The 63873-nt window shown below is 39.6% G+C and overlaps 3 protein-coding genes across 4 annotated transcripts; all 3 read left to right on the top strand.

The window, feature by feature from the left end:
* Positions 1 to 4749: 4749 nt before the first annotated feature.
* On the top strand, positions 4750 to 33109 carry SNX6 (sorting nexin 6). Its single transcript, XM_079310235.1, has 14 exons — positions 4750 to 4847; positions 4999 to 5046; positions 10512 to 10616; positions 12366 to 12476; positions 14011 to 14132; positions 16076 to 16199; positions 17449 to 17544; positions 18430 to 18535; positions 20927 to 21002; positions 21958 to 21997; positions 23080 to 23166; positions 24043 to 24202; positions 25233 to 25318; positions 31288 to 33109. Exons 1-14 carry the CDS (start codon positions 4842 to 4844, stop codon positions 31339 to 31341), a joined length of 1221 nt encoding a protein of 406 aa, XP_079166361.1. The 5' UTR covers positions 4750 to 4841; the 3' UTR covers positions 31342 to 33109.
* Positions 33110 to 33218: 109 nt separating this feature from the next.
* Positions 33219 to 37565, top strand: EAPP (E2F associated phosphoprotein). Its single transcript, XM_079310238.1, has 6 exons — positions 33219 to 33367; positions 33831 to 34012; positions 34697 to 34795; positions 35083 to 35206; positions 36035 to 36154; positions 36939 to 37565. Exons 1-6 carry the CDS (start codon positions 33294 to 33296, stop codon positions 37210 to 37212), a joined length of 873 nt encoding a protein of 290 aa, XP_079166364.1. The 5' UTR covers positions 33219 to 33293; the 3' UTR covers positions 37213 to 37565.
* Positions 37566 to 41917: 4352 nt separating this feature from the next.
* SPTSSA (serine palmitoyltransferase small subunit A) lies at positions 41918 to 46528 on the top strand. 2 transcript variants are annotated; one of them, XM_079309895.1, is made up of 2 exons: positions 41918 to 42581; positions 44182 to 44976. In XM_079309895.1, exons 1-2 carry the CDS (start codon positions 42274 to 42276, stop codon positions 44231 to 44233), a joined length of 360 nt encoding a protein of 119 aa, XP_079166021.1. In that variant the 5' UTR covers positions 41918 to 42273; the 3' UTR covers positions 44234 to 44976. The 2 variants fall into 2 exon arrangements, with proteins under 2 accessions (XP_079166021.1, XP_079166022.1); XM_079309896.1 differs by lacking the exon at positions 44182 to 44976 and adding an exon at positions 45276 to 46528 and having other exon boundaries at positions 42342 to 42581.
* The last annotated feature ends 17345 nt before the right edge of the window (positions 46529 to 63873 follow it).

The following is a 63873-nucleotide window of genomic DNA, read 5'->3' as shown; positions in this document are numbered from 1 at the left end:
CAATCTCCCTGTTTTCAGTTGTCATGTCACCAAAAAGGTTTTTCTGTTATAATAATACATTTTGTTACAATAAAAAAACTAAAGAATTTTCTGCCATACTTGGTACAAGTAAAACTCTTAGTCTGGAGCAGGAAATTTTGGCATTCTCTGAAAAAAAGACATCTCAGAATGTTCTCTAAAGTACTCTATGTTTCAACTGGTTTATAAAAAATGGACTGGAGTTTAGGAAAAGAGATAAGTTCAATTGCTTTAAATCTGGAGTAGGCAGATGATGCTGATCAGTCTGTGACTTGTTTATGAACATTTCTTGTTTATAAACCTTTCCCTGTGAACCAGGGAGAACTTCTTTATAGCCTCCTTCCTAGACAATCCTGTAGGAGCTATGGGAGATGCAGTCTCCTTTTGCATCCATTTGTAATGAAGAACTTATGCAGATCAGTCATTGCCTACAATCTGTTGTAGAAATATGATGATTAGATTAATAACAGCATGCAATCCAAAGAAGAAAAGAACTGTCAATATATTCAGAGCTCAGAATAAGTGAATTTTACCTGTGTGTACTGCATAATATAATCTTCACCTTACAGTTTCTTGGTACTAGTTCATGGCACTGTGAAAAATGAGGCTTTAGACAGTTCAACGTTCTGCATCAGTGTACCTGTATATGGACATTAAGTCATTCACAGCAGACAAAGACCGTGTCTGTAATGCCATGTCAATGAATTTTGAAAAGAAAGAATTTGATTCTTTCCTAGGGGAGAAGTGTGATGAATTGCATGACAATATACCTGCATACATACAGTCAGCATCTTGCACAAGGAGGCCAGGATTTTTAAAACTGCAAAATGAGCCTTTTCTGGGTCCCTGCAGTCTGAATAGAAACCCACACATCCTTATTATTTGCATATGTCCCCATTATGCTTTGGAATTCACAGAAGACTATTCCATACAGAGAAACAGGTATTTCTTTTCTTTTCTTATGGAAATTCCTCAGAGTGTCTAGAAGTTACTGGGTGGTACTAAGCTCTGTTTCTCTTTCTTCTCTATAATATTATACAATTTTCCCTGTCTGTTCTTTCAATCCTACATATCACATCCTCTTTGTGTTTCTAAGGAAATATGATCAGTTTGCTGGTAATTTTTTGTGGTAAAGTGATGTATCTCCATAATAGGTAGAAAGTTTCTATTGCTAAATGAGCTTTTTGACAGGTTTTATAATAAGGTTTGGAAGCCTTTTTCTTGTTCAGCCTTAAACTTATGAGAACATTACACTTAATGTTCTGTGGTTTTCCACAGAAATAAAAGGTAAATATTAATTAATCTTGTCACAAAAAAAAAAAAGAAAAAAAAGAAAAAAAAAAAGCACCACCAGAAAGCTTTAATGGTATGGTTCCTTAATATAGTTTCAGTTAGCTTAGTAGAGAAAATTTAAATGAAGTATGTAAGGGAAAAAAATATTTTCATCTCAAAGACAAAACAAAAGGAGGAATCAATCTGTTATTGAGATACAGTAACAGCTGATTGTTACAACCACAGTTTGGCTGCAAGATGCTGTATTTGAGCTTCACATGAACAGTAGTACATGAGGCAGTTTGATGAAGGAAACTGAGTAAGTAGGTCCAGAAAGGGGAGAAGCTTCTGAAAAAGAAAAAAATGAATGAAGAATAGTTCCTTACACTTTAAAAACCCAAATGTATCAGGTAATGAAATACCAGAACTACAGTTCCTGGCTATATCAAACACTTGCATCCATTGATAACTCCATGGTGAGTATCCAGTGCAGACAGTGCTATATGACATGATGCCATGGAGTGGGAAGACTTAAGATCTCCTAGGGGATTCTCTGATAAAAGCCAAATATTTCTTAAATTGTATGGCTTCTGATTTTCCAGGGATAACACGCTCAAACACAAAGGAAATGTTATTGGTTGGGTAAACCTCGGCTGACAGGAATTCCGAAAAATATGGATATAGCACCATCTACTGACGTTATGGATCTTTGCAGTGGATGTTTTTTAAAAATCGGGAGATCACAATAGCGCAGCAGCGCTCCCCGAACTGGAACAGGATCGGTTCCTCTTTGCATTTACAGCTCTGTGAACTCCAAATAATGCCCATCCTTGCCTCAAGTGTTTAGCAGATGAAAATGAGACTAAGAAAACATGGTATCTGAATAGAAAAAAAATGAGGAGACAAGTGAGGAAAAATGAGACCCAAAACTGAGTAGCTGAGTGAGCCAAAGTGTGTCCTGGAGCTAAAGGAGGATGTTGCTAGTAAAAGGAATAAATTCTCAATATGTCACTTGAAAGCCCCAAGACTTTCCTTTCTTTTGATTCTGAACTGCATTCTCCTTTGGGTCACCCATACAGTTTATCAGAGTCAGTGGAACTCACTGTTAAGAGAGTTTCCCCCTCCTTTGTCCCATGTAATTTTCCTGCTGGTGAGACAGGTTGACAGGAGAAAGGGCCTGTTTGAAGAGCAGAGCTGGTGTAGACAGCCAGGTGTGTGGAGGAGGGTAGGAACACGGTCATAACAAAGGACTGTCAGATTGTCTCAGTTGCAACTTGTAATCTCATTCTTCCTGCATTATATTTAGTTCATTGACTTATTGTTATGTAGACACAGAAAAAAGTGTGCAAGCAGCCAAAATGGAAACTCGTTAGGTAGGGTGAGCTCAGCTGTCAAAGAAAACTGCTCCTGGAGCTGCAGAGCAGGTTTATTAAATCAAGTCTTGACAGAAGAGCAGTGAGAAGAGGCAATGCCCTTCTCCCACCTCCAAGCCAGGCTATCCCCATGGCATATATGATCTCTCTCTGCTGCTGAAGCACAAACAGCAGGCAGCATGCATTGCTCCGCCAGAGGGGAGGAGCATGGGGAGAAAAGTAGGGCAAGATATGGACCTGGGATAAGCTGATCAGAGCAGGAAGAAAGATTAATACTTTTGGTATCAACTTTTGGTATCGATTTTTAAAGCCATAGCACTGCTGCTGTTTAGGAATACCACAGAATCACAGAATCATGGAATAGGCTGGGTTGGAAGGGACCCTAGAGATCGCCTAGTTTGAATGCCTCTGCTGTAGACAGGGACACTTTTCACTAGACCTGGTCCCTTATGAGCCTTTGTGCCATCCAAAACATGACCAGACTGCTCCCAGAGCCACAGTGGAAAGCTATATAACCTTATTTTTTTTGTAGATGCAACTACAAAAGAGATGAGATGTAGATAGAGATGGTCATCCTGCTAGATTCCTACTAGTCAGATGATCTACTTAGCTCTCCCCTGTAAAAAAAAAATCTTGTCAGTATCCCTGGTGAAGCACTTCCTCAACTTTTGACCTGGATTCTGGTTCTTATAAAATGTATCAGCAGTAAATACTAAATATTAAAAAAGCAATCTCAGTCTGTCACCAATTTTTTTTTTTTTTTTCATAAAAATGGATGCTTGCTGAGTAGAATGGTATATGATACTGAACCCAGATCGTGCACAGAACAGGATACTAGTTAGGAAACTAATCAGTTTCCTATGTGACTTTACCCCTTCAGAATGACTAAGTTGCTGTTTAATCAGAGGCCACATACTCTTTCTCTGTACTTCATAAAATATTTTTATTTCTCTCGACCTCAGTAGTTAGTATTTTCGATGATGTTGCACGTCTCTATCAAGACAGAAAAAAACCAACTTAAAAACTGTTTACAGCTTTTAAAATTACTTCCAAAATACATACTCAAATACCTTTCTCCATACTAAGAACAATTTTCAAGAAACTATTTCCTTTTCTGAGTCCTAAAGCACCCTTCTAAGCAGTGCAGAGTTCAGAAAGATTATCTTATCTTGAGGCTACGTGAACACCATTTCTCAAGATGCAGTTTCCTGATGGGATTAATGCCACCTAAACACACTGTGGCAAGCGGTGCTCCTGTCCCATTAGTGCTTGTAACTAACTATGGAGCTGGCTGGGGAGCCAGCTAGGATGGAAACTACGGATTTGATGCAGTTTTGATTTGCAGGTGCCTCCCGTGTGTGAGTTCATGAATCCCCACCCCGAGGCTGATTCTCGGCTGTTCTGGCTGATTCACACAAAAATGCAGTCTCAGGCATAGACTCCCTCCACGCTTACATCCGCGTTAGTGTGCGGATGCTGTGACATTTTCCACTGCCTTACACAAAGAGGCACCAAAGGCTCCACTTGTTAGTGTGAAAGAGGCAGTTGTCGATCTTAAATCAGCAACTGCCCAAAAATCAAAGCCGTATTATAAGCCTATTAATTTCTCGCGCTGTCATTGCACAGTTTCACGCCCAGGCTTGTACGATGGTGCGAAGCCCACCTCCCGCACGGAGGAGCGCGGGGGCCCTGACCTGCGGCCGGGGCGGGGGGCGGCGGGGCTCGGGGCGGCGGGGCTCGGAGCGGCGGGGCTCGGAGCGGCGGGGCGGGGGGCGGCGGGGCTCGGAGCGGCGGGGCTGGGCGCTGCCCGCAGCTCCAGAGCCGCGGCGCGCTGCTCCCGCCGCGCTCCGCCGAACAAAGCCGCCCCCCGCGCCCAGGGCACGCCCAGCGCCCTCACCGCCCGCGTCCCGGGGCTCGCCAGCGGCAGCAGCGCACGGGAGCGCCGCGCGGCTGCGACACAAGCAACCCCCGCCCTGCCCGGGCCCAGCTCCGCTCCCCTCCCTCGCCCGCAGCCGCCGCCGAAGCGCCGCCCGCCGCCCTCCCCTCGTTGCCCGTCCCCTCCCGCTCCTGCCTCCCCACAGCGCCGCTCCCTCGCGAGAGGCGCCGCTCGCCGCCCCGCCCCGCGCCGCAGCCCCGCCCGGCCGCGGCTCCGGCGGGCGCAGAGCGCCGCGAGCAGCCATGATGGTGGGTCCGGGGCGGCCGCGGAGCCGGGCCGGGGCGGGGCGGGGCGGCCGGGCACTCGCTAACCTGTGCGCTTTGTCTCCCCTCACCCTCCCTGCCGCCGGCCGCGCCCCTCCGCGCCCCCGGCCCGCGCCGCCGCCTCGCCGCCAAGCAGGAAGGCTCGGACGACGGCCCAGATTTCCTCTCGGAGGAGGACCGAGGTGTAAGTGCCGCGGGGAGGCGTCGGGACCCCGGCGTCTGGGGCTGGCCGTGGGGGAAACGGGGTCGGGCCCTTTTCGCTGGCCTCCGGGCGCTGCTGGCCCGAGCCCGCCGTGTGGGTGTCGGAGGGAGGCGGGATGCTGGGCGGCGGGCGTCCAGGCTGTCTGTCTGTCTGTCCGTCCGTCCGCCCGCCGGGATCTGCTCCTGGCACAGCCTGCCGCTGATATCGGCGTCTGTGTGCGTGTGCTCCTCGTTGTTCTGTCACTCAAGTTTTGGAAGGACAGCTCTTTGATGTTGGCACGGCTCGGGGGGCTGTGGCCGGAGATGGATGTTGTCCCTGCGGCCCCCTCCCGCTGCCCACGCCCGGCGGGGCCGGAGCTGCCCGGCTGACCAGCCCTGGGCAGCGCCGCTTCCATCGCCAGCCGCGATCCTGGACCTGCCTCATGCACTCCTGCCCTCCCTCTCCCTTCAGGCCCAGGGGGCTCTCCCATTGATAACAATGGGACATTTACATTGTGGACACATGCTGCATAATGAACTCTTTATTGAAAAGAAGTTCTCTGTTGCTGGGACAGGATGCCACAATTGCGTTTCTTACTGAGAAAACATTTTTCTCTGCCTTCCTCTTTCTGGCAGTAGTTTCTCTTCTGACTGCTGTATCCATCTTTCTTTAACTTGCCTGCCTCACTTAAGCAACAAATCAGCTAACCTAGTATAGTTTAGTCGGACTGATTACCCCTGTCACTTAGTATCTTGAGAAACACCAACTGAGCAAGGTGGGAAAGCAGCTTCAGGGTCGCTTAGGTTCACTTGGCTGTTGGTGGTTATTGAAGTGACTGTATACAGTATACTACCAAAAATACAAAAATCTGAGAAACATTGTGTTGGTATAATATTTTATCATGCACACCATAGTCAGATGTAAAATTCAGTACATTTTATGTTCTAGTTGATGGCCGAAATTTAAAAAAGCATTCTAATATTGTATCGGGCCAATTTTGGCCACTGTAAGACTTTTGTCTTTAGGTGTACAGCTACCTGACTAAGAATATTGGATAAAAGAGAGAGGAGGCTGTCATCATTGTCCTTTGAGTGTCTTCAGAGCAAGGACTGAAGAGTACTTTGTCTAACTAGCTGTGGAATTTTATTGACATAGGTTTTTTACTTAGGTTGTCCCTGGTACTTCGGAAGTGCCTTTGGTGCACACAGTTAAGTTGCCTTTATCTGAAGGTGCAGGTAGAACATAGCACTGTGGATCTGACCTCCTGTGAAACTTGTTTGTTTGGCTGGTTATATTAGTTTTCCCTCTAAGGCTGCAGGTCGTTCAGAGTTCACATGGTAACTTGAAAACCTTAAGAAATCTCTTAGCAGTCTTGTTTGTACGTTTGTGGTGTTGTACGATTTACAGTCTCAGTTGGCCAAATGCAGGGTTTCTTTTTTTTTCTCTCCTGCATCTTCATCCAGTACTGAGCAATTAAACTAGAACAGTGGCCTTCTCATATCCCTAATTTTTTTAGGGTTTCTTATTTTCAGTCACTGATCACTGTGGGGGTTTAATTTTTTCCCTTCTGTGTAAATGCCTGGGGTTAAAACAGAGGTTGTTATCTCCTTGATTTTGTTTGTGATACAGGAAATTAATCAAAAGCAATATGGCAGTCTGTTCATAAATGGATTTGCTGTGCTTTAATCTTCAAAACCATTATACTTTTTTTCCTAAGTAGAAGTTGTAAACATCTTTTTATAAAGCTATTCCCTAGTCCTGATTTGTTGCCTTTCTCTGCAATTAAATAACGAGTAGGTCAAGCCTTTATTTGCAAGCACGGATGGCAACTTCTGGTTGGAGTAATTGAACTTTTAGTTTTGAAAATCAGTAGTCTTACCTCTGTTGAATCCAGATATTGCTGTGACAAGTGTACTTCTAATGCTGCAGGAACATGTTTGTTGGCTACAGTCGTGTTAACTTTAACCTTGGGGTGATGGGATGAAAGAGGGCTGGAATTTATGCTGATGCCACACAGAAGAGTAATTCTCAAACAATGGTGTTACACCATATGGAGCCTTTTCTGGAGAACTGTAAAACAGAGCACTGAGAATCGTCTTTGAGGAAGTAGCAGTGGGTGGTCTGTAGAAGGAACTTATTATAAATGGTCTGCATAAAATGAACTTGTGGGAATTGCTTTTTTGAATTTCACTTAGGAAATAGGATAGGATTGAGTTTACTGGTGCAGTGGGATTTTGGTGCTCTTTCTAAAATAAACAGTATGTGCTTTGAAAAGTGGTGTGGTATTGCTCCATTAGTACTGCCCTGTGTATTTTATATCTGTATGATCTTTAGCTGACTCGGCTAACACTCATTCAGTGGAAATGAGCTATCCTTTAGAGCAGGTCTGCTGGAAACTTAATGCTGTGAAAACACTTAAAAAGCTTTTGTTGTAAAGGTATTCTTTGTCCCCTTGCTCTGTGTATTTATTTATCTGCCTGTAAAGAACCAGCTGAAGAAAGGGTCCTTTAACATTTTTGAAAGAGCTTAGAGCAGGGAAGTTACTGTTAGTGGATGACATTACCTAGGAATGTAACACTTGGTTGTTTCCCTTGTCTGTACCAGATTCCTTCCATTATCATTTGAAGTATAATTGATCCTTAAGCAAGAGCTTAGATGTTAAATCCTCTGCTTGCATTGTGTTCTCCTTTAGTACTGTAACATCCCTTGGCCTGGCTTTTGGCTTCTGGTGTTTTCTAGACCCTTTGAGTAGAACAGGGAATCTCTCTTTAGCATAGGAACCTGTGAAATAATTGAATCAGGTTTTGTTTTTCAAGTTGTTCAGCATGGATGTAGATTACATATGTAAGCATAAAATTATGTGATGTTGTATGTATTAGACTTGGACAGGGGTCAAGATAAAAAGGGACTATTCTATTTTTTCTACACTTTAAGGTACTTTGATTTCAGTTTTCATCTGTATCAGACTTCTTTTATTTTTTCATCTTCTACTTCCTTTGTGACTGGAAAACCATCCATTGGTAGCAATTTTATTTTGGAAGTAGTGATGCAGAGTTTGTTTAGGTTTGTGGCGTGGTGATGATGTTTGTGAATTCAATTTCCAGTAATACAGTGTGAATCGTTGTGTCACATGAATACATTTAAAGTCCTTCAACTTTCTGATTGTCTTTGACACCTTTCATAAATGCTTCATTACCATTGCAGATGAAAAGATTCCCTGTTGGCAGTCAGGCTACATGGCATAATTTAACATATGATTAAACTCTTCAAAACCGTTACAAACTTAACTCAGTATAAATCAAACAAATAGTCCTTTACAGTTGTGTGTCATGGGTGAAGTTGTCATATTTAGTTCTTAATTTTCTCAGCACAGATAGGACTTTTGTATCTGAAGTTCTGAATAGCCCATGTGATCAGACTGCACTGCACTGGATATGCTCTAATGGCAAACTTGATTAGCTGTTACACCAAATCCTAGAATTTTGTACAGTACCACTGTGAAAAAAAAAAAAACAAAAAAGAGGTCCAAAAGTATTTTAATGGAAACATTTGTGACCTGTGAAAGACTACGAAAATACCATTTAGATAATCCAGATTATTTGCTGAGATTACTCAGTCTGTTAATGTGTTCTGGGGGGACTGGAGAAAAGCAATCAGTACCCCAGACAGTGTAACCACAAAAATCTTTTTACATGCTGAAAAATGTGGTGTCATGACATAAGGGAGACATTGGTATTTCATTATATTTTTCTTTCCTAAATTAGATGGTAAACACATTGGAAACTCAGTAGGAGCTAGGAGATCCTGCCTCTGAGAAGTGATCTGCAAGGAACCATTCCATGATAATACGCCTTTGTGTGAGGCAGTGACCCTCTAAACCTTGAGAGAACAAAACAAAAGGCAATGCCTGAATCACGTCTGTGAATATGTTACTGTGCAGTCATTTTAATGATTTCCAACTTCACTGTAAGGAAAAGCTATTACTCCTTGTGTAAGAGCTATTGAACAGTTACATTTTGCTAGCCTTAGCAGAATATGCTAGACTGCATGATTCTGGTTTGCTTTAATATGCTAATTCTAAGATCCATGAGTCTGGTTGCTGCTACATAGGCAAGTGTTGTCTGTGCATCAAGGTTAACAGCAAGGCTAGGGTGGGATCTGACCACTGTGATTTAAGAGACAGGTAAGTTATGGAAAACGAGATGTGGCAGTTGATGCATCTTTCCTGGAGCTTTTCCAGTGCCTCACAGCATTACCTTCAAGATCTCCTCATGTGTAAGCTCTGTACTATATGTATTGAATACTTAAAGCAATTTTGTACTTAAGTATTGACTTAACTACGCAATCCAGAAAAAAAAAAAAATCATGGAGAGAACGTCCAACTCTCTTTATGATGAAGTATTTTTTATACGGTAGAATGGGATATTTGCAGAAAAAATGCAGCATCAGAGAAAACACCCTGTCTCAGTAAAAAGTATGCCTTGTGAGCATGATTTTGAAATATTTTGTGATTGGAAAAGACTTCAGGGTTAGCATTAGTGTTTGTAAAAACATTCCAAATGGCTGTTGGTCATGATGATGAAATTGTCATGGGACAAATTCCTCTAGAACAACAAGGGTGCAAGGGTGAGGGGACTTGAATTTCCAGTTGGGCTCTAGATGAGGTTGCTCCAAGTACTGCCAAATATTGTGGTGCTCAGATAATATTTCAGTTTTTCTATATTTGATCATTGTCTTTTTTTTTTTTTCCCCAATGTGACTGAAATTATTTTGTGAAAGAGTTCAAGTTTCATGTCTTGTAGAAAAAAAATGTGTATTCCTCACACTTCCCATTTCTCATGTTCATTTTGAAGGCATCAAAGTCTTGGGTTTGAGTTTTTACTTTGGGGTTTTTCAGAAAAATATTTCCAAGAAGACTTAGGTCTGTGAAGTTCAGGATATTCTTTTAAGCTTTTTCATTATATGATGAGGTATGTTGAACAGAAGAATAGAGTAAGGCAGTGTGAGTAAATTAGGTCTATAAGCTCTTGCTTCTCTGAAATATGGAACTGCATTTCTCCTTAAAAATACCTTTCTAACTGTTAATATCTTTATTATTATGTGTATTTGCTTAGAGCAGCTTGTCAGTTCAGAGGAATGGGGATAATAAAGAGAAAAACCTACTAAACTTGTTGGTATCTGTAAATTCACTTTGTCTTGAGTATCTCAATTACTAGCAAGTTAATCTACAGAAATGAAAATAGTGAACTAACAAGGAGTACTGTAGAGGAGATTATTATTTGTGTGGTCATTTGTAAGGAGTAGCACTGGAATTTCTTTTTCTGCTGGATATAGTCTTTTAATGTTGTGAGGTTTTGTGATCTGTCTTCAGCATTGCAGGATCAGGGTTCATTTCAAAGGAAGAATAATGGAAATATAGTTTACCTTATTTTTTTAAATTTAAGCTAAAAATATTTTTCTTTCTTTAGCTTAGAGCAATAAATGTAGATCTCCAGACTGATGCTGCTCTGCAAGTGGATATCTCAGATGCACTCAGTGAGAGGGATAAAGTGAAATTCACAGTCCATACAAAGGTAAAAACCTGGGTTTGTACACGCAATAGTTCTTAATTATATACAAAAGAGAGTTTGCTTAAACTTTGTTGAAACAAAGGGTAACACAATACAGAGAAAATGTGAAAGTAGAACTATCCCATATTTATGGGATTACTTAGCTGCAGTGCATAAGTAAAAGATGACTGAGTTAAAATGCTGTTTAGAAGAAAGTGATGTTCATTTTTTTGTAATGATGTGTTGTCATGCCATTCCCATGCCTATTAATTAGCCTATTTTCAGGTAGAATCTGTAATATACATGTATGTATAGTTTTAAAAATTCGATTCAATCAGGTAGAATCTGTAATATACATGTATGTATAGTTTTTAAAATTTGATTCAATCTTACTATAGTTTCAGATTCTAAAAGCATATTTTGTGATTGTATTACATTTAGGGATCATTTTTGATTGCAGTCGTTTATGGCTTTTTTTTTAGATTTAAATGTTTATTGATTGCAGAGAGACAGAATAATTGAAGTTGAATAAAATATCTGGACATCATTAATCCTATATCCTCCCTCACTCTCACCATTAAATTGGACTGCACAGGAGCACATTGCTCAGGATTTGTCCATTTGTGTTTCAGTTGCAGAATCACAGAATCACTTAAAAGACCTCTAAGATTGAGTCCAACCATTAATCCAGCACTGCTGAGTCTCCTGTTAAACCATGTCCCTAAGTGCCACATCCACATGTGTTTTAAATACCTTCAGGGATGGTTGCTCAAGCATTTCCCTGGGCAGCCCCTTCTAAAACTTGGCCGTATTTTTGGTGAATAATTTTTTTTTATATCCAATCTAAACCTCCCCTGATGCAACTTGAGGCCATTTCCTCTTGTCCTGTCACCTGTTATTTGTGAGAGGAGACCAACCTCTGCTGGCTATGGTCTCATATCAGATACTTGTGAGAGTGATAAGGTCAACCCCTGATTTTTCTCCAGACTGAACACCTCCAGCTCCCTCAGCCACTCCTCATCAGCCATGTGCTCTATCACCAGCACTGTTGCCCTTCTCTGGACACACTCCAGCACCTCAGTGTCTTTCCTGTCATGAGGGGCCCACAACTGGACACAGGACTCGAGCTGTGGCTTCCAGTGTCCAGTGCAGAGGAGCTGGTCCTGCTGGCCGTGTTATTTCTGATACAAGTCAGGATGCCAGTGGCCTTCTTGGCCACCTGGGCACACACTGGTTCATGTCCAGCCACTGTTAACCAGGTTCTTTTCCTTTGGGCAGCTTTCTAGATGCTCTGCCCCCAGCTTGTAGCACTGCCAGGGGTTGTGACCCAAGTGCAGACCCAGCTTCTCACCTTGTTGAACCTCCTACAATTGCCTTAGCCCATGGATCCAGCTGGTCCAGATCCCTCCAGATCTTTTCTGCCCTCTGGCTGATCAGCATGTCCACCCAGCTTGGTGTTACCTACAAACTGACTAAGGGGCACTTGGCCCCCTCATCCAGATAACCAATAAAGATACTAAATAGAACTCCAGGATTAAATTGTCTATGAGAGCAGACACTCTACAACCTCGTATGGCAACCCATGTCAATTGATTGCTACATTAATTAAGATGAGGGTAATTACTACGGTATGAATATTTGGGGACGTTTTTGTTGTTCCCTCAAGTTTTTTTCTTATGCAGTAATGAAAAACCTTGTGGTCTTTTGTTGAGATTTTCTTCCTCCCTACTACCTTCCCCCCACCAATAATTCTACCTCCTTTTACCCTTTTAGAGTTCCTTACCAAATTTCAAACAAAACGAATTTTCTGTTGTCCGGCAACATGAAGAGTTTATTTGGCTTCATGATTCTTTTGTTGAGAATGAGGACTATGCTGGCTATATTGTAAGTACTGGTATTTTTCTGGTTTGTGTGTGCCATTTTCTGTGGGCTGGATAAAAACTACTTGAGACTGCTTTTAAATTCAGTGGAAACAGCAGGTGTCCATTCCTTATAAAATCAGATCAACTTCTTTAATACTTGATTTTATGCAATTACACAAAATTAGTGGTTGAAGCAAGCTTGGAAGAAAGCTACAGTAGCTGTCATACTTTCTTGCCCTTTACTCCTAAGAAATGAGTATTTTGTCTCCCAAGTATATTTTTATGCCACTGTGTTAATAGTGTGGGAGGGAATTGAGCTGTATAACTTGGTGGTATTGTTTTTGCAAGCTAATGTTTAACTTAGTTACAAGTTCCATGTTGCCTTTGTTTTAGCTGGAATGGCTGAGTGAAGCAGTTGGACTTTTTGAGTTCTCATTATAAAGATCAGAATCATTTTTCCATAAGTAAGAGGAAGGAAAAAACAATTTAAATACCATGTAGAACTACAGGGAACCTCAATATGAATAACTTACAGTTTGAAGTTAATTTCAGGCCTTCCAGGAACAGAGATCTCAAAACAGGCACTGTATGGTACTCATATTAAAAATAGTGCTGCTTTTCATATGTTAATTACAAATAGGAATATTTTTCATCTTGATATGAAAAGTTTTGTGTTTGGGAGCTGTTTGCTGGTTCAGAGGGTAAACAGGTACATCTAATTGATTAGTGGGTACTATATAATGAGTATAATCTGTGATGGTCATACCATTCTTGAGCTGTTTTTTTTTTTAGAAAAGCTATTTAAAGTGACTAGACCTTCAGTGTAGTAACAACTAGTTTCACATGATTGACTGTCAGTATACTGGATTTTTCCTCTTCTTGTAATGTGTTAATGTAATGGGCCATATCAGTAAACTAAAATAGAAACATAGTTACTTCTGTGTTCCTTTCCTGGCACCAATTCAGTTTTAGTTTGACTCTGATGTTTTCTCTTTCAGTTAATATACTGTATTATAAAATCATCCTAGAGCCTTGTTGACTGGGGGCTTTGTTATTTCAACACATATGTCTTTAATGTCAGCAGTGCTGCATGGAAGAGCTAGTGCCTGCAAACAATAGGGAGTGGTTTTCTTGGTTTCAAGTTTTGGGGAGTTAGGAATGGATGGTGTGAAAGCAATTGTGGAATTCTTTCTTTTTTCTTTAAACAAGAAATAATCCTTACCAAATAAGTTAAACCAAAACTAATTAAAAAATAATTATTTCAAGTTTTAAGTCATTGTCATGGGAAATGAAATATTATTTGGTTTCTGTTGTAATTAAACTGAAGCCATTAGTTAATACTTTAATAATCTTCAAGGACACTTGACTGAAATTGGTATAGTAATGTAGCATGTATAACTCATGAATGAGAGACTTTATCCAAAAATGCTGTAATGAATGATGAAAGAGAGAAACATCCATTAAAAAGCTGCAGGCAGTCTACAGTTCCTGTACTGTGAATGGGTGTTGCTTTACTGAGAAAATGAGAACTTAAAAAAAATTGGATTCAATTCCAGATTCCACCAGCACCACCCAGGCCTGACTTTGATGCCTCCAGGGAGAAACTGCAGAAACTTGGAGAAGGGGAAGGATCAATGACTAAAGAAGAATTCACCAAGATGAAACAAGAACTGGAAGCGTATGTAGATTTGATTACTACTTTATTAATTTATTTGTTTTCCAAAACTTTTAATGCTGTTTGCTGTCCTGTGTTTCTGATTTCACTGTAATGGTTCCCTGTGAAGCACAAACTTGAGAATCCAGTTGCTATATAACCAAGGTTAATCATTGTGATCATGATCAGTGCCATTAGGAAACTTGCAGAAATAATTTCATGGAAGATCTTGTGAAACAGGAAATAAATCAGCTTGTTCTTGAGCATTCTTTTAGAATAAAGAAAGTATCCTCTTTTTTCACAGAATATCTGCAAAGGGAGGAGATAACCTCCAACTTTTTTAGTTCTGGTGTTCCACATTTTATGAGTATAATTAGACTTTAAGGTTATACACGCAGTGGCTGGGAGTAGGGAGTTCTGCATGTGGTTGGTACTGTAAACATAGATGCCAACCTTTTGTTGAAGATTACTAGAAAATTCCTTTTTTGACACTCTTTCTTTTTTAAAAATTTTGCACAAGGAGAATATACTTCCTGAAAATACTATTTTCCCTTACTATGAATTTATGTTGAAACAACTACTCTGAAGCTTCTTGTTCCATATTGAGTTTACACAGTGAAGTTTCTCCTTGCTTCGTCCATTTTCTTTATCATGCACTCACTTCTTTGATCTTTTTCCTGTCATTGGTTTCAGTTTTCAAGTGTATATTTACGCTGCTTCTAGACTGCTTCTATCAAGAGCTCTGAATTGGCAAGAAAAGTACATAGAACTCTTAGAACTGCGGCTTTCTCTCCGAACTTCAGCTGCTGTGAGCAAATGTCTTAAAAAGCTCTGTATTAGTGATATGTACCACATCATTTATAGCAGAGTAGATATACACTTCATATGCAGAAAACTGGAAATTAGCAGAACACTATAGATTTTAAAGAATCTGGTTTTCCAGCGGCCCTGATCATGATTCTCTTGTGGTCTGGTTAGGGGTTGGATAACACAGAAACTTTGGGTTTCTTCTACTGCCACCTCCATCCTCTGCATCCTCCTTTTTTGTCTTCACTGAATGACTACTACTCTCACTGAGATCAAACATCTCCCAACACTGGCCCTGCTGGTTTGCTGGTATGTAAATCTTAACCTCCTTGCACACAGTGGAAGGAAAAGCACTGATTATAATTTCACTGTTTGACCTCAGAATGGGAAAAAGAGCCCTTTCCTCATTTTTAGATGAGTTGCATCTTACTCATTGAATTTGCAAAGCACAATGAATTCTAGCAAACTTGTATTTGTAAGAGTGCCTTCCTCTTAATTAAATTGCAAGTAATTGATTTGAAGTTGAGTTGGCTGAACTGTACAGCTATGTGATTGTTATGGTTAAATGTGGTATTTTGTTGTACCTGCCAGCTGCAGCTCTTAATTTCACTTCTAGAACCACTATGAAGCAAGACAACAGTGTAAGCTTTGGCTCAAAAAAGCTAGGTGCTTTAACATGAAATAAAAAGCTGTCTAAGCAGCTAACAAAACTACATGAACATATAAACAAGTAAGGAGGGTGCAAATGGGAAAGGGGATGGAGATGGGGAGGAAGGAATTTGCACATCAATACACAATGGCAAGGATCTGTAGTCTGTACCTCAATTTCTTGATTTTTGGGGTGCTGGGGAAAGGACAATGAAATGAGGTTACACTTTCAGCAAACCAGTGTGTGTTAGCTAACCATAAAAATTAGAGTGTATTTGTTGACTCTTTATTAAAGATCTCTCTGTAATGTGTTTGGGCTTCAAATTTCTCCCTAGTATTAACATTGCACTATTTATTTATGTCTGTATCAAGCATTGGAGTGATAAACTCCATTATATCAGCTTGTAATTTTGTACCCTTACTGAGGATCTCTTAAAGATGCTCACTAGTTTTATCTCAAACTTAATTCTTTCATATGAAATTCTTATGTCTGTCTTATTTCTTGTTTTTAGTGAATATTTGGCAATATTCAAGAAGACAGTTGCAATGCATGAAGTGTTTTTGTGTCGTGTGGCAGCACATCCTATTTTGAGAAAGGACTTAAATTTCCATGTATTCTTGGAATATAATCAGGATGTGAGTATTGAAAACTGAATTGCTGGTGATAGAAATCAAGATGTACTTTTATGGTAGGGTGGAAAATTGATTAAGAGGGAATTACCTCCTGGAGAAAATTACATCAATTCCTTCATGCCAGACATATTTGTACTGAAAAAGTTGGAAATTAATTTAATCTGTAGGAGTTCATTTTCTGTTACCTGGGGAGCCAAAGGCACTATGTTCTCTAACCTCAGCATCAAAAATATTACTGGAAAGCCAGTATATTTTGGATTAAAAAGCTTTGGGTGGTGATTTCACTTGACAGTATAGTTTTCTACTCTTTGAAATTTTTTTTCTCTTTTTTATTTTTTTTTCTTTTTACTGTGGGGAAGAATGATGCAACGAAATGGAAAACTAATTTTTAGGATTTAGAGCTGTGGTATAAATTCTGTTGCTAACAAAACTAGAGAGAACTTCTGATGAAATGTTCTAATAGGTAAAACCTTTTTGTTAATGATAGTGAAAATGTGGTTAATTTTTTTCTGAGTATTGGACTAGTATGGCTATCCACATGTAACATACTGAATTGAGATAATGGAGAGTACTCTTGGATTCATAACCCTTTGGTGTTGGAGACTGTGGTTGCTCCTATTCTGCAAACAGTTTCAGTTACTTTTTAAAATTGCAGGAATGAACATTGAGTGGAAGAAATTATTACAAAGACTGGTTACATACTGCATCCATACTTAATTCAAAGTATGTTACAGTGGTTCCTCTGTTGCTTGATGTAGAAATGCCTACAGGTTCAGGCACTCAGTTTACCTAAACTGACTGAAGTTAGATGGGCAGGAAGTGTGTGAGGAGACTTAAACCAGCATTATCCTCTGAAACTCAAAGATCTTCCATTCACCAGTGAAACATGGTTATATTGACTCAACTGTTACATTAACTCACCTACACTGTGCATGGTAAATACTATGTTATTGATAACTGAAATGTAAACTCTGTGCATTTGGTACTATCTGCAGGTGCTAGAATGTTGCTGTTTTTTTTTTCTTTTCCCTAGAATGGTATTTTAGGTGATAAGCAATCTAGTAAATGAGGTAGTCCTCATTCTGGTTGCAAAGTGTCCTGTCCCCATTGGCGCAGAGTATAAGAATAAACAGAGAACAGGAAAACTGTTTTAGTTGTGGCAACTAGGGGTATGTAGTTCTATTAAATTTTTTGTAAAGCTTGTATTGCCTTCAGAAAATGAATTAACTTGATAAATTAATTTGTTTTTCAGTTGAGTGTTCGTGGGAAAAATAAGAAAGAGAAACTTGAAGACTTCTTCAAAAATATGGTTAAATCAGCAGATGGTGTCATTGTTTCAGGAGTAAAGGTGATTACTGCTTAACATAGCCAGATTTTTTTATATGATTTTTCCCAGTAGATATAAGAATGTAACTGAGGAAAAAAAGAAAGTAATGAAAATTCAATTTAATTTTTACTTTTTCAAAAGCTGCAAGATCATTTTTACAGCAAGCAGAAATTCTGCAGAGGATGATTTTTAATCTCTTCTCTTTCTAGTGGTAACCTTCCATTTGGTAGCAATTTTTACCAAAGTTTTTAGGTTTAAAGCCTTGGTTTTTTGAAACTGCTGGAAAGTGAATATAACCATGGATTAATTATGACTTGGAGAAAAATATAAAGTCCAAATAACTTCCAGTTCCATAAGAACATTGTTCAAAGCCTATGTTGTAGGCTATTCTATGGTGTTGAGCATCTGTTATTTTAGAGAGTTTTTAAAAATAAAAACCAATAATCTCAAATTATCATCTAACAATATTAACATTTACCTGTGTTCACCACATGGAAAGAAGTCTGTCATTAAGATCAGTGTTCTGAACTAGGAGTTCAAATCATCTTGTCTGAGACCACAGCCTCTGTGCTACTGGGTGACTTTCATCTCTTCTCCCCTAGGTGGATTGCATGTATTTTATTTTTCTGTCAATATTGCTGACCCTTTGCTGTTCCTTCATGTCTAGTTATATAGATCTTTAGGATGCTTGTTGCAAATTCTTAATTCTTACTAAATTCTTAATAAAACTTAAGATCATTATATAAATGGAGAAGAAATCAGTTCATATAAATGATGTTTTAGACAATAAAAACAGATGCATTTCATGTCACAGCAGCAGTGAAATGTGAAAATTTACTCTGCAATTGTTCTGTAGAGAGTGGGTGAAATACTGGGGTTTTTTTTAATTGTTCCCTTTTTTTGTAGGATGTGGATGACTTCTTTGAACATGAGAGAACATTCCTTGTAGAATATCACAACCGAGTCAAAGATGCCTCTGCCAAATCTGATAAAATGACAAGATCACATAAAAGTGAGTTTTTATTCCAGAAAATAGTACTGGTTAAAGTGTACAGAAGTTGTTAGTGAAAAGAAGTAATTTTTAGTTTTCTTTTTGAATATGAAAAGTGAATTCATTTCTCCAAGTGTAGCCTTCAGAGTCTAAAGAAGTTCAGTCTGACTTTCTAAGTTTGGGCTTTGTGCAGTAAACTAGATGGAATGAGAACAGCCTGGTGCAACACTGAGGATATGTTGATTCTTCATGCTGTCTGCTTAAAAAGAAATGTGCTTCAAGTATTAATATTTTTTTGAAGTCTTAGTCATTCAGATGTAGAGGTGGGCAATATGGCAGTACACGTGATTTTGCTCCTAGTGCAAGTTGTTCTTGGTTGGATATGGTTGATTCCACTGACTGCAATCTCTTGGCAAACTGGGCATTGCATGACCTTGCTAAAAAAGTTATCTTTGCTTGTAGCAAACTCCTGTTTGGGCCAGTAGTTCTAGAATAGGTTTCCATTTTTTAGCCATTTAGAGTGGAACTGAAATGTGTACATTCAGTAGCCTGGTTTGCAGGACCCCTTTTCTTACTGAGACAAGATTTACAACTTGCCTATTGATATGTGTTTGTAAGCTGAGTTCTAGCTAATGTGATTTCTGAAAGCTCTAGATGGTCTTCTGAAGTGCAGTTCATTTATTTGAAAAAATTGAAAAATCTTTGGGTAGGACTTTTGTGTTTGATTCAGGATTACTGTGTTTTGATAAGCTCAGAAAAAATTGACCTGTGTTGCCTCTGATTTTAAGTTTTTCTGCCTAGATAAATCAAAATTGATCTTCCAGATTCTGTCTACTTCTTTGAAGTTTGGGTCTGATTTACAAATACTGTCTTTGCCATCTATAGTAATATAGTTCATACAGAACCAGGTCACAAACCTTTTGTGTATCTCCATTGATAAGAGCTCTAAAATGGATATTGGATGAGATGTTAAATCAAGAATTTTTTGGGTTCTTCCAATGCTTCTCTTGCTGTTGTATGAACACTGAGTTTTTTGTAGTTTTATGTATCTATGCTAGGAAATGGAAAGAGTCAGTTATGGCTCCATGAGCTAAGGGGCCCTGTGTCTGCATTCAGTTCCCACCTGAAGTGGTTTCTGGTGGTGTTGGTTGCTTTCTTAAAATGAGAACTGAACTTCATTCATAGTAATGAAGTCCAAAGATTTATTTACAGAGTGAGAAAGGCTTTTATATTGGTCGTGGAACCAGGAAAATGCTTTGAAATGAGGTTGTAGAGGATCTGATGGAAAGGGATTGATCGAACTCATGACAAAGCTTCATTGGTTTCCAGGCTCAAATCACTACAGTGATTACTGCCAAACTGTGAATTGGGACAAATGGCACTTTTTCAAATTCTGGCTAGAGTAGAGCAGTGACCTGGGAAACCTGTTTTGGAAATGGGCAATCTGTAGTTTGTGGATACATGATCAACAGAGAGCTGCAGGGCTTGTGAAGACACTGACTTGCTATTTCCAGTAGAAAATCCATTTTGATGCTGAAGTGGGAGGAATAGAAGGGAGATTAATTGCTTCCTAATATCATTCTTCACTGTAACCAACAGCACTGATGATGTATGGAGTAATGAATTATGTGGAAGTTGACCCACTCAATCTGTTAAGATTGTGTTATTAAAAAAAATTCTGCTTAAAGGCATATAAACTTCAGAAATAACAAACAAATGCATTTTCCTGTTCATTGCTTGGATCTGAGTAAATACTTGAAGCTTTTTGAAAAAGCTCTGTGTGCAAAGATGTATTTTTTATGTTGATTAAATAGCCATATCTCACTAGTCAAATTATGCAGCCTTCTTACAAATATTGCTTCTAATTTCATTGTTTAAAGTGGTTTAACACTAATGCTACTTTAACCAGTGACTACTTGTTGAAGAGGTAAGGGTTTCCTAAAAATGGAGATGTGCTAGAAAATGTGTTGTGCATATAGTGCTGTATTTTTGGTAGTTTAGGGTTTAATTAAATTAACTTCTTTCAAGCACAGAGTTTTTGTTGCTGTTAAACTCTGATTTTATTTTTCCAAACAGTTTTAAAATAAAATTTAAATGCAGACTTCAACCATTTAGTCTGTACATATTCCACCAAAACAAAACTTAAACAAATTGCACAATAAATTCACCTAGCAGGTTCTAATTGCATAAAATACTCCTAGGTAAATGACAGACTGCTCAGTTTGGTGAAAGCACTGTTTTTATTGTATGAAGTTATCCTTCTTATTTAGTGATGTGATCACAATTTTATTTCTACTTTTGTGTTAAAGCATGCCCTTTTAGAAAAATACCTATTTTTGAAGAAAGGAATTTCAAAATTTTTAGAAAGAAGAGGAATGAGGTATTAAAACAAGTGCTTGTTTGTTTTTCTAGATGTGGCTGATGACTATAATAGAATTGGTTCTTCATTATATGCGTTAGGAACACAGGACTCCACAGATATCTGCAAGTAAGATACTGTTTATAACCTATGGGGTAATTTGTAGCAGTCTTAATGGTGACCTGCTGAGATTGGTAGCTCTTGTTAGAAGAAAAGCAGAATTTATTACACCTGTTTCACATTAAGACATTTTATTTTCTAATACTTAATTTATTTAGCAGGCTGCGTTGAACACTTTTGTTTTAATAGTAATCTGTAAAAAAATACTAATTTCTACAGTCTGTAGAAAATTGCACAGTTGAGATGGAAAAGTTCTTGTTGAATAAGGAAAAAACCCCACAGTTCTTTCACCATTCAAATAAAAGTTACAAATGCTGAAGTTACAAATCACTGAATTGCAGTGATAATACTTCCAAATGTGATGATAACTTACATACCAGATGCTTTGATGACAGTATTGATACTTGTTGTAGTCTGTTAGAGTATGTCAGAAATCACATCTATAGTCTGTCAAAATGGTATAATTTGACTGTAATTCAATCTGCTGTAAGACTCAACCCTTGTATGATCTCCTGAACTGGAGATGTTGCCACAGTCTTGCTCAGCATCCCTGAATTCCAAGTAGGACATATGTTGTGTTTACTGTGTGAAGAAAAGGACATTCAAATTTGTGTAAAGGACACTTGATAATTGTGTAAGACCATTGACCAGGGTGCTGGTGTTTAGGGTTTAATTCACAGAAAAATCCTTGAGATAAAGATAAAGAAACCTGGAGGAGCTGAGCAATTATTCTTTACTTAAAAATAACCATCTGTTGTGCTTTGTTTGTCCTTTGCCTTTCTTATAATGCACAGTTCCACACATTTGAAGTTTGAACCTAGTACGTTCTCTGAGTTTTGTGAATTGTTATTGTAAGCAATGCCTTTGCAGTCTTTATTGCCAGACACAAACTATAGTGTGAGTTCTAGAAAGTAATTGGTTTGTTCAAAACAATGTTGTAATGTGAGCTGTTTCCTTTGCACAGGTTTTTTCTGAAGGTGTCAGAGTTATTTGACAAAACAAGGGTATGTACTATGAAATGGAGTTCATGTGTCAACAAGGCATTAAGATGTGGATTGATATGGGTCCTTCTAGATGGAGTGTTTAAGCAATGTGTAGTATGGAATGAGAAAGTGTAAGATTTCAGTCGTGTTTTGTAAAATGAACCTTAGGACTCTTCAGTTGACTAAACATTTCTAGGCAGTCTTTGTAATACCCTTGTAAAGCTGCTGTTCCTCTAAAATGCATAGACACCTTCCTCATGGAAGGAATCACAGAACTTTTTATGGATAAAAGAAATGAAGAAATTGAATCCTTAAAAAAAAAAAAAAAAGTGGTCATGCTGCTTTTTTCTGGAGCCAAGATCTGTTTCTGCAATTACTTGACTCAAAAGTAATGTTGCTTTAGCTTGTAACCAGTTTTTCAAATATCTTCTCTTTTGCCTTACTTGCTTGTTCTGGTAGAGAGAAGATGAATGCTGTATAGGAAAACTTCCAGCTGAAAAATGTGTGCATTTCCTAATCTGACAAATGTATTTGCATAAACAAATACTTCAAAGAAAATTAACAGAATTACTTGCTTTGACTTAAAACATTGCATTTCAGAAATTATTTTTTTTTAATTAGAGTTTGAAAAATACACTTGCAGATTTTATTTCTAATCTGTTTCTAATGCAAGTAAATTAGTTTATTGTTTTTTTAGTTACACAGTTAGTCTGCAAAGGTGCCTTAAAAATTTGTTTTCCTTTGATTTCAACAACATAAAACTGCTTGTGCAACTCTTAATATTAGTTTGTTTCTCCAATTTTTTCTAGCATACAATAAATATAATTGCTATTGGGAAAAAAAAGCAGTTTTTAATATGTTACTGCTTGCAGAGCAGCTTATTCCTTATATTTTAATACAAAATCCTGATACTGCCTCTCATTTTGCATGTTTAAGTATGCTGTCATTAATGCCTGATCTTGGTTTTTGAAAAAGACCATCTGTTGTGTATTTTACATTGAATTTGTATCGTACAATGAATACCCAAAGTCTGAATATTTTTAAGTTGATCCTTTTGCTTATTGTTTTTTGTTTCATGGTGTTGTTTTGTTTTGTTTTCCCAGAAAATAGAGGCTCGGGTATCTGCTGATGAAGATCTTAAACTTTCTGATCTTCTGAAATATTACCTTAGGGAATCTCAAGCTGCTAAGGTGAATTTATGGATTTTTGTTCAGTGAAATTGTTGTTTTTTAACATAAAAAAAAAAAGAGAAAGTGATATGGGATCATCAACTCACAATATAGATAGATTAAAATGCTGCCATCTCTAGCCTGTAATTTTGCCTTAGCTGTAAAACCTATGAGTATAAGGAGTAGCAAAGCAATTGTTGATGTGGGACTCAGTGGAACTGAGTGAGCCACTTAAGGCCAAATCATGCAGTAATGAGAAACAGTGGAAGGGCTATCTGTGTGTTTGCAGTGTGTTTGTGCTTGCAATTGCAAGCAATTCTGCATTATTTAAAATATTAAAATATTTTCCATATAATCTACTAGTGCTGATAAAAAACACATGGGCTAAATTTGATATTTTGTGCTTACAGAAAATTTCATTCTTACTTGTTGTTTGGTATGACATGATTAAATAACATTACAGAATGAGCAAGCATATGACAGAAAATGTCTGTAGTCAGAAGATCACAAACTGGTGCACAAAAAATGTTACTACTGTTTTTTGGACTCTGTGTGTATTTCAGATACATAATCTAAATGTTGTTTGTTTCTAATCTGAGAAGCTGTGAATTTTCCCATGGTTTGCCTTCTCTGGTTTTTTGGAGTTTGATCTAAGCCATCTGTTACCAGCCTCTGTCAGACGAGACGGAGACCAAACACTGTTATGTTGTGGATCTGATCTAGTATGGACATTCCTGTGACTTACAGGATGAAGTAAAGTGAATGCAAATAATCTAGCAAGAACTAAAATACAGCAAGAAGGACTAAAATTAATTTTATTTTTTCAATTACTTGGAATACAATAAAATTCTTGGGTAGAGTCTTATAAACTCCATACAACCTTTGTTTTTTTAATAGGATCTCCTATATAGAAGATCTAGGTCACTAGTGGATTATGAAAATGCTAATAAGGCATTGGATAAAGCAAGAGCAAAAAATAAAGATGTGCTGCAAGCTGAAACTACTCAGCAAATATGCTGTCAGAAATTTGAGAAAATTTCTGAATCAGCAAAACAAGGTATTTGGGTGGTCTTTGATCATATGTTACTTCTTGAAAATTAACATATTTTAGTATGTTATTAATGAGAATTGATGTAATTAATGGGAATATATTTTTGTACTGTTTCCTAAGCAGGAATATTATATTTATATTATATTTTAATTTTCATTTATTTATTTATTTATTGCTTCTCATAGCTCTGATAGGTAGAGCAAAGTCCAGGTGCAAATTACTTGTTAAGCTTTTTTTTGACATACATAAGCTAGGATACAAAATGATAACTGTTAGCAGTAATAGCAGACAAATATTTTTAGTTTTGTCAAAAATCCCCTTTTGGTTTTATGCTTTCTTCATTGAAGGCACCAGTCTGTCAAATGATAATGCATTGGAGAAGGGAGATAATGAAATGAGATTTCATAGAATTACAGAGTTAATAGAGAAAAGGAACCTTATTTACATGTTGCTTTTCTTCTGGAAACTTACTGTCTTTTTTAGGTTAATACTTCAGTGAGTTAGTAGGTATCTGACTCATCATTTGTGTCAGCTCTGTTCAAGGTTTAAACACCATGCCCTCCTCTTTTTATCATTGAAGAGTTGTTTGAGCCTGTAAATCTGGTTAATGATTTCTATAAGACAATGGAGAATGAGTGATCCTGTTAGCCACAAAGGTATATGCAGAAGGCATACTATTGTTCATCTTAGTTTTAGCCCAGTATATTCCATGAGGACTTTCAAGTATCAGCCTTGAAAGAACAGTGCAGATGGAATAAGAGAAATAAATGTTAAAAGCATCCACTTGGCAGTCTTTTTTCAAAAGAGCTTTGTGTCCACAAAAGGTTACCTAGAGGTGAGGAACTGTAGTGATGGTTTGCTTTCTTCCAACTGAGTCTTGGAATACTTTTGAGTCCAGACTGTGCTGAGATTAAATGTGAGGTTTTTCTTTTTTCCTTCTCTCACCCCTTACTTCTTCCATCCTGAAGGAATGTCTGTTAACAGCTGAGGTCACTAGCAGGAGTATTGTTAATGAGTCCATTTTTATTTTCTGTAGAACTGATAGACTTTAAGACAAGAAGAGTTGCAGCATTCAGAAAAAATCTGGTGGAACTAGCAGAACTGGAATTAAAGCATGCTAAGGTAACTGTGATCCTTTTTGGCCTGTATTTCAAGTGATTTTAAGTATTATATGCTTGATTAACCAAAATGGCTACAGTTGTATGACACACACTTCACATTCAGGAAGGTGAATTTTAAGTTAAGCATTGTCCAGAAAGATGAACTTTCTTTATTAACAGAGAAAATGAAATATAGGTGAAGTGTCTCTGAGAGATTGGTATGCTTGAGGTGCCTTTGGAAAACTCATATCCTGGATGACAATTTTGCCTTGATTTTTATGTTCATTTGGCTGTTCAATATTTACAGTTGCAGAACTGGAAAACTTACCTATTTTTAAAACTTCATCTCACCATTTCACTATGAGGTAGGAAATGGTTTCTCCTGTTAACCAGATTTTGGGACTTGATGTATAGGGTATTAAGCATGAGGTCACAGTGGCCTGTCTGGTATGACGAGTATGCTTTTTGAACCTTTTTGCCTTTAAACTCTAAACCATTAACAAAAGAGCCGTGTTGCAGAGAGCCTTTTCAGGAAAATATTTTTTTTTGTGGGAAAAGAACTTTAAGAGGTCTGTATTGTCCTTAGATTTCATAATGTATTTGATTTCATGGATGACTACAACAGTCTCTTATTTGAACAATCTTATATGTGGAGGCAGCTTTCTTTTAAAAATCAGTTCTTCAGCATTTCTCTTCAAATCTGAAGCTGTATTGGTTAGGAAGTTGTGAATTAACTCATAATATATCTGTTGAAACAACTTTTTAAGATGTGTATTGCTGTTCACACTCTTCAGTAGTGTTGATGGTGTCATTCTTCATTCTGCTAAACCCATTGCTTGTAAAACCAATGCACTGTAAAAAGGGTTGTTTGGGGGACTTCTTAAAGGAGATCTTTGTAGGTATAAGTTCAGCTTAATGAGATATGTATTTCTGGTAAAGCAATCAGTAATGTGTGGAACACATGACTCCTTTTTGAGATGAACAGTACTTACTTTAAATAGTCCAGTCTTGCAACAGTTTTTATTGATTTGCCATATTGTGCTTTAGTAAGGGACTGCTTCTGTCCTGCTTCAGTCATTGGCTCCTCATCATCTCTTGCAACTGACTCTTGCTAAAGTCTCCACATGGCTTGAAGTGGAATGCTTAGACAATGTCTCTGTCTTCTAAAGTATCCTTAAAGAGTCACTTCTTTTAAGTATGCTAGTCACGATGTTGGAGTAATATTGTCTTGAATTTTGACAGCTATTAGCTGTGGAATGCAGGGGGAAGATGCTTAATTTCTATGACTTTCAACTTGATTTGTGCTTCCTGTGTCCTCAGTATACCTGGAAGTACTTGAAGATTTTTATCTTTAGTTTGTTGCTACAGCTTATGTTTAACACACATTTCTTTGAATAATCTGTGTGTGACTTACCTTGTCTTTCTAGGTTAGTTCCATAAAAGGAAGAAAGAAGATATTAAAAGACTTGTTTCTTGGGTTTTTTTTTTTTTTTAATGTAATATTGTGCCCTGATGTGGGAATGTTAGAGGAATATGACTGAAATGCAAATCATGAACAATGCTCCCATTTCAAGGACAAGGTAGCCCTGTTTTTGCCTGGGCTAAGCTGGGCTGTTTCTAGACATCTAATTCCTCTTGAAGTACAGCCAGGAGAGGACCAGTAGAAGCATAAAAAAAAAGCAATGATTTTCAGGTAGGCAGTCAACTAATTAAGTCAGATTAAAAGCCCCCTGCTTCTAGCTTCTTGGCACTTTGCCTGATGCTGGCAGTCTCTGTCTCTGTGCTTTTGCACTCACTGAAGGCAGGCATGTGAAATATTAGTAGCAACAAAGTGGCAATTGCTTGGTCAGTCCGGTGGGGAGAACAGTGGTGACAAACTTTGCAACATGACCTGTTACCCGAGTCTATTTTTGCTTCCACCAAAAATGTTAAGCAGGGAAGAGGTTTGAGAATAATGGATGCCTACTGCCGCAGCTTTTTGCTAGAAATATTCTGTTATGGGTTTTCTTTTTCAGTAGTGAATGCCTCCAGACTAGATGCCATGCAGATGCATCTGTTTCTGAATCAGTCTAGTCATGTGTCTTCTGGACTTGGAGCTGCCTCACACAAAAAACATGGAGGTGAAATACGATGTAGCAGTGGGTGCTGAACTCACCTGAGAGGCTCTTTTGGAGGAATTCAGACACAATGAAGGCTGCTGCTTGACTCCCTGTTAGAGTTACTTGCTCTGTGTGGAAAGAAAAACACAAACCCCAAAATACAGAGGTTGCTGCACTGAAGAAGTCAGAGTGAGAGTGACCAAAGAATTGAGAGATGGTTCTGAGGCACAGCTTGCATTTTGTGATCTATACCTGCCTGTAGCTCTAAAAAGACTTGAGGGCCATAGGGAAATAAACTCAGTAAATTGGGGACACTGTATATACAAATTCTAAGTAAATCCTCTCTGCCCAGTTATATTCATACTACTTCCCTATAACATACTTCTTGGAAGTATTCTTAATATCCTCTTATCCTTTTGAATTGCAACTCAAGATTCTTGAAAAAGCTAAAAATCAGACTGTGGGTTGAGTTGGCTTTAAGTTGATGAAAGGGCAGACTGCTGCCAGGAAGGATGATGATGCATGACTCTTCCTTTCCCTTATGCTGGCACAATTATGTGTGCAGCTGCATAGTAAGAAGGCTCTGGGTTTTCCTAAGCTTTACTTTGTCTTGTTTTCACAACATGCCTTGTATCAAAACACACAGTTTTGGCTGGGAGGGTCTGGCAGTAAAAGAGAGCTGCCTCCTTAGCAGCAGCATGTACCCTAGATTTATTTAGAATAGCTGCCAAACTGAAGCTTTAGATTATCATTGGTCAGTGACCTACTCTAAACATATTGATGTTTCTTTTTCTGTGGCCATTCTGGCTGATTATCCTCCTAGGTAGTGCTTAGCTTCTGTTTTGCTAGATCTGTGTTTCTTCATGACTTAAAACAGCTGTAGCTAATATAAGATCTGAATTAGTGTTTGGCCGTTTTGGTGCAAAATCTGCATTTGGTGTACTGTTCAGTATTTTAAGTGGTTGGATTTGGAGGTATTCCTGTGTTGGACTTCATGTTCAGAAAGGGAGGTTTGACAGCTGGTGAAACTGCTAAGGTTATAATCATATACTTAGAGCATTCATAGCCTTGGCTGTACATTTAGAGTCTTTTGACATGTCAATTGTAACTAAGACAGCTATTTCCTTCACTTAAATAAATAGAAACATATATTTTCCACAAATATTGATACATACACTCTTGCCTCTCTGGGTTTTTTGGAAAAAGACTTTCTTGTGTTACTAGCAACAGATGTCTGTTTGGAACTGACAGAAGAAGGAAGTAAGCAAAATGCAGTGCTAAGGGATTTGCTGAAATGTTTTGTCAGTAATTCTTTCCTGAAAAGGATGTTTCTGTCACTGTGGTTCTGCCAATAATTTTAATATCTACAGCTTAGGAGTGTGAGCTGGCAAGAAACACTTTTGTGAATCTGAATGTTTTCTCAAGCTGTGCTGATGTAAGTCAAGTATGTCAGATACTGCAGCCACAAGGAGTAATGGCTCACAGCTTCTATTGTCCTTCATTTATTATAATTTAAATAAGGTGGTTCTTGTGAACTTACATGCCTATTTGGAAAATTTTAGTAGACTGGCTGGCTTAGTCTGCAAATGACTGAGGTGTAAAGGATGTTGTGACAGTTTAACCTCAGCTGGCAACTAAAACTCAGAAAAGTGAGAAAACTCATGGATTGAGTAAAAAGACAGTTTAACAGGGAAAGCAAAAGCTGTGCACACAAGCAAAGCTAAACAAGGACTCTATTCAGACTCTGTTCAGCCATCTCCAGGAGAGCAGGACCCCATCATGTGTGACAATGACTTGAGAAGACAACAGTCTGAATGCCCCCCTCTTCCTTCTTATTTCACCCACCTTATATCCTGAGCATGATGTCATATGGTCTGGAATATGCCTTTGGTCACTTGAGGTGAGCTGTCCTAGCTGTGTCCCCTCCCAGCTCCCATGCATCCCCCACCACTTTACCAGCGTGCCAGTACAAGAAGCAGAAAGGGCAGAGTGAGAGCTCTTCAATAATGAGTGAGAGCTTTTCAATAATGATGGCATCTCTTGTTATTAACACCATTTTCAGCACAAATCCAAAACATATCCCCATATTAGCCACTGAGAAGAAAATTAACTGTACCCTAGCCAAAACCAGCTCGGATGTCTTGGTAACTTTTTTTTTTTTTTTTTTTTAAAGAGTGCTACATGATAGTTTGTAAATTACAAATATACTTCATGCTTCTGTAATAAGATGGCCAAAAGATTGTCACATTTTAGTTATAGGTATGTGTGCAGTTCATACGTGTACTTCAGATTGAAGACTGAAGACTTCAGACTGAAGTATTCCTTTCAATTCTTTAGTTCATTACAGTCAAAAATCAGCTTTTCAGTTACAGAGACCTTAAATTTATGAATCCTGTACACCACAAAGATGGGCCACCAAGTCCCCATGTATCTTGCTTGTATAAAACTTGTTCATGACACCGAATTACAAGCCTTCTAAAAAGTAGCTTGTGACTGTCCTCTGCCAGTATAGACAAAAAGAGACAAAAAAGCTGTTGAAGCTGTATCTGAAGTTGCTGCCTTCTGGATAAGACTGAGCAGGATTTAGTAGGCATAACTGGGAATCTGCTTTCAAGCCTTTAAATCAGTTAATTGCTTAATCTGGATTATAAGAACCTGAAGGGAGCATAGAATTATGATTGACCTTTTGGGGCTGAGAAATGAATGTTGTGCTTATCTATCACAAGTCACTTGGAGTGCTTTTAACTGAAAAAGTAATTATAAATTCTTAAGTACTTCCATGGACTGTTTATGAAAGGGATACAAATCACAGATATTTACATGTTTTTGTGTGTCTGAAGTTTTCTTTATTTGTTTATTTTTTGATCCAAAAATCTTTTTTGGAAGTCAGCAGTTTCTTCCATGTTCATAACTGGGCATTCAGACTGCATTGTTCTGCGTTTTATCTGAATTTGATAGGAATTACACTTAACACTGTCAACAGCCCAATATTTTTTTTCTTACGTAGAGATTTCAGATTTGGGAACAAATGTAGTACAGGTATTTAATGGTGAATAACTAGTATTTTAAAGTGATGTAAGCATAAATTAATGCATGTATTAATACTGGGTTGTTTTGCTGGGATATTTTTCCTGCAAAGTAAATTCTGGCTTGTTAATCACATTTGCTTAATTCACAATTTAGTTCTCTAAATTCATTCAGATACCTGAAAATCAGTTGTATATTTTTATGGAAGAGCCAGAATGTTTTAAGTAAGATTAAAAACCGTGTTTGGAAAGAAGGCTAGAGATTGGCTTAGAGTTAAGATGAGTTAATGTTCTGATAATCACTTCTGTAGCTCCAGCTATAATGGGTAAACTCAATTTGATGGCTAAATCACCTGGCTAAGCATGTAAATCAGTCTGCTGTCTTCTACCAAGGCCTCTTCCTTGAACAAAGCTGTCAGCTATAAACAAGGAGATCAAAGTGTATGAATTTTTAAATATTTTTGATGAATACTGAATTCAGTGTAACACATGAATATTTGCACTTTGGGAATCTCATTCTAGAGACAGCAGTGGTCCTGCTATATAAAATATTTTAAACTTTCAACTGTCAATTTCATTGCTGAGAGAGTTGTGAATAGGTTTTGTATCCAGACTAGACCTCTAGGAAGAAACATGAGAGGGTATTAAGTGCTTGTTTTGGAATCTTAAATTGACTGTGTTTATTTCCATGACACTATATTCCTACATTCAAAAAAACTTTTAATACAAAAGTTACACATATTTTTCTGTAAGTTTTAAAACCTGTCTATTGTTTAGTGGTGTCATTGCTATTTAAAAAATACTGTTCTGTCACAAGCTTAAAAGAAAGCAGACAACTGTGGTGATATTTTTCTTTATTTTTACAGGGTAACTTACAGCTTCTGCAGAGCTGCCTGGCAGTGTTAAATGGTGACACATAAGCTACGGTCCGTCCTCCCACTAACAAGGGCTGCCCTCCTCTGGATTTTGTTTTCATGACTTTAAACAGGCATTTACAGTTCCCTGGAGAAAACATCTGACAAAGTGCACATAAACAAGCTTCTTCTTTCAAAAGAATTAAACACCTGAAAGTAGCTCCAGACTATATGAACAGAATACTTGTTACACATACATATTCATGTTTATTTAATCATTATATGCTTTCATTGTTCAGAAACCAAATGCTCGGGTTTTGTGAAAATAGCCAATATAATAATGTTCATGTTATGAATACTATGATACGGCTTCAATCTTATTTACCTTTGTAAGTAATTTCTGAAGATCACCATTTGAAGCACATTGTTCAAATGGCCTAAATATTACCATTAGATATTTGAATATTGTTACTATAATGGCATTGTATACACTTAGTTTTTTTTTTCCATGTACCTATATCAAAAAACTTATCTTTTTTTCAATTGTGAACATTTCTTAGAAATTTTGGAGAACTTTGTGTAACCTTTATAACTATGATTTAAAAAGAAAAGCAGATGCATTAGTATGTTTGCCTTAACTTGTAGACTAATCCAATTATTGTAAAATAAACCATGAAATCAGTGATTTTTCTAAAATTATGCAGAACACTGTATCATCTATAAGCTTAGTATTTTCTAGTAAATTAGATTAATTTGTTTTCTTTTCTCTATTCATCGTGTAAAAACCATTGACTAAGTATTGGATTGGTCTGACACTACTCGCCCAGTACTTTTTCACTTGCATTCTCAGGTTTTATCTGTTTGTCTGTGACTTTCCTATCAGTGTACTTAAATTGTTTTGAGCTTGGTGGCTGACTCTGCAATTTCTTTGGCAGAAATAGGTTTGAGAGAACTTCCTGAGTTTTTTCTGAGAAAGGGGAAATATAGTAGCAGAAGGGAGTTCAGAAGGTGCATAAAAATATCAGTGAAAAGTAATACTGCCCCACTGTGATACAGATAAAATGTTTTGCTTCAGGAAAAAAGTGAAGATATCCCCTATCAAGGAATGTGTGAAAAAATCCGATTCTGCTAACTGGAAATAAGACATAGAGCTATGAATCCAGTATTGTTAGTTGTATTGGTCTCCCTTCCTTGAACTATGACCCTTTTCCAAGAGGTGCTGCTAAGTTGTGTAACCCCACAATGTCATAAAATTAGGCTTTACTTGATGAACTGCTCTTCACAGTGGGATTGCTGCTTTGTAAGCAATATATGCTGTTTGTAGGCGTTCAGTGGAGAAGTTTGGGTGAATGGTGTGGTTGGAAATGCAGATCAGTGTAAGTCAGTGTCTGTGTGATCACAGATGCCCTGTACTGCCGCACAGAGCCGTGTGGTTTGTTGTTCTCAGATAGGATGGATTGCACAGTGTAGTATCCTTACCCCACTGCCTTGCACATCAAAACATTGCAAAGGCAGACAAGTTTGCATTGTGCTTTGATTCGTGTACCCGTCACCTCAGGCTTCGATGACCAGTGTCCAGTGGGTTTTGGCAATTTACCTAGTACAGAGAGTATTCCCAGCAATGCCTACTGCACTAATACTGTGCTGTTCATCTTCTAGATATAACAGGTATAATTCCTAAGGAACTCATCTATAAATAGACTACAAGGGACAACGATGACAATGTATATATCATTAACAATATTGTAAATATTTTAAGTAGGATGTGGGAACAGTTTTTAGATTAGTCCTCGCTGTTGAGTGTTACCAGCTCATTAAATTTTTTCCAAGCCTCTTGGTATTGGGTGTGTCTCTTAAAGCTCCAACTCTGGCTCGGTAACTGTGACCCGAAGAGAGAAGGAGCAAAGGGAAAGGACCCGTCGGCGCGGGAGGGGCGGGGCTCGGCCGCCGGAAGCCGCCGGGCGCCCGGAAGGGGCGGGGCCGGGCCTGCTGCGGCCGCGGGCGGGAGCGGTGCCGCCATGAGCTGCCTGCGGGAGGAGGACGATCCGTACGTGGTGGAGGAGCCCAGCGACGAGGAGCGAGCGCTCAGCAGGTGCCTGGAGCTGCCGGCCGGGGATGGGCGCTGGCCGGCGGCGGGCCCCGCTGCCCGCCTGGCGTGTGCTGGCCCTCGGCGGTGCCAAGCCCTGAGCGCTCTCGCACGGCGCTGGCTGTCGACCCCGGGCTGCCTGCGGGTGTAGGAGGATCGGCCTCACATCAGCCGCGGAGATTGAAACCGGCGTGTTTATAATTCCTCGTTGATATAGCTCCCTGCGCGGAGCGACAGCTGCAGGGGCATTGTGGCAGGCCGCACGCAGTCGGCTGAGGCTCCTTTGCGTTTAAACGAGTTTTAATACCCCTAAGTTAATAAAGTGTTCTAATGTGTACACTGTCCTATTTTTATAGGAGTAAGTGCTTTCCAGTGCGCCCACACAATTGAGACGTTCGTTCTCCAAGTGACTATGTCTAGTTTTAGTCTGTTTGTAATAATTTAATGTGTGCCACTTAAATGTCTGTAGCTCAGAGGATGAGGTGGATGTGCTCCTACACGGCACTCCTGACCAGAAGCGGAAGCTGATACGGGAGTGCCTGACTGGCGAGAGTGAGTCTTCCAGTGATGACGAGTTCCAAAAGGAGATGGAAGCAGAACTGAACACCACCATGAAGACTATGGAAGGCACATGGAAATCACCCGAAATGGGTAAACCACGCTTAACATCTGCTTGCATATAAAATCATGATGTATGTGTTAGTGGCTAAATCATCTTTAGGTTTTGGTTGCATAGTTAAGAATATGTAGCAATATTTACATCACCACATCCATACAGCACAGAATAAGAATTTTGGTGCAGAGTGGCTGTGACTGCTTGGCAGTTCATCAAGGTGTTTCTTCAACTTCTGTGGCCCTGAAATTTTGGGGGACTTATTTTAGTGAATTTTATTGTAATCAGAGTTTGTGAAACAGTGCGCCCCACCTGTATTTCTTTCACATGACTAAAGATGTCTTGTGAGTATTACGTAGGGCAGAGACAGGTATACTTGATGTGATGACCTCTGTGTCTAAAGGGAGTGTTGAGAGAAACTTTCCTTCAAGTGGTATCTGAGGTTCATCTTTGAGGGAGAAGGGAGCAGCCCTGTTCTGAGAGTGCCTGTAAGTGAAGTAACACAAGTGATGTGAATGATAAGGGTGTGGGAATAAACTGGGAGAGCTGTTACTTAACACACCCAGGTAGAACAGAGCATTTTGGACAGAGTAACTTGAAAGTAAAGGTTTGTTCTGGGCTATATACTTTTTGTTTGTTTGTTTGTTTGTTCTGGGCTGTATACTCTGGATTTTATACACCTTTTAGTGAGGTGTTCTTTCCACTTCTAATTTCACCTATAGGTACTTCCTCAAGTACTGGGCTGACTGGATCTGCCAGCACTTCAAAATACTATGATGACATTTACTTTGATTCTGATTCAGAGGATGAAGATAAAATAGGTAAATGACAAAGGCAAGAGGAGGGCATCTTTATAGTGCCACTCACTGTCTCAGATCCTGTAAAATCCTCCTGGGGGGGTCAAGAGGCTGTTTTTGAAGGTAGCATTTTTGAGTATCATCTCAGTATAGTTCCTGCAATTTTATGATCTCTCCCAATGCAATACATTGGGGTCATGGCACTTGGAAGAGAGATGAGCCAGCAAGGATGGAAAATGAAAATTAGAAATTTTGTATTTTGATAATTTGTGTCTGATGGATGTAAGACATTCTTGCACAAATTTTTCCAGATCCACAGGATGTCCGGAAAAGCAGAAAACATCAGCAGCGTCGGATTCTCTCCAATGATGAGCTCCTGTATGACCCAGAAGAAGACAGTAGGGACCAAGAGTGGGTAGACTCACAGAGGAGAGGGTAAGTAACCATAAATACTTGAACTGTAAGATGCTTAACATCGACTGAAAATTTTAAATGAAAATGGCAAATGTAGAGAAAAAGCCAGTGCTGTGAAATCCATGTAGTGAAACTGTTTTTTGTATGTAGACTTAAAGCATAAGAAACTTGCAAGCCTGTAAAATATTCTAGGTATATGTAATGGAAATTGAGTCTTCAAAGCTACACAAAACTTTAACATTTTTAAAATCAAGATTTCCAAATTCTCTGAGCCAGTTTTCATCTGTAGATCTCATCTAAGCAACTACGCTGTGAATTAAAATGCTGCACAAGTATTTGATTACTGATTAATATTTGCTCCTGATAAATACTGTATTTCTGGTTTTGGAAAACTTTGAATTTAGCAAGCCAAAAAAATGTTCAGAGAAAACAGGAACAATACAAAGCTATTTTAGTGAGGGGTTTTAGAAGCTTGAAGTAGAAAAATGGTTGTTGTAGCAGAAGTAAAATTTTCCACTTAAATGTGTTGAACAAGATAATGAATGTTGCCTGCAGAGATTGCACTTGAGATACCTGTTTTGTCAGAGGAGAGGGTTATTAGGCACAAATTCTCATGCTAGATGTATTTGTCTCACCAAATGAAAATACTCTGTAAATCTAAAGATACTGGTATGTGTTTTGCCCTCGCCTTCTCATTTATGTTGAGTTAATGAGAAAGGTGTCCAGAAGGAGCCGAGTATTAACTGGTGTATTTTAATGCAAAGAAAGGTTTGACACTGAATTGATATGACCAGCAAGGGCATGTAATTGCACTTTTTGTCTGCTTCCTCCTCTCTCTCAAACTGGCAGGTACCGTAACCAGAGAAGAGCGCCACGGCAGCGGCAGGCAAAACCTGCACCTGTTCCAAATAGTGACGCTGTCCTGAACTGCCCTGCTTGCATGACAACATTGTGCCTGGACTGCCAGAGGTAACAACAGTGAACAATAAAGAGCCTTTCTTATTTTGGTCAGTGGTATTGTCAGTATATTCAGTTTAATCTATGGATTTTTATTAGCTCTGTCTTGCAAGATGGCCCTAATAAGAGAAGGCAGGAGGATGTTAGTCAGATTTAGGGTTAGATACTGGCTTGTAAGAATGATGATCAGTTTAACCTGCAGTGTGGAGATGTGGAAGAATAGGGTAAAATGTTAGCATAGTGGAGAAGGTAAATTAAAAAAAAAAAATCGTGGAGACTCAACAGGCATTTCAGGCAGATTGGGGATTTTAGAGATACCTATCTATATATTTTTTTATTTGATGTTTAGAGGCATACAACTATTTTTTTTACTAAAAATGCCTTGTTAAAGGAGGATTAAGCAAAATAGTGTATTCTTACTTGGTTTGAGTCTTAGCAGTTACAGTTTTGGGTGTAGTTATATTTAAAAGTCCTTTAAAAAGGAAGGTATTCAGGTGAGAATCCACAATGTGTTTTGCTACTCTTCAGTATCTGACTGTATTGCAGGCCTAATTAGTGCTGCTAACCCATGCTAAGGAAATGGAAATGCCTTTTAAAAACAACAGATGGCTGCAATTCTGTGTTTTTATTATTTTTGTAGCTGTGGCTTCTGTTTATAAAATTCCTATTTATTTGGCTTACAGCCCTGTGGCTTGTTACTTTCTATCTTTAATCCCACTTTCAGTGATGGTAACAGATTTCTTGGAAACAGAGTTGTAAGTATGGTATGACTTGCGTTTTCTCCCCTTCTCTACAGACATGAATCCTACAAAACACAGTACAGAGCAATGTTTGTGATGAACTGTGCTGTTAACAAAGAGGAAAGACTGAAATACAAAAAGAAGGTAAAGAGAAGAGGTAAGAAAATGAAGCACAACAAAGAAATTGACTCTATACAGTCAAATCAAGAAGAAGAAGAAGAAGAAGAAATATATCATCCAGTATTATGTACTGAATGCTCAACTGAAGTAGCAGTAATGGATAAAGATGAAGTTTTTCACTTCTTCAATGTTCTGGCCAGCCATTCCTAATGTGCAAATGCAGGGGGAAAAATCCTGTGCTATTTTTAAGAGCATGGGAAGTGTTGGAAATGCAGGCACACTCTCCTTTTTCAAAATGTGGTCTTAGAAATGTACATTTTCATCTGAGAACTTTATAATGGTTGGACTTTTTGCAAAGTTCATAAAAGACATACAGTTAACTGCATGTATATGAGAGCAATATTCTTTCCCAGCATCAGGCAGTTGTATTATTGGGGGTTGAATATTTTGTAAATACCATGTAAGATCTGTATATTATGATCATTCCCTGTATATATACTATCCATTCATTATCTCAGTGTATATTAGAACAGCTTCTTGGAATAAATACTTCATAGTAACTGGTTTTCCATAGCTGCACTGGTTATATTTATAGCAAGGAATAAACAACATTCAGTCAGAATGTCTGATGCCATTAGGCTGTTCTTGGTAGATTTGCACATGTGGTCTGTGTTGGGGTTTTACCTCAGCTGGCAACTAGGCCACACAACTGCTTGCCCACTCCCCCCACCCCCTCCCTCAGCAGGGAGGAAAATTTGGACCTGCGAATCCATGGCTAGAAGAACCCACACTACAGCAGATTTTCTGATAGAACTTGTGACCCCATGGCAGACCCATGTTGGAGCAGGCTGTGTCTGAAGGACTGCACTTTGGAATAATGAGCTACATAGGAACAGTTTGGGAAGAACTGTTGACTGTGGGATGGACTCATGATGGAGAATTTAGTGGAGTACTGTCTGTTATGGGAGGTACCCCACACTGGAGGAGAGGAAGGACTTCTGGAGCGTTGGTAGGAGCAGTGGGTTATGAACTGATCATAACCCCTGTTCCCTGTCTCCCTGCACTTCTGGGGGGGGGAGGAAATAGAGCCCAAGAAGGAGGGAGAGTTTGGGGAAAGTGTTTTTAAGATTTATTGTACTTTTCATTATCCTGCTCTGATTTTGTAAGTAATAAATTCAGTTAATATCCCCGTGTTCAGTGTGTTTTGCCCATGATGGTATTCAGTGAGTGAGCTCTCCCAGTACTTAACTCGAGGACCTTTTTGTGTTTCCCCTGTGCATTTGCAGAGGGGAGTGATAGAGCAGCGTTGGTGGGTGCCTGGTGTCCAGCCAGGGTCAAGAACCACAAGAACACAACTGCTCACCACCTGCTTGTCCTTAAACAGTGATCATCTGCCTTCTGGAAACTGCCCCACTTTATATACTGGGCATGATATTCCAGGGTATGGAATATCCCTTTGGCCAATTTGGTCGCTTGTCCTGGCCATGCTCAGTTTTTTGTGGAGCTCCTCACTGGCAGAGCATGAGACACTGAAAAGTCCTTGACTTATCCTAAAGACCACTTTTTGTCAGTGAGTAGGGTCAGAGACACCAGCTTAAGGAACAGTGTCATTTATTCTAATGCAAAACTGCAAAGAATCACAACAGGATAGACTATACAATGCACATAAACCTTAGCAAAGAATTACAGAAGGGTAAGGTAAGCAATGCACCTAATTGTTACTGTGAAAGAATGCCTATAGTAATTAAGAAAGATACATCACTAGTTACCCTAATACTTGACCATCATCCAAGTCCTCAAAGCATCACCTGAGGGGGAAGCTGTCACAGCAAAGGACTAGAGAACCATGCCCAGTAACAGTGCCCACCTTGCAGGACATGAGGCTCCCCTGACTTTGCTGTGACAGTAGCCTAGATTTTATACTGCTAAACAAACAAGCTGACAGAGTTTCTACCTTCATTTTGTTGGCTTTTCCCTAAAGCCTCACCAGGGAGCAGGAGGAGCCAAAGGAGTTGTCTTTGATCCTTCACACCCCAAATAAGGCCCTACTGGTTTCTACATATGGAAAGGTAAATACATGTTTTGCCAAAAAATGAATATATATAACAATACTTTATTAATGAGTGAATATATGCATAACATTTTGTTGGAATGTTCACCTAGAGGTTAACATTGGCTCAAGGCCTTTGTTCAGACCTCAGTCAGGGCCTGTTTTCTGGGCCTTAGTACTTAGCAACAATCAAAATATCAGGGTGTTTGTGAGAACATTATCCTCAGACTAAATCCAAGCTACTGACAAGAATATGAACTCTATCCCAGCCAAAACCAGGACACTCTGATAAAGAAGAAATTGTCATGATATTTGGATTTTTGGTTCATTAAGACCTAAAAAAAAAAGAAACTTCTTTATACAGAGTGGCAGATGAGCTTATATTGATTTTGCTGGCATGAACTGTTCTGCCACTGATCATCCAAATCAACTGCCTGGTAATGCCTAGAATACAGCTAAATGTTGCACATATTAATATGTTTATGAAGAAAATACTGGACTTCACTGTCCTTTTTCCTTATGATGATACATTTTAGGAAGAAATTTATAGTCAGATCTATTACCATAGAACCAGTTTATATGTTTTTTGTGTTTCTTTAATACATTTACAACTTCTTTATGGAAGCACAAAGAGCTTCTGCTACTTGGTATTTATATCTATGAAGCCATGGTATTGTTAATTCTGGATCCTTCTGTGTCTTCATTCAGATATGTGCTCAAGAGGCAAACTCTTGCTTTTTATTTGTAATTAACATCTCTTACTGCCTGATATTTTTTAACTGTATCTTGAACAAGGGTCTGTCTAGAAAAAAAATGTTATATTTGTGTATTTTTCTTGTAATAGTACTAGGAATAACTAGTTATATATGCTTTAAGCAAGTGTCATAAATATTTGAACTTAGGAGGTAGAGACCTGAATAACATCTTTTGTGCCTTAGATTATAATGAAATCTTGTAACACTTTGGTTACCCTTTGTAGTCCTTGGTGCAGTATTTTACTGATCTACACATGCTCATTCTGTGCTGTTACATGAGATTAGGAAGAAATAAACATGCTGGCTCCTCTGTCAGGATTACATAAGAAAACCACTGAATTACTATTTCCAAATCAGCAGAAAACCTCTTCTTGGTAAAGTAGAGCTGTTGATGCAGTTGGTTGGTCAGTGTGATGTGCCTTCCTCTGCATATGCAACCTAAGAACAAAATGGAGCTCTGCTGGTTCTGAGGCTTGGGGTATGAGTAAGACAAGATTTCAATCTCATCTTTGCTACCTGCATTCAGACTCATTAGTGAAGTATCTAACCTGCTGTATCAGACAGCTGTGGGATCATGTGAAGTGGGATAAATTTTTAGTGTGTGCCATGAGCCAAGAGGTGTAACACAGGTGATTCTGGATCTGTGAAGAGCTGTTTTGTGGTAGAAGTGTGGAGGAACACATGTAATAGGGAATATGGTCTGTGCTCTAGAGCATGCTGGCCTCAATTTAGCTCTCTTCACATTCCAGATGAAACACAAAGGCCCTCTGTAGTGTCATGTTAAGGATGTTTCCATTGACCTCCTGGAAACACAAGCACGTGAGAATGTAGTTCAAGGGCTCAAATGTCAATGCAGGTGGTATCAGTAAAAATAATTACGTGATGACAGTCCCTAAGCAGGGATAGAATGGAGCTGCTAAAGGAGGAGAAACTATACAGAGGAATAATGTCCATTTCTATAAGGGGCTAACTAGCAAAAAAATTCATTATATGCACCATACCAAAAAAGAGTAAGGGACCACCTACCTGGTGGGTTAGGGCAGATGTAGGAGATTTTGAAGATGGCATGCCTCTAGGCATTACCTTTCCTCTCATCTCAGGTCCTTTCTTGCTGCTGCATTTTGCTTGCCTTACCACTTGAATTGCAGTATCTTGTTAGGAATCATAGGAGCAGAGAAAACTGGACCCATTTGCTCCATGTTGATACTGTTCTTGCAGCTTTGAATGGGAGTAATGCTTTAGTTGTGCTGAATACTCCACTTGCCCTTGAACTTTGGACATGTTTATACAGAAAGGCACCTCTCATGATTACCATTGTTTACTTAAGCAGCAACACCAACACAGGACTCCTCCAGGAGCAACTGCAACAAGCAACAGCAGACTTGAATAGTGGCAACAGCTCTCATAGACAGTTATGTCTGGGTATTAACTGTGTGAATGCTCTCATTTCTCCTTCAGTTCAAATAATTTTGCATAGATAAGGTGTGTCTAAATGTCTTCAGGGTTAATCAAATCCCATTTCAAATTCCTGCCACAGAAAATAGTACAGTCTTAAGTTTTCTTTGCCAGCTGTTTTTATTTTTCACTGTTATTTCCTGGTCCTGTAGTATTTTGCAACTGTGTAAGTACTCAAATGTACATTCTCCTGTGGTTATATTTCCTTATTTTTTATTGTATAAATAGCACAGGTGGAGGTAGTGGTGGGCTGGCTACAAGGATAGAATCACATTGCTCAGTGACGTAACTGCAAATTGATTTACTAAGCAGACTAAGTATAATGGGTCAATTCCAGTTTCTAATCTATGTTGTGCACACTTGGAATATGTGGTCCGGGCTACTGGCCTGGACCCAGTGCCTGGAAGTTGCAACACACGCTCTCCTTGTTTATAAGGTGCCTGATGATTGTGTACATCCCTGTCCCGCGGGCTCTCAACATGTGCCTTCCACGGTGCCAGCATAAAGTGCCAAGAGCTCTCCTGATCACACAGTGCCACAGCAGGCTCTGGGAACCTGCCTGGGGCCAAACGGCACTCGGGGCAGGGTACCCCACAGCCTCTGGCTTCTGGCTCCAGCGCCTTAGAACAGTCACACTAGGAACAGCAGCTTAGGAACAGTCACAGTAAACAGCTGAATCATCACCTCTTTGTATTCCCCATCTATATGGATTAACCTCGGCAGAGCTGGCCTATTTTAAGGTCGCATTTATCTCAGCCACGTTTTTGGGTGGGCTTTACCCTCCGGCAACTGAACGAAGCTGAAGAGTCGTGCAGATAATGTTAAACGTTTTTAACGGGGCCCTTAGGCCCTGCCAAGCACGGGCTTTGGCTCTTCCGTGATTTCCAGAATGTTAATTCAGATTAAACAGGCTGATAGGAAGTAGGCTGCAGCACCATCTCCTCGGTGTGCCTCGGGCCGGGAGGTTACCAGGTTTCGGGTCAGCCACATAATTTGACCATACCGGGCGCGATGTCGGCGTTCAGCGGGCAGGGCCGGGGAAGCGCTGTGTGTCCCCGCCGCTCCCCCCGCGCCGGGAGCGCCCCGAGCCGGCCCCACAGCCCCGGCGCCTCCTTGCCGCTGCCCGGGGCGGGGCCGGGGAGGGCGGGCCCGCTGCACCGCCCCCGTCTCCGCTCGGCCTGGGCCCGGCGCGGGGCCGCTGGCGGCGGGGAGCGCCATGGCGCTGGGCTCGGCGTGGAAGCAGATGTCGTGGCTGTACTACCAGTACCTGCTGGTCACCGCGCTCTACATGCTGGAGCCCTGGGAGCGCACCGTCTTCAGTATCCTTCTGCGGGCCGGGCCGGCGGGCGGGGTGTGTGTGTGTGTGTGTGTGCGCGGGGCCGGGCTGCCCCCGCCCTGCCGCTGTGCCAGCGGCGGCTCCGCGGCTGCCCCGAGCCCGCCGGGCGGGCGCGGCGGCTCCGGCCCAGCGCCGCGCTCGGGCAGCGCCCGGGCCGTGCTCCTGCCGAGGGCGCTGCCGCCGGCGGGGCTCGCTGGGGTGGAGGGGAGCGGGGCCGGGAGCGGAGCCGGGAGCGGAGCGGGGCCGGGCCGAGCGGGGCTGGGCCGGGCCGGGAGCAGCCGGCCTGAGGCGCCGAGCGCGGCCGGAGGAGCTCCGCTTGGCACCGAGGCTTGACCCCTCCTTGCTGGCGGGGACTCAGCTTCTCACCCTTCCAAACTAACATCCTGCCCGGGCTGGGAATGATCCTCACTCTGCTGTTCGGCGTGCTGTGTCCGGGCGTCTGGCAGCCCAGTCCCTTTCTCCTCCGGCATAAGTTTATACCTTTGGAGTTATGGTAGTTCTGTCTTTTGGACTGAAATCCCGAGCTTTCTGTTAAGGATAAGTGTCTTAAATGTTTTTTGGTTGGTGTTTTATTTTTTATTTTTTTTGTATTTTTGCCTAGAGGAAAGTAAACGTGCACGCTGTAAAGCCTTGGTAGCCTAGGCTTTCATGCTGCTTTGTCACATTGCTTTTATTACATGGGTATTTAACCCTCGAGCTGGTAAGTTTGCTTGGCTGTTTTAGAGTGGAAGAACTTGATAGATGCTCATGTAAAGGCATCTCTATAAAATCTGTTTATAGGTCTGCTTCTTTACTTGGCCCTTTCACACAGGCAGTGCATTTTCGTAAGTATTACTGTGGCATCACAAATACTTTTCTCTGAAGTTTGACTATTTCAATCCTGACTTAAAATGATGTCTCAATCTGAATGATCCTGAGCCATATCCGGTTAATGCTGAGAGGCAGAGAAATTAATTAAAACATTAACATAGAGAAGAGTATAAGCAGTAGCAAGAGGCTACTTTTACTGACATTCTGCTCCGTTTTGTAAAGAAACTCACATTTGTTACGTAAAAGTGGTTGCCCAAGTTACAACTGCGTGATCAGTCTTCTCTTTTTCCCCTGTGTCAAGTCAGTAGAAATGGAGATTGCTGGAAAAGAGAAGTAGTAAGTTTTTATAGACTTACTGTGCACTGTTGTTCAGGTAGGGGTTCTTATCTTCTTTTATGCCATGCCTGTATCACTGAGGAGACCTAATTTTTGTTTTCTCTGCATTTATATTAGTCATGAATACTTCTTTCTTTTTACCTTGTGCAAAGTGAAAGTGTGTGCACGTTTACTTTCCTAAAATGCTCATATAGTAATTGCCACATAGTATACAAATGTAAAGAGTGTCACAAGCATCACTTCTGATCTCAGATGAGCAAAAATGTTTTTTGTCCTCAAACTGGGTGTTTTGGCTGTAGGTGGGTGATGTCTGGCAGGTGCTGTGTGGATGCAGTGCGGGCGCAGTGGCCTTGGGAGCTAATGGTGTGTGGCTGTGCTCCAGTGTCAAGTGAGCACTGATACGGAAATGTGGATTTAAGAGTTGACCTTCATTTTAGTATCTCTTTCAGTATAATCCTCTGGGACTATAAATACACCAAGGAGCTCTAACAGGCACACCTCATACCTGTGCTGTGCCCTGGGCGAGTCGGTTGTGGAGCGCTTGTTCTGCCTGTGCTGTGGAGACTTGGATTTCAGGAAAGCGCAGAGCACGCACAGCTGCTCTGGTTTCACCTGTGGAAACTGAGCACTGCTGGCTGGCCTTATCATGCTTGTTAATCTCCAGTGTGCTTTATACTGTTTCCAGCTAAGTTTACTGAATCCCTGCAGGTAGCTGGATGAAATTGACAGCTTTTTATTCACTTTGTGTAGTTTTGAATTTCTGAAACCTTAAGCTTTCTGAAACCACAATCTTTTAGTAAACTGATGCCAGAATTTGTTTAGATAAAGCTTCTAAAGTGCTAGAGCTTGAGTTCAACTCTACATGTACTTTATGAGCTATTGTCTCACTTCTCTATATGTTTTACATAAGTTCCCTGTTGGAAGTTCAGCTAATAAAGTGAAGATTTTTTAGCTGATAGCTTCATGTGAAGTTTATTTTGCAGTGTAATCTCCTATAGTAAAGTAGCTAATGAGTGTTTGTTTAAGTACACACCTTGACTCAAAGCTATGCTGATGCTGTGAGGCTTTATGAGTGCAGTAGTTAGGAAACTCCTAATGCTTCTGATAAAAAGGAGGTCATCCACAAATAAGAATGGTGTTATTCCGTAAAACTGCTCATTTTATTGTAGTTTCATTTTGTTTTGGATTTTTTTCTTCTTGGCTGAGTGGGGCTAACTTCTGCAAGACTTGCTCAACATTTTCTGTTCTCCATCACGCTTCCCATGCTCTGGCCTATCCTTTTGTGTCAGTGACAAGGCAGTGGATAACTTGCAAGGCATCCTTTGCACTTCAGCTGATTGTTCTACTGGCATTCTGGTTTTCAATGTTCAGTAGGTTCTTCTTGGGCTTATAATTGCTGAATACAGTTGATTTTGTCTGTATCAGAAATGTGATGTTGTAAGATAGTAACCACTAAAGTTTTAATGCTATAGCTTGTGATGTCTTGTGCGGTTTCTATTTCAAATGCTTTTTTCCTCAACTGTTAATTCAGATTCCATGCTAGTTTCCATTGTTGGAATGGCACTGTACACAGGTTATGTGTTCATGCCTCAGCACATCATGGCAATATTGCACTACTTTGAAATTGTGCAGTGATGAAGAACATATATTCAAGACGTAACTGGGCTTTGAAATCTGGTCTACAAAGAAGAATGAACCTCTTAGTTTTACCAAGATTTCTACTGATGTTTGAAAGACACAATTATGTCTCTGAAGACTAGGAAATGAGATATGTAGAGCAGGGACGTGAGATGTCCCCTGTGTTGTGTTCATTCCCTTTAATTTTACAAGATATGCCCTTGTATAGTAGTTTTGTCTACTTTAACATTGTGATTGTACTTTGATATCAGTATTTTCTTAACTTTGTGACAGTTTCAATATTGCACTGTGAAAGCTTTTCTTAATTGTAATTTTGAGTAAATCTTAATTGCCTTCTATTTTTAATCAGAAAGTCATCTTATTAAATGGGGCTTAAAGCTTTTGCTATTGTATGGTATGTATTTGCCTGGATATTTCTATTAATGCGTTTTGTAAGAAAATACATCTAGATTCATATTAGAAACATGGATATATCCATCTAATGCTCTTTACAAAAGTTAGTTTGTATGACTGAACTCAGGTGTACTGTTGGCTGTCCAAACTTTGTTCAACGGTATATTTGTGCATATCACCTCAATTTGGAATTAGTAATTATTTCAAGTTTCTGTACCTGTTGGAGGAGGGAGGGGGGGAGGTGAGGCATTGAAGCAGAGTGAAGCCTGCATTTGTTTTGTTTGAAGTAGTGCTGATGTTCTGGGCTCTATCTGGGTGGGGGTGGAAATGGACTTTTCTCTACTGGCATTGGCCCACATACAGCTTTGGGATAGCACTTTAAATCAACCCTGTTTTTCTAGCTTCCACTTCACTTTTACAGGATGCTTTATTCTGTTCCAATGGCTATGGTTTCTGCTGATTTTCACTCAACAGTGTAACTATATCTAGGTTTTCAAGGGGTTTTCTATTGCTGCTAGTGTTCCAAACATGTTTTCGCTACAAACGACCAAAACGTAGGGATTTCAAGGGACTTGAGTTACAATTACAGCAATAAGTAGCTGAATACTTGGCTGAAGTCCTGTCTTTTTTTTAATAGGGATTTTTTTCAGTTTTGTATTCTGAAATGTAAGATGGTGACAACTTTCCTAAGTGGACAATTTTTTTGTTGTTGTTTAAAAAATAAAAGTTAAAAAGCAGAGCTTTGATGCATAACCTTCTTGGAGAAGTTAATGTGTTTCCGAGTGCTCCTTGCTTTTCTCAGAACTTTCCAAAAGTGATATTTGACCAAAGAACTGTGATTTTAATGGCCCAGTAATAATGGGTACTGTTCCATCTTTTATGCAACGTCTGTTGACATCAGAAATGGTAGATATACAGTATCTATAGAGATACTGTCTTTCAGATTTATTTCATTTTCTCAGTCGTGTAGTCATGAGAAGAGAACATTTTTCCATGTATTTAAAAACTTTATGTGTATTTGATTAAAAACCCTGTTGTTGATTTGGGAACTAAAAACAGTGAGTGTTAAACTTCTTAGATGAACCTGAGCTTTACTGAAGTTGGTTGGAGTCTCCCTCTAATTCAGTGCTTTCCCTTCTTAGTAACTGGCCAACAAAACATGGCTAGGTTTCTGGGATTGTGTTTTTTTGGTGGTATTTTTCTTTTTTTGTGGTGTTTTATGTGGTTTTATTTAAATGTATCCAGAGGTGTATGTGAGCGTTTTAAGTGTATACATGGAGATAATGATAAGTTAACGTACTCTTTTTGAAGTAACATAGCATAAATCCAATCTCTTTGTGGGTTAAACTGATACTTGATTGTGATGTTTCTTTGCAAACTACTACCATGATTGATAACCTCTTTTTCAGCAGTTGATGGGTTATTTGTATGAGGGTGAGAAAATCCCTTCTGTGTGGTGGCATTAGGAATGTTAAGCATGATTTTTAATTGTGAAATGTTTTATAAGAGGCTTTTGATATACTGACTTTTATTAGCTGTCTGCTTTTTGTTGAGAGAAAAAAAGAGTAACCATTAATTTCCAATTATTTGTGTTATGTTGGCTTGATTGATACCATACTTGAATTCAATTTGCTAATTTGAGTACAGTATTTTTCAGTATTTCTTTTAGTATAAATTAAGAATTTATTAGTCTTGGATAGTTCTTTTTAGATTCTGAGTATTTTGTTAAAGATGGAGTAATTTCATTAATAAAATATGATGTGTTTATTAAAGTTTCAGCTTCTAGAAGAAAGTTTTTGCAGTGTGTCCTTTTGTTTAGGTTGAACTAGTGAAAAGATGGTTCCAGTGCTGATAATTACAAAGCAGAGCTTTCTTTTCTAAAGTAGGAATATTGGTAGGGATTTAATTAATCATTACATTTGAATAATAAATTAATCAGAAGGCTACCAAGTTGTTTCCCCACTGCAGTCTGCCTTATTGTTGTATCACTTGGGGGATTATATCCTCTAGGATAGAACCATAAACTTTTTTTTCTATGCAAGTTGGAGGTTGAAGGCAGTTCAAATATCATTTGGAGGCAGCTGGTCAATTATGCTTTTGTTCAAACATGTTGATAACAATTGAGGCATTAGAAATTTGGATAAAATTGGAAAAAAATTGTGAGAAATGAGAAAAAATTACCTGAGAGACCTGCAAGTGGCTGTATGTTAATATTTTAATAGCAGTAGCTCTTGGGGTTTAGATTGTATCATTAGAAATAAGCATTTAAAAATACATTAGGTGTGTCATACAGCAGAACTGATAATTCCAGTTTGTGATGCAGGCAGACTGAGCCGGGGCAACTCGCTGTACTGGAGGCCCTGGGGCTCCCAGAGCCAGCTCTGCAGAGCTGCCTCCAGGGCTGGGTACTGCAGAATGAGTTATTAAAAACCTTTGCAGAAGGAGCTCTCTAATCAAAGCAGGCATTGTATTGCAGGACGTCAGGCTGGAGCCAGAAACAGATCCAGGACCTGTGTAGTGTATGTATGGCTTGAATCAGTGATATATTTTTATGTTTGTGTATATGCACACACTCTGTTTTTGAGGTATGTATATATATACAGAAATACTGTTTATTTCTTGTCAAAAGTATTATATAGCAATTAACTTGGAGACAGAGGCTGTCGGGTTTTCTTTTCTGGTTTCTTTCCCATGAAGGAAAACACCAAAGAATCCTAAAGTGAGACTTTATGAAATTTTGCAAGAAATATATTTATATATCCATCAATATTAAATAGGTATGAAAGGAGCATAGCACTGTAAAGGGGAATCTTGGGTGATAGATGGACATTGTGCTACTGCAGACTGGTGCAACTGGTGTGGTGTGAAGCATTGCCTGGTTCCATTCAGGTGAAGAAATGAAGTGTGCATTGTAAGTGCTGAAGAAGGGGTACTTGCTGTGACTGACAACAAATAAAGGTTATATTGAGGTGAAGAGACACAACTTGAAGAGATTGAGTACGATGGGCTTTGCACAGCCATCCTGTAAAACACCAGAGCTGTGAACTCTGGAATTGGCACCCCAGTAAAGGTTTTCAGTGCCAGAAGTTCCTTGCACCTATTTACTCATGTTTTCTACAATTGCTGTTATAGGAAGACAGTTTTTCCCCACTTGCTGACATGCTGACATCCTGATACCAGTGTGGTGCTTTTGTCCTTTTTTGTGTCCTTTTTTTTTTCCTCTCTGACAAAAGGAAACCAAAGCCTTCATGCATTGTTTCTCTAATCTGCTAGGTCAGCTTTAAACAGTAGTCATCACTGAACACAATACCTGCTGTCTTTTCTGTCTTTTGTTCATGTAGTGATGATTTACACAGAAAATCTGGCATCATAGTCTAGAGCTGGATCTGCCCTGTCCTTGTAATGGACAGAGATGAATATCTAGGTCTGATCTAGATTCCAGTGTAGGATTTGGGTAGAATGAATATCTAGGTCTGATCTAGATTCCAGTGTAGGATTTGGGTAGAATGAATATCTAGGTCTGATCTAGATTCCAGTGTAGGATTTGGGTAGAAATCTCTCTGCTTTTCATAACCTTCAGTGCATCACCACAAGATCCTCAATCCATTTTAACTAGCACTGCATGATGAAATACTGAGAAGTTATGAAGGTATGAAGAACTCTTTCTGACAGTTAAGCTGGGTAAGAGTTGAACAGGCCTTGATGTAAACCTTAGTTAAACAGTGATCCTATTTCTAAAGTAAAAGACCTGTCACATTGCTGGAACTAATAAGTGATCAATGCTTTGCTAATCATGTCTGATGTATCTGTTTTTTATTTATTTTATTTTATTTACCCCATATCTAGAGGTGGAATTGTCTCAGCATGTCTTGCATTTTGTGTTCTCTGCAATTTGAGATGGATAGTATATCTTAGGCCCAGATTTTACAATGACAAGAAGATGCACTATATAACCCCCAAATGAGCTGCTTTGGGACAAAAATCATCATGGCGTATTTGCCTTTTCTGTGAAATTTGTGTCTACTGAGGCAGAAAAATCAAGTAGCTATGATCACATTGGAATTTAAACCAAAAGTCTTCTGACTAAGGTTTATGTCCCTTTCTTACCTCTGTAATGATTGCCTGCTGTCCTCTCTTCCTTCTGTTCTTGCTCCACATACTTCAAAAGGGAAGAAACGAATGTCTCTGAACACATTGTCCTGTGTTGCTATTTAATACACACTGGTAAGGTTATGTAATTCTGGAAGATGTCTTTGAATAATATTATTGCCAGAATAATAGGATTATCCTATTGGCTCATTTGAGGAGTGATCCAGAGGTATTCATGCACTCTGAAGTTGAATATCTAGTTACTATCTAGGTGCTAGACTACTGACAGCTTATTGTGCTCATGTTATGTTACCAGCTGAGAGTCAGCATTTCTGAGAGAGAGCCTCCTGTGCCACATCCCAGGATCTGAAAAGTTTATGTACTTAAGTAATATTTCCTGAATTTTAATCAGAATTAGCAAATGGTTCCCAAACTCAGGATAGAATTAGTGGGTGATTATATGAAGTGAGGTATGTTTTGTTGTTAGACTTTTTTTAAAAAGAATCTTCAAAACCCTTTCTGTGTTGTAGAGTATTTCAGTAGGTTGAACAAAAAGTAGTGCTCAACTCAGTGTGACTGAGGATAAAATGTGCAATCTGTTTGTCTTAGACTACAAAGAGGGACCATTGAACTCTTGCCTTTCTAATCAAATGGAAAGGTGGACTTTGCTGGAAAGGGATCAAGGAGCTATCTGTACCCAGAGAATAAGTGACAACTGTGGATGTGAGGCTTTCTGGGTCAAGACACAGCTGTAGGGTCTGCCTGCACAACGTGATGGTGCCTAGTGCTGAGATCAGAAGTGCCCTGCAGAAGGGCTTGGGCCACTTCTCTGCATTTCCTTGAAAATGGAGTTATATTAAGCCATGCTCACATTGAAAAAATGTCAAGTGTTTGTGAGGAATCATGAAGAAGTTGAAGTAAAGCATGCCAGCACTGGTCTCTGCCTTATGGTTGAGGCAGATATTTTGTAGGTTATCTGCATGACATCTTGAGTTTCCGTAAGTTGATGATAACTCATTGCTGTTGAAGCCAGTGTTTATACATCCCATGATACACCAATGATATGGATATCTCTCCTTTCTGCAAGAAGCAGTCTTGCTGGAAAATCTGCTTGTCTGACATTTCAACAACATTGGACCTCTCCATAAAACTGCTGATAAACCCTTCACATTGTGCATTACTTTCAAGCCTAGACAGTAGACAGGCTGAAACAGGAATAAGAGAAACAGAAATCCCAAAATCCATCCATGTCCATTTCACCTGCTGAGTTACCAGGTGTGTTTTGACAGCTGGAGACTGGAGTTACCAAGGGTGAATTACATTAACAAAGGAAAACAAGACCTGGAAAGTATCAGTTGTGATACTGTGGTGAGGGTCTGTTCAGACATCTGGCCTGGGAGAATGAATTTTTATTTTTTTTTTTTAAGGCTTACTTATATAATAAGCAAGGTGCTTGTTAGTGAACTAGAAGACAAAAAAAAAAAAAAAAAAAAAAAAAGTGGAAATAAGTAGGAACAGGCTTTAAGGAGATGTGTAAAAGCATTGCTTATACAACTAGATGGCCTTTTAAGATTAAATAATTTGTTACGTCAGCAAGGGCAGTGCTTGACAAGTGCTCATACCTTGACTTTAGAATGGCTTCTGACACACTCTTCCCACAGTGTTTGCATGTGGACCAGAGGAACTATGAATAACATGAATGGACTATGATGGTTTGAACTGCATGGATCACTATACTCAGATGAGTTACTCAATGTTAATTTGTAAAGTGGCTGAAAGTGGAGTACCCTGTAAGATGATATTGGGGCTGATGTTCATTATCTTCATAGCTGACCTTAATTATTAGTCAAATGTTGCTCTATGGGGAAAATAATTAATATGCTGCAAGATAGAACCTGGGTTCAGAATTTGGCTGACAGAAACCTCAAACTGTTTGACAAGAAGTGCAGAGTTCTCAGCTTTGCTAAGAGAGATCCTTGGAATCAGTGGTGTGTGCTGAACATGAGCCAGCAGTGAATTCACAGCACAGTGATGGCAGCCTGCATGCCAGCCTATGGTAGGAGAATGTTGCTACCAAATTGATGAAAATTTTTGTCCTCATCATGCTGCTGAAGCAGCTGCTCCAATATTGTGTTTGATTTTGTGCTCTTTGATTCCAGAAGGATGGGAAGAAACTATCCAGAAGAGTCTATAAAGATAGTTAGGAACAGGTTTCCTAGAGCAGTTGGGAAACCTTTCTCCTTGAAGGCTTTCAAGACTTCTTAGGACAAAGCCATGACTAACCTGATTAGAACTAGTGTTGGCATTAGTCCTGCTTTCAGTAGGAAGCTGGAGTAGTTGAAGCACAAGTTTTCTATTGTTCTTTGAAGAACAAGGAAGAAGTCAGGTGAAGGAGTGTGAGAAAAGTATTTACATGCATCATAATAGCAACTGAAGCAATAGGCATTAGGAGAATGATACAGAATCCAGTGTTAGAAACTCATAGGATGACAGAGTGAAAGTACAGGGAAGGTGCTGAGATGACAGTGGTGACATGATTCCAGTATGATCTTTACAGCCACACTGCATTTCCCTCAATGCTATTTTTAGTCAATAAGACATTGTAAGACTGAAACCAACAGAACAAGCCCCACTATTTTCTAAGCTTGCAATGAGAAAAAAAAAAAAAAATCACGAGAGGCATCTGCTGCAATATTTTGCGAGTATGTTTCCTATAAAACTGAACAGCTTGCAAGCTGAGCAGTTATTTACCTTGTCATGAGCTGTTTTCAGAACACGTGTCTCATGGACTTGCTCTGTACTTTGTTGTTATTTTTGCCTTGGAATGTGTGTCCTGAGTTGTCTTCTGGGCTTAAACATTGATCCGTTCTTACATTTGAGGACTTTTATATTTGAGACTTAATATGTCATAGTCTTGATGACTCTGCTGTTATGAAATCAAAGTATTTCCTCTTATTTTGTGTAAAGTATTGTTTCTGGAAGAGAACTAAAAGAATAATCTAATTCCTTCTCATTCTGTTTGAAACTGTTCTGTGTGGAACTTGAAAATAGCTCATTTTTGGGAGCTTGTTCTTCTCATAAAAGGCCCGAAACTGCAAACCAGGGAAAACAAGCTTGTTTTTGCAGTGAGTGCTTTCCTTTTGGTTATTACAGAATTGCTATCAATGTTCTTTTGTGAATTCCCAAATGATAGGTGGTTAAGAATTATTAAAAAGGAGTGCTCTGTTGTCTCCTAGCCCTGGATCTTCCTTAGCAAGAAAAAAGTACCTTGTAAAAAACTTATTTATTGTAGGCGACAGAACACTTTAAAAATGGCACCTGGATGCTTTCTGTCAGAGAGTAGCTCTTTATTTCTTGGCCTTTTGCAGTAGCTGAAGAGAGAGAGAGCTTTTCTTCTTGCTAGAGCCAATTTTGAGCTGTGGGCTGTAATGTCTCAGAGATTTTGGCAAACATGAAGATCCCTGTAACTTGAATTCCTCTTGTCTCTTATGTCTAGTCTAGTGGGTATGGGATGTGGTTACCCCTTCTGACTGAAGTTTTTGTCAGCTTTAACTTAGGTAGCTAAAATGCAGTAGTATGGTCACTCATTTGGGGGAAAGCCAGCTTCCAGTCATTGCTTTCACATCCAAATAAACTTAGGAGAGTATCAGGAAGAGTGTAGCATCCTTCTTAGCATCTGTCCAGGTATCCCTTGACCACACTGTGTGTTTGGCCTCAAGTACATTAGTTCCCAGTTTTTCTTTACACCTTGATTGAAAATTTTACTCTGGGAATGAGAGATTTTCCATTGACAACTCAATTGATGTACTTCAGGGCACCTTCACCTGATCACTGCAATTCCCCTGGCAACAACTCTAAATTCAGTGATTTGTTTGGAATGAAGCACTCAAGGAATTAGAGCTCACCTCTACAGTGTGGGGTGAAGCTTGTGAAAATAGTCCCTGCTCTCCTTTTAATTAGCCTGTTTGTCATACCATCTTGATGTACTGGTATAACAAGCCAGGATGTCAAGTGGATTAAAAACATCAAACAACTGCTATGCCTCTAAATGAGCTGTAAGTCGAAGGTTTCTAGTCAAAACAACCTTCTCCCAAAGCCATCAGCAAATGACAACCCTGCAGGAATTACTCTTTAACAAGGATGCTGTCAAGTGAGCCATGGAGTTTACACTAGTGAAAAGGAAATGGCACCTGTCTCTCTGCAAGTGGCTGATTCCCCAGCTGCTCCCAGCTGTGTGCTTTTGCAGAGCTCTGTTCCAATTAGAGATTCATTTTGGGGACTGCTAGCACAGCAACATGCAGTGCATGGTTTTGAAGAGAAGGGAGTCTATTTTCATGATCAGCGGGATCTTCTGTAGTTTTGGAAGCTTAAAAGTGGTCTGATTGTTCTTGTCCCTGTGTGTCTTTTCAGGATGCTTTTTGTATGTGTTATGTGCATGTACAAATAAAGAAACAAACCAGGTAATCTCTGCTGTGGTGGGGCTACTACCCTTCCAGTTATAACAATTTTCCTTATTTCTGACCACAATCCTGCTTTTCTTTAAGCCTGTCCTGTCTGCCATGTGCAAAGATGTGCAGTTGTTCTTTTGCAAGTTTTTATATACTTCAAGGCAGAAGAGACAAGGCAGGGAATTAATAATCTTCCATTAGTTAAATTGCCTGAAGTATTTTCTGAAGCTGGATGTTACCTCATCCGAGGTGTTATCAGTGCTAAAAAGTGAAAGTCTGTTCTCAAACAGACAAATTGTATCCTGAAACCCACATGAAATAATCCTCTTCATACATCCCTGACCAATGTTTCTCTTTTCATTGTGGCATTATACTGATTTGCCTTTTGCTTGTCATCTGCTGCCTTCCCCTCCCCTAAGAACTGTTACCTTGCCAGTCATTTCCTGTCCCAAAGTCATTAAATTGAGAGTTATTATGAAAATATAGTTCTTGACATAACTTCCTGCTTGGCTTGTGTCCTTTTTCCTTGTCCCAACCACTTTCCAGTTTATGTTGAATTCTGTTTGCCAGCTGGTATAATTGAAGTTCTTCCTACTTTCTCATGTGCAAACTTAATAAGGGTGTTTACTCCATTGTCCAAATTATTAGTGAAAGCTCTGAATGAAGTGGTGGACTTACCATGAAATATCCACCTCAATGCATTTTCTTTTTTTGAAAGGGAACCACAGGTAATTAGTTCTTAGAAATAATGTCTGATGACTTTTGCAGGCATCCTATGATGGTTTGTTCTAATCTTTGCTTCTGCAGCTTGCTTGCTTGCTTACTTACAGTAAGTTTGTCATACTGGGTAGTGTCAAAGGTCTTTCCTGAAATTGAGATTTGACACTGATTTCTTCTTCCCTGTCCACAAGGTCTGTTGGTCTTTTGTGGAAGGAAATTATATTGGTTTGGTATGAATTGTTCCCTACCATTCATCTGCTTTAGTACTTGTGGTGGGTTTACAGATGGTATGATTTATTCTAGTAGTTTTCTGATAACATGACAGGTTTTTAATTTCCAGCTCCCTTTTTTTCTCCTCTTGTTAGGGACGTGCTGCAGATCTTCTGCCTTCTAGACACTACCAATGGGTTCTTCAGGGTGACTACTGACTTCCTTTGGGGTTTTTTTGGTGTTTGCTTTTCTGGTGTGTAGTATTTTTGTTTGTCTGTGTTTGGTTTTCTGTTTGTTTTTTTTTTTTTTTTTTTTTTTTTTTATTATCCTACAACAGAGGACATCATGCTTTACCAATATGAAACAGGATGGCTGAATTATCATAATCTGTTGTTTTTACTGGGGATTTTGGGTTAAAATTTCAAGCCATATTCTTGAAATCTTCCTTGATTTTATTACTTTATTTAAAAATATATTTTTTTAAAATACTTAAGCAACAGTGCCATATGTAATCTTGTACTATTTTTGGTTTTGATATGAATTCTATTAACCATCTGCATACTGCTGATGCTTCTAGTGAAGACTTCTGTGATATTAAGTGTTGTGGACTTGTGCCATTTTTTAATACTTTTCTTTTTTGAATCCCTAAGCTCAATTTCCTATTCTTCTAGCTGCCAAAATATATATGTTAATGTTCCTTCTTAGTTGTATCTCACTTTGTCTTACCATTCCTGATTTTGTCTCTAGGCTGTCTATTATTCTTTTACATTCATCTTTATTGGTAAGACCTAGATTGTTTTCCATTTACTACCCTGTTTTTATCTGAGGTGAATAAAGAACTTTTATGTAATTTCTTTGAGGAACTGGCACCCTGATTTCTCTGTTACTTCTTTATTTCCTAAGTATAGAAATTCTTTAAATTTGCCTTGTATTGAGGGCAATTTTCTTAATCCCTTTTACCCAGCTGTCCAAAGGATCAGTCAGTCTGTCATTCCTTGATTGCTCTCACCTTTGGTTTCCCAGATGATCCTTCCTTACATGTTAGCACCAAACCTAGCAAGACTTTCTCATGTTCCTGTGCCTTCCATGTCAGAGAGGATTTTTATTATCAGCATCCACAGGGCTATGCCCTGCTGTGCTCTCCTCCCATGGTGATATGGCTGGTTCTCCATTCTCTGAAATGGAGAGCAGAGCTTTGTGTACTGAGGTGGGAAAACCATCAGATTGTCATCAAAGCTTGGAAAGCCAACAAATTCCACAGAACTCTGGGTGGTTTTCTGATGCTCACTGCTGGAAGTCTCCCTTTTTGGTGACTTAAAGGAAATGGAGCAGAGACAGAGAAAACGGTACTGTAGGATATACAGATGAGAGCAGCAGATAAAAACGCAGTGACTCTTTTTCTTTAGGTTTAATTTCAGTTCTGTCTGGGTGAAACAGGTCGTGGCTTGTTTTGAGACTCTGCCCTGTGCTCTGCCAGCCCCTGCCTGCCTGCACACAGTGCTCTTATTTCTCTCTTTCTGCCCAGTTTCCTGTGTCTTCAGGTAGAGCAGGGCTTAGGTAACCCTGCCTTAGAGTTGCAGGTAGCTTGGCTGAAATGCCGAGGAATCCCAGCCCTGTTCAAATCAGTGGGATTGGTATTGCTGGTGTGCCAAGTGCCAGGATTTAATGTCAGTGAGTCTGGACTGTTTGGAGTTTCTCTTGAAGGGTCTGTGGATTGTTCACAGTGATCTGATTTGCTTTAGGAACAGAAGGAACTGACTTTCTGTTTTATATTGACTTATCCCAGACTCGGTGTCTATTTTGTTTTTCACTATGGTAATTACTTTTTGCATTCTGTGAGCATACTATTTCTATGCTGTATCCTACTGTACACATTTGCTGCCACATGCTGGCTGTCTTGGGTCTCTTCTCTGCACAAGAAGTTGAGATAACCCTTTTTCCACGGGATCTTTTTAGTTAGCTACCACCACCTTGCTGTCCCTGGCCGGCCTCAGCTCCTGTTTTGTTTTCTAGAATTGGCTTCAGAGGATCTTTGGGGATTAGGAAGAGTGGAGCTGGTGATGGTGCCAGCACTGCAGGGAAGAACTGATGGACCTCAGAGCCAGACCTGTTGTGAGAGTTCCTGACACCTGTGAAGAGAGGGAGGTGTGTTACATAACAGGATGGTGACTTAAGGCTCTTTTTGTTATGGATCTATGTATTTGTGGTCAAGGCTGAGCAAGTAGGCAGCAACAAGAACCTAGGGGATGAAACAAAAGTGTAGAAATGTGTAGCATTGCTTGGTAAGGAGGAGTATTGATGTGAGGAATAAATATCCTTGCTTCTGGGCTGTAGGTTCAGGGAGATGGTATTTGTACACTGCCTTTAACTGTGCTTTATTCACAGCCACTGAAACCTCAGCAGGAGAACAGGGAGCCAAGTAAAGGTCTGTGCTCTGAGAATGGTGGACCTGAGTGAGGATGGCCTGTGCCCACAGATGCTCTCAGCTTTTGTCAGTGGCAGAAGCACACTCTGTGTTTTCTTCTTTGTGATGCACAGAGACCAGAAAGGTTATGATCATTTTATGGCTTGTGGTTTTAATGAAGGCTTTGATAAACCTGGTCTTTTTTTATCCTCGCTTAAAGCGACTTTCAGTCATTTTTTGTTTGAAAAGCAGATCTGCAGTAAAAACCTGTTACAGGGGAATGAACCTGTACTTTTGGGTGGTCAAATCTGGACATAGCTGCAATGCTTGAAGGCTGGGTCTGAAGCTAAGTTAACCATGGTATTCTTTAACATCTTTCTCCTTTTCTTGACCTGCCATGCAGTAAAAGGGAGACACAAGAATGACTATGCCTAGGCATGGCAGAGAAGAAAATACTCTGATCTCATCACCATCTCCACTTTGCAAATATATCCAGAGCACAGTACTGACAAACTCCTATTTATCTGGTTCCTAATTCCCCTTTGAAATGTGTTGCATGCCAAAGTTTATCTGGAGTCTCCAATGCCTCATTTTAGGTCCAAACAGACATTAATTAGAGACATTATGCTCTCTGCTGCTCCTAAGCTTTTCATGCATCACAGCTGGAGTTTGTTTGTATTGCAAATCAGTGCCAAACAAGGCACACCCAAGTGCAGGCTCTGCACAGTCAAAATCTGTAATAAACAAAGTGAGGTTAAGCCTATTTTTTATTAAAAAAAAAAAAAAAGGAAGAAAAAGGAGGAAGGGGGAGAGTCTTTGCAGTCTTGAAATCCTGCAGGTTTGTTTGTTTGAATTTTGTCATTATTTTAAATTTAATGATGTTTTGGAGACAGAATTCCTATTTTTATGAAGACAAAAGTTGACAAGACTGTTCTGTTGTCCTTATGCTTTTTTTCTGCTGCTGGCCCTCTTTCCCTTCTTTTCTCGGTGTTTTCACTTTCACTTTCCATGCTATTTTAAATTTGTGCTCTTTCTGATTGTACTGAAAGTATGTTTCCTAAGTTATCCCATTTTCTAAGTCTTTGGTTGGCTATACTTTTCCTTGTTTTAAGGCTATTGAGGCAAGGATAGTAATAATTGCCTTATGGATATCCTCTCCATATTTATTACCCTACTGTTCTGGTTTTATTTGGTCTGATTTTTAGCATATCCTGTAACAAATAAAACCCAGGACTTTTAGCTTTATCAACATTTTAATTTGCACTTGTGTTTGTTTGCTGAAGGAGTTTTCATACAGTAGCTGTAGATATTTTGGTTAGGAAACAACTGTGAAATGCTAGTTACAGATTATTTCTGAGCTCCCCTGGTGAGCCACGGTCCATATGTTGTTTTGGCTTAGTCTGCCATAAAATTACTGCTGATTATTACTTAGTGCCTTCTCCCAGCCACAGCTTCTGGATATTAACAAAGGTCTAATTATTACTAATTGATATTATTAATTAGAATTAATAATTGTGAGGGGAATTTGAGTTAATAATTGGGAATTTTTCAGGGAAGGCTTGTACAACCAGGTTGCTGGCTAATTTTATCAGAAGTGTTTGGTGGGGAAGGAGCAAATACCTGCTTTTTTAGTTTTCAAAAGTCCATATAAATCTTGCCTCCGTGGTGAAATGTGGCAGAAGTAGGTGTCAGATGTGTGTGGGTCTGGCCTGGGTATGCTCCAGACCACACCCCTAATTGCACTGTGGTTTTATGTCTAATCTGGAAGGTATTTTACCTGACTGCTTGATCTGAAGTGTTTCAGCTACTCTTGGGCAATACACCCACATTATTTATTGCAGATGGGACCAGTGTGAGATGCTGTTCCAGCCTGTGCTTTTGGTGCTGAGTGACCTTGAGCAGACTGGAGATGCAGTCCCCTTTAATTATCTTTCTTCAGACAGTGTAATAATGATCAGCTTGCTAAGGGTCAAAGTTAATCTGATGTAGGAGGGAGGCAGCTCTCACTTCTCTACATGTTCGTGGGTTTTTAATTCAATAAGTGGTTTGTTTTGATGAACAGACAAAATGAAAAGACCAGGGCAATGCTAGGATAGCAAAATCTGAGTTCCACAGAAAAAATTACACTGGACATGGCTTTGTTCATGTCCCATCCAAGTACACCCATCCAGTTGTACAAATCAGCACCATCTGCTTTGTTGAACTAGATTGATGCTTCTCTAACCTGAGACATTACCAGTGCTGGTGATTTCATAACATCCCTGCTGCATCTATTCTCCTACATAGGGGATTGTGCAATTATCTAATTAATGAGTGGTTATTGATTAGTGACATTAGTGACTCCACTGTAACCCCCTCTTGGGTTTTGTGATGACATGGGGAAGGTAAGCAGATGTGGGTGGTGCCATGCCTGGGCAGTGCTTATCTCTTGTGGGTGCACCCTGCATCCCCAGGGATGGGTGCTGATGCTGCATGCAGGTGGCCTGACTGTGGTCTCACAGCTGTCAGCACTGAAATGAAGAGGTTGAATCTTCACTGGCCCATGATTTTAGATGCTTACTGCTTTCTGAATGCAATATTGAGGGACAGTCAGCTCAGTAATGATTAACCTTGCAGCCTGTCATGGAGCTTATGTTCTGGAGGCAGATAGACAGCATGTGCAAACACTTGTTCCTTGTCAGCATAATAGCAATAATGGGATTACAATGTCAGCAATGCTAATTGAAGTTAAAACAAAGCCAGGTGTACAAAATACAATACAATAATCTAGAGCCAATTAATCTTAATTGTAAACTGTCAGTGAATTTAGCTGCAAATTATTCAAAACCTCAGATTATGTGACAGTGGGATTAGTTTATTTGCATTAGTATATCACTGTGTGTATAAGGCTGGTATGAATAGACTAGTTTTTTTCTGAAAAAACAAGCAGCATGTTCCTAAATTTGTCTTCGGTTGTTGATGTGTACCTCTTGAATGAGACCCATCATTTTTTCAATATGGTTGAAAAATATGTATCACCTCCTTGTCAATTTCTCATACTGTCTAATTTTTGCTTTGATTAGATTGTTTATATTCAGACTAATCCCCATTCTTAGGTTGTACTGGATGTATAGGAAAATAAAAAGGGAGACAGTAATCCACAACCTCTAAATTAAATTTATCTCATATAAGACTTGAGATGTGAAATATACTGTGGGATACTGAATTTCTGACAGTTCTTGCTCTTTCCTATTTATATAAATTGTCACCTTTCTGGTCCAGGTTCTAACTCAGGCACCTGAAATAGTGCTACAGGACAGACCCATCTAAATGCTGGTGGAAATGCTTCATTCCAGTGTTTCAAGTTTAGCAGCATCATGCTAGTCTCAGTCTCACTGACAGTTCATAAGGAGTCAAACCTTTCAAAACGGAGGGAGGATGACAGCTGTGACTCATGGCTGGTGTATCTTGACATTTACCCTTGTGAGGAGATTTTTGTGACTCATCTGAGAACAGCCTGAGTTGCCTGATGTGCAATCACTCTACCTCTGAGAGTGAACTTCATCCTTCTCAAAATAGGTTTCTATACAAATTGTTCCTGTGAGAAGTGCCTCAGTGCTTGGGTGACTCAACAATGAAAATAGCAGTGGGGTACAGAGCCTGCTCAACAGTGAGTGCCATAAAGACTGAGAGTCTCTCTGCTGATGTTCTGCCTCATGTTATTGCCAGGAAAGAGCTCCCTTGATAAAACTCCAGGAGACACCAGAACTATTACTTCTCAAAAATACATGAGAGACAGCTGCTCACCAATAGATTTATCTAGACCACAATACTTGTCATTACTTCAGAATATGAACATGTCACAGTGAGCAAAAGAGCAACTCATCTTTCCAAAGATATGCCAGGAACAGAAGAGCTCACCCTTAAATGAGCACTATTTACACAGAAGGTCAGCCTGATGTGCATAAGTCGTACAAGAGGTGAAACAAAGCTCTTCCTCATGTTGACATGGGATGCTTTTTTTGTCATTACAGCAAAACAAACCCTGTTTCTGCCTTGGTCAAATCCTGCAGTTCTATTTTCCCCTGCTCCCCTAAATGTATTTGATCTGACCTCAGGCTTCTGCTCGTTACAGATTTACAGGCTTCTGTCTCTTTGCTTATGAATCAAGCTCCATCACAAAAATCTGCAGTTTTAATGCTGTGATGGTAGCACTCCTGACATGTTGTTATAGCAACAGTGCATACTGTATATCTCAGAATATCCCACCTTATATCACTGAAATGAAATATTTCATGCTCTATCAGGTACATGAGATCTGTGGTGTTTTAAAGGATATGTTGTAGCACCTATCTCCTTTCTCAGATAACAGCTCCATTTCCTTGCACTTGCTCTACATTTCCTGTGTTTCTAATCATCCATAACGTTTGTCCCAGAAACACTGTCAGTGCTGATGTATCCCTTTTGCAGTGGAGCGAGCAGAAATGCGTGTGTGCCTAAGGCAGAGAGCGGACAATCAATGTATACAGTGGCAGCAAAGGAGACACTCTCTCCTGGAATAAATGTGTGTAACAAAAGAAGTGAATGTTTGGAATAGAAATTGGTTGGGACCCCAGGAAAAGTAAGCTTATTTCAGGGGAGGATGGGTTGCATGTCCCAGAGTTCACAATGTACTGTGAATTACTGGGATGAAGCAGAAGTGATGGCAGGACCCCCAGTGCTCTGAGGGGGGAAGATGAGAGGAGGTCAGACTAGTCCTTCCTGATTCTTCCCTGTCCCAGCGTGAGTGACTTGAGGATTTTTCTCTGCTTAAAACCTCTTTTTTTCCCCTGCAGCTGCCTGAGTCTCCTGGCTGTCAGTCTCTGCTCTGCTCAGTCCAACACAGCCCTCTGCTGTGAGTGAGTGGGAAGCCTCACAGCCTGGCTTCAGCTCATCTGCATGAGCCTGATTTTCAGACACAGTTTTTAGGATGTTGCCCACGTACTTTTTTTTTACTGCAGGCTGGTATATTGTGTTTGCATATTAGTTCAATGCTACAAATGTTTCTCTTAGTTTGAAAATAAAAAAATCCATCGGTTCTCTCAAAAATGAAAACGTTGTCCCTGCTTCATCCCACCAAGAACATCCACAAGGAGACCCTCAGCCCATGCCTCAGCACATGTGAAGGACAGCTCCTGGAGCTGCAAATGGTGTATTTCCATTTGTGGATAGAGTGGCTTGAATTGCTGCAGTTTCTGGCAGATGACACCAGTGACCTTCTCAGTAGTTTTACCATTGTCGACAGGTGGTGCTATTAAGTGCATGAATTTACAAAGTCTTCATTTGTGTCTGCCTCTGCATGTTCACTGTTGAGGAGTGATCCCCACTGTGTGTTTATGGGAATTTGCTGTAGCCTGTTTCTCATGGTGCCCTACGAAGACACCTTTTCTTCTCCCTGTTGGAAAATTATGAAAGTATGATGTCTGGATAAGTTAACAGGCTAGAAGGCTTTTGAGTCCTTTGAAAAGTTCATGGATGAATACTTCCTGCATATGTTCTGCTTTTGCATGCTTGTAACACAGAGATTAGAAATGTGTAGCAAAGCAGGGGATGGACTAGGTGACCCACAAAGGGTCCCAATCAACCTCGGCACCTCTTTGTGTACGAGGCATGTTGCTAAAGTCAACATAAAGTGATTGGGGTGGGGGGAAGGGGAATCTCATATACACACAGTGGAGGAGGGCGAAATCAAAATGGAGTAAAAAGTCCCTTTTTTGTGTGTGTTGCTTACATTGATGCTATTAAACCAACCAATGTGTGCTCCTTGCAGAAATGAGTGCAGAATGGGAGACCCTGTTGTTAGAAAGAAATGAAGGGCTGGTTTCCAGCAAGGCACATACATAATAGTGCTTTCCCCTCTCCTGAACAGCACATACTACTGTGCTTTCTTCCCAGTGCCTGTTTGAGGTATAGTGAACTCTTCTGTAATTCACTTCAACTCGACATCTTTGAAAGGTCACATCAACAGCAGGCAGTTGTGTGAAACTGGAAGGTTTTGCAAAGGATCAGCAGGGGTATCTCAGGCTGGGCTGAAGAATTTGCAGGAATCTGCTTACAAGTTTATATGGAATTTATTTTTGTCATTCCAGTGCTAGTATTTTTGCTTTCACAAGCATTGCAATTGAAAAAAAAAAAAAAAAAAGAGAAAAGAAGTGTAAGTTAAATAAAAGGCTGTCACAAAATCTGCAAAATAGGGAATATCAAAAGCT

The sequence above is a fragment of the Erithacus rubecula genome (genome assembly GCF_903797595.1).
Source record: "Erithacus rubecula genome assembly, chromosome: 6".
Taxonomy (NCBI): domain Eukaryota; kingdom Metazoa; phylum Chordata; class Aves; order Passeriformes; family Muscicapidae; genus Erithacus; species Erithacus rubecula.
This window is presented reverse-complemented; position numbering and strand designations above follow the sequence as displayed.

Excerpts from the sequence above, each read along its gene's own strand:
- EAPP (XM_079310238.1), top strand. The coding sequence starts at position 33,294 with ATGAGCTGCCTGCGGGAGGAGGACGATCCGTACGTGGTGGAGGAGCCC. Across the intron at positions 34,013-34,696 it reads ATGGAAATCACCCGAAATGG|GTACTTCCTCAAGTACTGGG; the intron begins GTAAACCACGCT and ends TTTCACCTATAG. Across the intron at positions 35,207-36,034 it reads GTAGACTCACAGAGGAGAGG|GTACCGTAACCAGAGAAGAG; the intron begins GTAAGTAACCAT and ends TCAAACTGGCAG.
- SNX6 (XM_079310235.1), top strand. Across the intron at positions 18,536-20,926 it reads AATGACAAGATCACATAAAA|ATGTGGCTGATGACTATAAT; the intron begins GTGAGTTTTTAT and ends TTGTTTTTCTAG. Across the intron at positions 21,998-23,079 it reads AGTTATTTGACAAAACAAGG|AAAATAGAGGCTCGGGTATC; the intron begins GTATGTACTATG and ends TTGTTTTCCCAG.
- SPTSSA (XM_079309895.1), top strand. The coding sequence starts at position 42,274 with ATGTCGGCGTTCAGCGGGCAGGGCCGGGGAAGCGCTGTGTGTCCCCGC. Across the intron at positions 42,582-44,181 it reads CTGGGAGCGCACCGTCTTCA|TATCTCTTTCAGTATAATCC; the intron begins GTATCCTTCTGC and ends CCTTCATTTTAG.